Below are 53,755 nucleotides of genomic sequence, written 5' to 3' on the forward strand. Positions count from 1 at the left end.
ACTATTTCACTAATCCAAAACCAAAACTAACATCAAACATTTTTTTAAAGGTAAATTACATTTTATCTCTTCATGTTTGGGTGTCGTTTTGTAAGCATATTCAGATGAGGCGAAGATGAGAGTGAGGGGTGGGCGGAGGCCAAAAGAAGAAGAGAAAAAGGAAAGGATGAGTTGGAGAAGGAAAGAGCCCTTCTTTAATTAAAAATCATTTTATTATTTTTTAATCCACATGTCACACATGTATATAGGGCCCGTGAGATTTACATAAGTAGATAACTGAAAATATAACAAAAATTAAGATAGTTGTACGGTATTGAAATCAAATAATAGTAAAGATATAAAATTAAAATGTTTAAAAAATATAAAAATTGCATCCATGCAAAATGTAACTTACCTTTTTTTTAAGTCAGGGACTCCAATACCATTCCTCAAATAATAAAAAAAACTTGCAACTAAATCAAACCCTTCATTTAAAAACTAAAAAGGGAAAATTAAACAATAGCCACACGATTAAAAACAAAGTGTGCCCTGTCTACTCTCTCTCTCTCTCTCTCTCTCCTCTCACTATACACACCTACACATTCTCTCTCATCAGTCTGTACGTTAGTACAAAAAAGGACCAAACCCCAACAAAACGACGACGTTGTTCATCCCAGTCAGCCGACCAGATCGGACTGCTGACACAGCTCCTTCCTCAGCCGCTGCGAGAAAAGTCTGCAGGCATCCATGCTCAGATCAACGGCTGCGGCCAATGCCACGAAAGCCGCTGCGTCCTCCGTGCAGTTCACGTGCTGCACGCTCACCTCCACCGCAGGTTTGCTGCATCTCCCCTCACCTTCCACCTTCGCAGACATCACGAACCCTCTGTACATGCAGAAAGGCCACAACCCGTACCCGAAGTCCCCGCTCCCCCTCGGGCTACAACCCGGAGAATTTGGGCCGGCTCGGTTAGTGGACCCTGACCCGAGATCCAGGACGAATTTCCCGCCCTTGTTTAGGCTGAGAGTGGACTCCGCCAACACGACGCCGGGGCCGCTGGTGTCGGGAATGAGTTCAAAGCGGTAACCGAGGCCGTCGGCGCCACATCGTTCGCGCCAGGCCTCCAAGCGTCCCCAGGGCTTCCAGGTGTTGTCGCCGGGCCGGAGAATGAGCCAGGAGCCTGGGTTGGACCGGCTGACGCGGTCCGACCCGGGCGAGGCCACGAAGGGCGTGACCATCGAGGCTGCAGCCACAGGCGACCCTGAGAGGTCGTGGACCGTAATCGACCAGCCCTTTCGTTCCCTTCCGTGTCGCTCTCGCTCGCTCCCGAACGAGCTTAGCCAGCTCCGAGAGCTGCCTTGGTCCGACTGTAACGACCTGAAAACAAAGGGCAAAATGGGAATACAAAATTAAACTGAGATTTGAACCATTGGCATCTACGTAAAGAGAATTAACGGGATCGATTCAATTCAGACGAGCATTGAACAAAACGTCGTCGTAAGGCAAACAAAAAATTCAAACTGAAACCCAAATTGGAAAGAGGGAATTATACCTGGATCTCTGAGTGCGGTCGGCGGGTGTTCTGAAGCTGAACGTGCAGGTGAAGACTGGCTGCCGGAGGTTGCCTTGGATCTGAAACACTTGCGGGCTACACTCGGGTTCACCGTCGAACTGGAACACGAATCTCGGGTCGGGTTCGGCCTTCACATTCAAATGGAACTGCGACTGAGCCGAGGACCCGCCCTTGTTGGCCCCTTTTCCCACGGAGACCCACCCGTTGTGGAAAACGCTGGGCTTGGACTCGGTTCCCGCCAGATCCAAGGGAACCGAAACCCGGCCCAACAGCCTCCCGGAGTTGACGCCGCAGGTGGTGCCCCTGCGGCCGGTGTAGATGGAGATTTTGAGGCAGAGCTTGGAGGCGAAGATGGACTTGGAGGCGAGGCGGTCGAGATCAGACTTGCTGAGGTGGAAGGTGGCGGCCGTGGCGGGGTAGTCGAGGGTTTGGGTGTCGGGATGTAGGCAAGGGACGACGGCGTTCTGAGGGGGGATGTTGAGATTGTTAAACTTGATCTTGCAGAAGCACGGAGAGGAGGAAGGGTGGACGACGGAGCTGGCGGGCTTGGAGGCGACGGGGATCTTGAGAGCCAGATTGCCCACTGTGACCCGCACAAATGGGCATGGATCCATTTGAGCTACAAAATCAAATCAAATCGAATCACAGTAAATGGTTATGCTCTTTTCTGTCTCAGTGGAGTCTTGTAGCAAATGCTAATGCTGCTGCCGCCATTGATTTCTGGTTGGGATTTGGATTTGGAGTTTCTTAATTGGAAAGTGCAAAGAGGGTTACTGGTGAGATTGTATATTTTTATTTTTTTTTAATTTGGGGTTGGGAGACAGCTGGGTACAGCCTGCCCTCGCTGCCAGCTCGGACAAAGTTTACGCCATTTTCAGGATTGTGGAGGAATAGAAACAATTCTCTCTCCTCTCTCTCTCCCCTTTTTCTCTCTCCTCTAGTGGGGCCCCATCTCTCTGAGTCTAACCCAAGCCACCTGTCTTTTCACTGCCGCCTATAAACCTATTCTGTGTCTCTTCCGTAATATTTTTTTTAATAAATGGATATTTTTACATTAGTAAAAAAAAAGGTTCTGTAAAATTATGTAATAGACAACTTAATTTGGTATCTAATTTATCATCTGATTTGAACATAAAATCTTTCATTTCTAAATAAAGATAAATACTATCAAACTATAATATTGAATAACTCTTTTACTAATTCAAGAACTTAAGGATGCACTTAGTGTGATTTCACCTAAGATGGTCTGACCATCATAATTTCATCTTATTTGGCTTCATCGAAATAACCAATTATTTTAATATCGTGTTTAATTACAAATTCACGTTACTGATGTTTGCGGTCAACTCTGTAATATTAATAAGGGTATTTAATCTCTCCAGCTATGGGATTGGGACAGGATGGAATCTCCGGCTCTGTATGCGAAGTGTGTGACCAGCAAATCTGTGTGCTGCTTCTTCCCCCTGTGCCACACGATGACAGACGGGCAAACACGTGGGTCTTTTATTTATTTATTTTTGCTCAACTATCCGGAATTGAATTCCCTCTTGAGCAAATGGTGAAGATCCTCATGATCACACAATACGGATCGTTGGATTTTGATCTAATGGCTACAATTATTATAAGTTTTAGAGAGACCCATGTTTGTAACCGTTTGATTAAAATCCAATGGTCCGTGTTGTGTGGTCATGAGGATCCCCATCATTTGCTTAGGAGGGAATCCAATTCCCAACTACCCAACTCTATTCACAGGTGATGGATCCCTCGAACACCATGTGTACCATCCAGTTGTGATTCATAAATACCAAGCCGTGATGTGACTAGAGATTTTTTAATGTGATCAACACATAATGTGATACATTATGTGTCACTATATAAATAGTGAGATATATGTATTAAAAAGTTAATAACTTAAAAAATAAAAATTTTCATCATTTACATAAAAACACGTTATATACCACACGAGTTTCCGTCATAATCAAAATTTTCTCGTGACATTGGAGATGAAGAAGATGATTAAGCATATATAAAATAGTAATCAATTTTTAACATTTTCTTATTTTTATTTTTATTTTTTACGGTTACATTAATCCTAGCCGTTGATTTCTGTACAAATATGAAAATAACGCACTCAAAAATGCCACAATGTACCAATGGTAATTTTTTAAATTTATTTATACAATTAGGATCATTTGGCTGTTGAAAATCCAACTGTTATAAAACTGTCGTGTCATACAATCGTTTGTGTTGTCGGTAGAGCTGCTGCAACGGGCCCCATGATCCAATCAACTATTGATTTGGAAATGACTCTCTATATCAAGCGTTTCACAAACAAATTAAGGCTTGACACCCGATTCGACATTAGCTTACTTGTATACTTGTTGACGGTAATCCCACACAAAATTCTCCACCATATCTTGGCTATGTTCATCAACTGAAACATAGAGGTTGCAGAAAACACCAGTTATGACCGCTTTTTTCTTAAACGTAAGACTTTTCAAGTGTTCTCTGACCTCATTAATCTTCAGTATAGCTCAACTGTGATGCATTGATTTAAGCACCTTCTGATGGCCTTTTTTTTTTTTTTTGAATTTGAATTTGAATTTGATGGAAATCTAAAAATTCACCGATATGGTGGTTTTTTTTTTTTTTTTTTTTAACAAACGATATAATTTATACTAAGGGATGAGGGTTGTTGGTGTACCTGTACCTCACAATGGGTTAGTAAAAATATGGTTCAAATTAATCGTTCAAATTTAAGACCTCTCACTAACACATAAAGAGAAAATAGACTGTAGTACTAAGTGGCAACATAGCGGCTATTAGATTAGCCAAGTTGACCTTTTTTTTTTGTTTAGAGTCTTTTTTGTGTGAGGATCCTTCGAATTTAATCTACGATGTTGTATTTGAAGTTTATACTTTTTCTTAAATGATAACAAAATTGCTATCGTTACGCTCAAGGAAACAAAACTAATGTGTTGGGCCAGATAGGTAGCTGCTCATATTGTTCAATTGGACCCAACGACCAAAGCAAAAGGCCCATTTAAACACCAAAAGCCGACACCAAGGTCCAAGACAAATAAGGATAAATGTGGTATCCTCAACGTTATCCCCGAACGAACCAACAGAGGAGCAAAGGAAGGGCAACCCAAGCGAAGCGAAGATGTCAGTCTCAGCTGTGTTGGGGTCTCAATTCGTGGCGGTGGGTGTGCCCGTGAAGAACCCATCTGCGACGGCCTCGTTTGGTGTGACCAGTTCGGCCCCATGGCGCGGCTCAACCACCGGTAACGGCGGCGGTGGTGGTGGGTTGGTGATAGAGTGCTCGTCAAGGCCACAGAAGAAGGCGACTGCGCACCACCGGAAGACTCGGCCGCGCAAAACGCAGCCGTGGGACATTAAGCGCAAGCCCACTGTGTACGCTCCCCTCCCTCCTCTCCCTGCCGAGTGGACCTTGCTCTCTAGTGCCGACGAAGCTGCTTCTGCTTCTGCATCTTCTCCGGAAGAGTCCTCCTCTACTGAGTAGTCATTCTACCTCAATTAATCCATGTTATTATGCTCTGTTTTGTTTAATTTAAGTTTGGAGATTTGAAGTTTGTTTTCTGTTTGTTTAATTTAAATTTAAATTTACTTGTTTAAATTGAATTATTAGAATTTGTACTCATTTGTTTGGATATTAGGAATCTTTAGATTTCAAAATGCAAGTGCAGAAATGGGGGAATATCGAAAAAAATCAGAGAAGGATATGGAAGGGGGAGTGAAATCTAAGCCTCACTTTACAGTAGAGAAATTCTTAAAATTTTGACTAAATTGACGATATTTTCAACATATTAGTTAAATATCAGGAGAATTTTTATATCTCGATTAAACTAGTGTTTGGTATTCATTAAAGTTTTATTTTAAATTTTCATCATTTTTATCAAAAGCAACCAATATTGTTATCTGTCGGTATTTACACAAAATTGCATATCAACATTTTTACTAATACCGATATTTTAAACGCTGAAATTTAAACTTCAGATTTATGATTTTAAAACTCTCAAGTCTCCATCTGCATTGCTTAGTAATCCAAACAAGAGAATTAGCTTTCAGAGAATCTTAACTTTTGTCAAAATTACAAGTTTATTTTCACCGTTCAAACGTACCATAAAATAACGATAATTCAGGATGACACGATAGTAAAACACGAATTTAATACAAACAGGGGGTCCGAGTTGCTTAATACGAACTCGAAATCAGCACAATCTACTAAATTCAACAGAATTTTGGTTAGTCTTGAAAATCTTAACACGATTTTCATTTCTTGATATGGACGCAAGGCATAGAGATACAGGTAAGGTAGATTTTGTCTTAATTTGGTACTGAGTTGATTCTGAAAAAAGTGGCTATAAAAAAAAGTTGGGCCTTTTTCTATGTTTGGTAAACATTCAGATTCAACTTTTTTTCACAGTTTTAGGTGAAAAAAAACCAAAAACACAGCTGCATAACCCAACTTTGAAAAACTAACTTTTTTTTACATCTGTTTTACATAAAAGTTTATCAAACACTATAATATTGCTTTTTTTTTTTCAAAAGTACTTTTACAAAAAAGTTTACCAAACACTCTACTGCTTTATTTCACAGCTACTTATTCTTACAGCACAGCATAAACAGTTTTTTTTCAAAACAGAGCAATACCAAACCAACCCTTTGATTGTTGGCGTGAAACCAACACACAAGCTAACATGATCACAATTTGATCACCGGACTATAATAAGGCACACCCGGAACCCAGATGATACCGACAGAAACAATCGAGCCCTCGAATCACCGCGGTTTTCGTGTTCTAAAAGTTCGTTTACGTTATTGGAAACGATGGTGCATCGTAAGGCATGCCTCAACCATGCCAAAACTCTCAAGAAATAGAAAAGGGATCAGTTAAGGAAACGAAAAGATACTAGATTTGCATCTTTTCGATCTTTATTAGCTTCAAAAATGAAAATGCAGATTTAATCCGAAATTAAACTGATACATCGCAGGGACATATGCCCGTCCTACATAAAAAGCCCGACAAATTATGTGATTGCGTAATCAGCAGCTGCTTACGTTACCTGCCAACATCGCAAGCGAGTAGGAAGAAAACGAACCAACAAACAGAGCCGTTGGATTTATGAGAACTCTGTACATGAAGCATTATTCCAGGCTGAACATCTCCCGTCAGCAGCTTGAATGTACGGACAACCATCCTCCCTCAGCCATCAGCAGGGATCCACACCAGTCACTGTACGTGGGACGGAACCTTGCCCTGCAGAATCTTATTGAGGTGCTTTGCTATCTGCGTTAAGACTGTCACCTTGAAGCAGAGTCGATGGAAAAGTTTTCAGCCAGATCTCTTTTTGTGCTTCCCCTTCACCAGGCTTAAGAGGAAGTCCGTGAATATGTGCTCATATTCCGGCATTTTCCCATACCCTGCAAAAAAATTCAAGGCCAGTTAAATAAACCATACAAATGACTTCTGTTTGTGCAATCGGTAAAATCAACATACTGATGTAAATAATACGCTGAACTCAGTCAGCCGTCAAATGATAACTGAGAAAGATAATTCACTCGCCTGGGAAGTAGTTAATGTCAATGACATAAAACCGATCTCTGGTCCCATGCTCTCGGATCATATCCAAGTTGAACAATCGCAGGCCCTATATAATGACAGGACAAGCTCATTAATTCCAACTTCCATGCATCAACCTGCCCATGGCATAAACCATTGAAAAGTGTGAGTTACCAGTCGACGGCGAAGTTCCTTGGCAAGTTTCTCAAGTAATGGTCGCGGAGGAAGTTCTGCAAGAAAAATAGTAATTACACGTATTAGAGAGGCCTGCATTTAAACTTCACAGCCAAGATAGAAATTTCAAAACCACTGCTATAGTAATTGGAGCCTAACAAAAAAGATAAAAGACAAATTGTTGAATTTCACTGTTCATTCCTCAGTTGCCGGCTCAACCCCTTCAATTTCAAATACCAACGACCAGCCAATTTAATTCGTTTTTTTTTAACCAATGCCAAATTATATTCAAGAGTCCAATATCCAGCACAAAAAACACAAAGTTTATGTTTGAAAGCCAGTAAATGCAAAACTCGTAAACATGCAATGGAAGAACCTGAATTCCTGGACAGGAAAACTCACCAGCAATGCATGGGTCCAGATCTGCATCTTCTGCTGACGCTGCAGCACAAGAAACCCTCGGAAAATGATATACTCCAGCCGTTTTGGAGAGCTCTCGTTTGGTAACATCCGGTAAAGAGAAACGCCTGACAACTTTTATAGCTTCACCAACTATATAGACTTTAAAAAGAACACCTCCTATAACCAGGAAAGAAGCGAAAGTTCAATATTAGTATGTGCGTGTGCTGCTATTCAGGACATAATGATAAGAAACTATACAGATCTTAGTTGCATACCATGGTTTACAAACTCCTGAAGAACAAGAGGAGGGTCAAGCTTTTGGAGAGAGTACCAATCGTAAGCAAGTGATAATTCATGTGACTTTTTACTTCCATCATTGACCAGTGGCTTCGCAACTGAAACATAAAATCAGTACATTTATCAAAAAAGACTGGCCAGAAAAAATTACAGATATGGAACTTATGTCTCCTAACAGAAAATACTTAAGTAACATAACACCACCAACAGGTAAGCATATGGTCCTGATAGTTTACTATAACTAGTTACTACAATACATTAAGCATACCAATGGGTAGTTTCAGCCCAAAATTTGCAACAGCATCAGGGATGGATGATGCATCTTTCTTAACAACCAACTGTTTGGGAACCCCAACTTTGCCTGCACGAATTCATCAATACCACTGCCTTTAGCATCACTAAGGACAAAATTTCAGTTGCCACGCTTATAATTTAACCCGACTCTCAGACTAAAACATGTGAGCCAAAGTTCAAGCAAAATACTATTCTTAGGTAATCCAACATTTGAACAAAAGGCACAGAAGTTACCATAAGAATCAGACAAGTTCAAATCGGCAACAGCCTGGAGCATGGATTGACGATTGTGTAAATGTTGTATGGCATCAGGAGGATCAAGAATGGTGACTTCTGGGTGTGTTTGCCTATAGTCCTGTAAAAGGAAGAAAAAGGGTTGTCAAGGGAGTATAACCCAAATTCTACAAAGTACATAACAAATAATACAAAACAATAATGATTTAAAAGAGTAAAGCGATCGAACCAAATTCCAGTAACAGTACCCATCAAACAAACAAACAAACAAACAAACAAAAACTACACTCTGCAAAAGATGTTATCTATCACCTTTAAAGCAAACATATAATTCCAGTCCATATCATATTTCTACAAATACAAAAATGAACTTAGGGCATGATGAATCGTACATAGAACATAAGTGGAGAAGAAAGCAAACAAAATACAGTGTTATGTATAAATACTTGAGTCTTTTGCATACAAGGACAGTGCAGTGCATGGATAAAAAATGACAAGGGGGACGAGAGTCGTTCTGGTCCAGTTTTAAAGAATAGATTGAACCCTTATTGTCCCATTGTTAATGTAATTACACAATAAAAATTTGACAAGGACTTGAAATGTCCACTTAAAACAGCATTGGATTGTGCAAACTATTGTTCCAGAAAACAACTTGAATGTGGATATATATATATATATATATATATATATATATATATATATTTATGCACCCCCTTCCCTAGTTATTCAGCACAAAGCAAAACTGAACAAAAATCATTGTTACTGATCGCAAAGATGTATAAATAAGATAAATAGTCAAATACAGTAGTCTAACATGGAAACAATGATCAATCAACTTTCTCCAGAATTTCCAACATTTGGCAGACGTAAAATATTCCTTCTTAAACCCTTTTTTTAATAACTTATTAAAGTTGTAGTACAAACCTAAAGTAACGGAAGATGAACACAGTCTGTCCTCATTAAGGTTTTGAAATACTAGCAGGCATAAGCAGAGGAAAAAAGTAATTGATCTTATATCAGATAGATTGAATAAATTGTGTTTGCTGTAACTGATTACAGGTCTTAGAACCAAAGAATCCTATTTGGGACACATTGGACATGTTAATATTCACTTCCTATTAAACTCAGTGTTTTGGATCTGAAGATTAGAATTCAGTATACTGATAGAAAACCAAACAATTTCCAAGATACATAGAGAAAGAACTAAAGTACTGCATGACAAGATTTACAATGTTAATTACATGTTAACTGAAGTTTCATAAAACTATAAGCCTAATACAGGCTGCTGACAATGGGTCAATTGTACACAACATAGATCATCGATTACTGACTGGAAATCTGATAAGTGAAAACCAGCAGTAGAAACAACAAAAGGTAGTTACTGAGTGACACAACATTTGTCCAGAAAACATAACCATGCTTTCGGACACATTACCCACAATCACAATGACTATGATCGAGCCCACCAAAATAATAATAATTCTGATTAGTCCAAAGTGCTGGTTGCATAATCATCATTCCACATGACCTTTACATGTCAGGGATTTGTTCTAGACAATAAAGAAGTAGTTTACATGCCATGGAAGGAAAGAAAATAACAGAAATCACGATATAATTTGTATATGGTTCATGCTGAGGTCGTTCAAGATTTTAATCAATTACCAAACATACTGCGTTGTTTAATCTACTACTTAACACTCTCCCATAGGCACAAGCAACTACAAATTATAAAATAAAACGTCAATCCAGCCAATATAGGAAAGTTTGCAGCTGTAATCCTACCAGTGTATAATCGATGGCCAGCAATCTAAATGCACCCAAATGTTGGACCAGCCATCACAACCAGCGTCCGAAAGAGGATTTTGAAGAAGGGTGTTTTGCAGACCTTATCCTACTACTTATAGCGCCCTAGACACTCAAAAGCAGGTGTACCAAATCTAAATTCACTCACATCACATCAAGTTCGCTAACTCCCATTCAGCTGACAGTGAGGGTAAGTTATACCCTGAAAACATGAACCCATTGAAGAGAATCACGAATCTTCCACAAGAAAATTGCTTAGAAAACCTGAAAAACTCAGCTAGATGGCCATGGAAGTAGAAACATCATCACTTGCTGGCTTGAGGCCTCGACCTCAACTACAGTCATAATTCATGACGAAGGAAAGAGAAGCACTCTGCACGTGTCGTCAGACAGGAATAAGTTCTAAGCATTAACATTCTGGTTGCCAACCAACCTGTCGGTGATTATTTGATCCCGTGCAATGTATAAATGATGTCATGCACAAGATGAGGATAATGAATTTAAGCAGCAAGTGTGGTTTCAAGACAAATCAGTCCAGAATATAAGTTCTTAAGGCTATAAAATGATGAAATTTACAGAAACCAACCTCAAGAATCTGGCGCCACTCTTTTCCAGACAGCTGCAAGAGAGAAACGATAAAAATGTATTGAGTTACTCTTGACCATCTACATTTATCAGACCAAAATCAATAGTGGGTATGTATGGTGAAATAAATACAGTGGGAAGAAGACTTTTACCAAATCCCTCGTTGTACGGGTTGGAACCAAACAAGATAAGCAACTGTTTAAAGGAAATTTCCTAACCTTATGCAGCACTATGTCAAAAGGGCCTTGATCCGAAAGGGGCTTGTTATGATCAATAGCAACAAACAATATCCCCTTGTTTCTGCATTAAACAAACAACATATTACACTTGGTAAGGAAACACCTGAGTAAAAACTGCATGACAACATCACCATTACTTGAAAGCGCAGAGACATAACACCAACACGGAAACTCCGAATCAAAGCTATTCATCACTAGGAAATTAAGAGAAGGAAAAAAATCCACACTAATTGAATAGTATTGAAAAAGAAAATTTAACATTCAACCACTAATCTTGGTACACATCCAAGTGACACAAAGCATAGTCATAAATTTTGAAACTTATTAGAAATTCAAATTCTGGCAAATGCATATGAACACAGATTAGCATAGTCATAAAAACATATTTACAATTTTATATTTTGGATTAAACCCAGATTACAAACGTGATTGCATTTTTAATAAATGGGTCATTGGAAAATGACTTAAAAGCACACAACTTTTGCGTGCCTTTAACTCCTAAAGAATAAAAAATAAAAAATCTCAGGACTTGGTTGAGAAATAATTGATGGTTAGAAAGAAGATTCCGCAACTTTCTTTCACTTTCTCGCCAGCCAAACAAAAATGACAGTAGGGACTGGGATATTCCAGATTGGAAAAACCCCACATCACAACAAATTCAGTCCGCAAATCAATCCTCATGGGCACATCAGAAAACAAAAACAGAAGGGTTTTTCAGATTATCAAATTGTGATTAATGTCCGCAAACAGATATTAATTACCTAGCTAAACCTTCGAGCTTTGGCTGCAAAAAGCTCTTAATCTTCTTAGAGGTAAGAGCGTAACCTACCACCACCAATCTCTTATGACTGGTATTAGGGAACCCACCTTCTTCCTCCCTCCCACCTTCTTCGATACCGTACGGCATTTCCTCCCTCATTTCTCTCACCATGGCAAGATAATTTCAAAATTTAACTCCTGTGTATTGAAGATCTGGTAGGTTTAATGGCGTCTGATGCGACAGAGAGCGAGAGGCGCAGAGAGGAACAGAGACAAGTGAAGGTGATGACGATGGTTTTGTAATGTGCCTAAATTGTGTTACGAAATGTGGAAATAGGAGTTTAAATAAGATTTGGCTTCCGACCAAAAAAGTAAAATGATTTGCTTACGGTGCCAAGTAAATCGGAATTTGGATGCCCCCACCCCACGCGTTTTGTAATGGTCACGCTTTCCGGTTTATCTTTCGAGTTAACGTTATGTATCAATCAAATAAAGATATGTGTAAATTTTAGTCATGTGTTTTTATTTTATTTTTATGTGTATTTATTTCATTATCACGAGGTGTTACATTACGAAATATTCATGTCGTGTAAGGGCTACTTTGGGTTGGTGTGTTTTTTTTTTCTTCAAAATTGTTTCTTTTGTGCCGTGAGAATGAACGGCTATGATAAAAAGCATGTAAGTGTTTGATAAATTATAGTGTCAAAAGTGTCTTTAGCAAAAAAAAACCAAAAAAAAAAGATGGTATTGTGGATATAAAAGTTTCATTAATCGGTATTATTCACTTGTCTACAATGATAGAAGCGTTTTTTGAGAAGCATGTGTAGATCTGCTTATACTTTCTGCTGTTTTGAACCCATGATTTTAAGATTTTTTTTTTTTTTTTTTCATTTACCAAACTTATGTTTGTTCTTCCTAATGTCGTTCGAAATGTAAGATGTAATTCTAATGGGCCAAACTGTTTATGAAAAAGAAACTTGTGTTTATAATTCGGCAAAGAATGAGCACTCCCACTAGTTACTAGTTATAAGGACTATATAAAAATATGGGTACATCAACATCATCTAGATAATCATAGTAGGCACAAAGGCTCAATACACCTCTATTGCGTCAAGAAGCATACTTTGAGTGACGACATATTCGCACACAAAACTCAAAAATGATTGGTGAGTGAGAAAATTTAAGATTCCTTGCTATCCTTCTTGTATTAAATTTTTCGTTTTTTAAACTAATGAGTACTAAATAATTTAGCTGCAGTTAGCGTTTTTTTTTAAATGACGATTGGATCCAAGACGAATTCACCAAATGCAAGTTGTTGTGGATTGTTGTGGATCACACCCAACTGTTATAAGTAAAAAAAATCCATTTCAATTACACGAGGATGCAATGATCGGATTGTCACTTCTCACAAAATAGTTCGGTGCTCGATTATGATTTTTCAACCCAACAATCATATTTTGCAAAACCGTCTTAATACTAAGTCGTTGAAACAAGCCAATGTCGTGAACCAATGTATCGACGCACACGACGACACTCAGAGTGATTCGGTGACAAAAAATTTGATTTTCGAAACACAATAAATGTTGAAACAAATTTCGTAATCCAATAGATCATGATAAAAGATGCAACTTTCATTTCTTAATCGTATGTGAGATTCTTGCCAAAAACTCCGCGAGTGGCCGATTTTATCACGGTCTCTCTAAAATTCGCCAAATGTTTGATAGCCAAGGAAATTTGTTTTATGTCCAGATTGTGGACCTTAAGATGGTGGCGGCGGCCCACGACAACGCCGTTCATGAATTCAAGGTTACTTTGCCTAGTTCAAATTTAGATCCGAATTAGCATTTGAAATTCAAAATTACCAAACTGCCGTACTTTAAATTTTTTCAAAACCAAGATTATTTTTTGGGTAAATTATAAAAAACTACCTCAATTATTGGTATCACGACACTTTTATACTTCATCTTAAAATTGACAATGTCATACCTCATCTTACGAATTTGTGCCAATGTCAGACATTCGTTAGTTTTTCTGTTAATTTCTCCATTAAGTGCTGACGTGACTAGAGACGAGACCTATTTTTTATTAAAAAAATAATTAAATATTAAAAACTTTAAAACCAAAAACCAAAAAAACCCATCAACCCGTGTCCCCCTCCCCTGATCCCCTTCTCTCCCACCCAACCCTCTCTCTCTCCTCTCTCCCTGCAACTTGCATCCCTAAAATCCCAAAACCCAAAAACCGTTCCCACCCGTCCCTTCCCCAACCTTCCTCTCCGATCCCACCGACGACAACCTTACATCTGTCATTGACTCCAGCGATGACAACCACGACCCCCAATCGCCCTCAAACCCTAACTCTAGCCACAACCTCCACAACAACATTCCCTTTTCCTCCTCACCGTCGGAGTCTACCCCTCTGGCGCCCCGCTCGCCTCCGTCGCTCTTCCACGTCTACTTTAACCAAGACCAGGCCTGCTTCGCCGTGGGGACGGACCACAGGTTCCGGATCTACAACTGTTACCCGTTTTGCGAGCTCTTTCGCCGCGGCTTCGACAACGGAGGCGGAATCGGTGTTGTCGATATGCTATTTCGTTGAGACGATCGCAAACCCCAAGGGGTTGTGCGCTGTGTCGCAGGTGGCGGGGTCGCTGGTGTTGGTGTGCCCTGGCCTGCAAAAGAGGCAAGTTAGGGTGGAGCATTACAGGTCCGGTGAGAAGGGTTTCTTGGTTTTGGGATTTTAGGGATGCAGGTTCCATGGAGAGAGAAGAAAGAGAGGCAAGAGAGGGAAAGACAGAGATAGAGAGAGGGGAGAGAGGGTTGGGTGGGAGAGAAGGGGATCTGGGAAGGGGGAACACGGGTTGATGGGTTATTTTTGGTTTTTGGTTTTTTTTTTTTTTAATATTTAATTAACTTTTTAATAAAAAATGGGTTATGTCTCTAGCCACGTCAGCACTTAACAGAGAAATTAACAGAAAAACTGACGGAGGTCTGACATTGGCACAAATTCGTAAGATGAGGTATGACATTGTCAATTTTAAAAGATGAGTTATGAAAATGTCGTGGCACCAATAGTTGAGGTAGTTTTTTGTCATTTACCCTTATTTTTTTATTTTTTTAAATAAAAACCGAGATAATTAAATATAAAGGAAACCAATTAAAATTCGAAACGCAAAATACGAAAAAATGAATAGTAAATCTTGAGACGAGATTTCAAGGTAGCAACAAAAGGGAACGGACTTTTTGAATTAGAAAAAGAGATTGCTCACCTTCACTCTTGTAGAGATTCTTCAATACCGCAGTCGAAAGTTAAAAAGAGTACTTGAAAGGCAAAAAAAATGTGAGGATAACCCACTTAATTTGGGCATGTCTAACTCAAAGTAGTGGTGGACCCAGAAAAAATTATTTGAAGGTTCACGGGTAAAATTCACAAACATTTCTTAGATTCACACACATTTCTTAGACATTCACAAACATTTCTTAGACATATAATAACCTTAAATTAAGACATAATTCCATCATTCATAATTTATAGAACAAATAACAATACAAGTTATAATTATCTAGGACGTATTTTCATATTTTGAAAATGCTACATTATAGCTTCATTATTTAATGAAAGAAAAAACACTCTCTATATAAAGCATCATGATATCACTCACCCATTTATCTCCCATTCGGTTACGCAATGAGTTTTTCACAATATTCATAGTGGAAACAACTCTCTCTACTGAAGCAGTAGCAACTGATAGAATCAAAACCAATATAATTAGAGAATACACATGATTATATACTATGTTCCTCCCCACTCTGCCATTTTTTCTTTGCAAGAATACTAATTCTTTTGAACTGAGAAAATTCATACTTGAATACATATCAAAAATATAACGCCCAAGTTGATATTTGTTTTTAAAAATAATAAGAACTGTAACTCCTCTTTAAGGCATTTTATGAAGCATTTGAAAAGCATATACGAAGGACAACTCCAACGTTCAAAAAAACAGCACCAAATTATCCATAGAAATTACCAAACTTCAGAAAGTTAGCTGACAACGATTGATCGACCAAATTAAATTTTTTTAATTTTTTAAAGATTATAAAGATTGATCGACCAAATTAATTTTTTATATTAAATTAGGTACAGATGGGTCTGAGAGCCTCTGATGAATAATCTTATCTATACATGGTGTGGATTAATTAAGCAATGGCAAGCTGTTCGCTACTATTTGTTTTCATTTGAATGACAAAGATTTATCACTGCATTCGTGTTCCTCAGTGGCCGACCAAAACCATGCATGCTCTTCCTCAACCATTATTTATTTTTGTGGAAACAGATTTGTCAAAAGTTATGCCTACATTTTTTTTTTTTAGTAGAACCGATGTTTTACATTAATTTATATTAAGAGGGACATGGAAAAGTTTTGCGGACCATATGCAGTATGTTAAAGAAGAAAACACTAATGACCACAGCAATTCACGGTAGGCGACGGATGTGTGACGTTTCGAGTTGTCGTCCCCGTTTTCAATTGTCTCAACAATTAGATCATATTGAAAAATCAAAATACGAGAGTTTTATCGAAAAGCTTGCGGTACTGTTCATTTTAACGAAAAATTACATTTTATACTAAAAAGTTAATCATGGTACTATTCATTTTACCCTTTATTTTGTCCTTATTGTTAAAACTCAAAATTTTCAAACCCTTTTCATTAGTTTTCCTTTCAAAGATTACTTGAGTAAACTAAATATTATAAACATAGGCGTGTATGCAGTTTAATAATTGTTCTTATAGAGTTAACTAATTCGTGTCTTGCTTGCTGGTCGACAGGAGGTGCACGGATTGTGTATGCTACAAGGCTTCATTTGGTAGGTTGGACGAAATAGGTTGTCATCAATTAAACTAGATTTAAGTCTAGTTCGTTGTTTGTTGTGTCAAATGTGAGATGAATAAGATTGGACATGATGGCCACAATAGAGTGGGTTAAGTTACAAGTCCTGTCAAACAAGTTCCTATCAATCTAATCATATCTTTATACTTGGAATACATATATTTTCTTAAAAAATAACGAATGTAAATATATATATAACTATAGTCAACAGTTTAACGAACAAATTACTTGAGTGAGAGCATCTACCCCAGTGGACCTCGTTGGCTCCATGATTATCTGCATGTTTTGTCACTATCCTCGTCCTTAGAACGCAGTACATGTTTTGGAATATAAATTTTGTCGTGGACATGACTTGTAAATTACTTGAAATGTAGTTCCAACTTCACGTGAAGAGGACAAAAGCTTTTGGGTTAATGGCGATATATGTACATATCACGCTTGTTTCTTTCTTTCTCTCAGAATTTTCGACGCTCTCTCATCTGTCTCCCACTTTGCATTTGTCTCTCGTAATTTCATTGTTTGGAATTCGCATATAAGCATGCATTAATCTGGAAAGCAACATGCACCAAATCTGGAAAGCAACATGCACCAAATGAGCTTACGGTTACGTCATGGCTTATTACAGTAGTGTTATATTTCTCTAAGTGACATGATTTTATTGGAGCAGAACGTCACGGAAAGGTGAACGTGTTTTATTTAAGTCATTCTCCGATAATATGGTTACAATGACACATATTACTGTTCTCGACTATGATGATATTTATCTGCGTCAAAACAACATAAATCTTCGCTGCAACAATACTAAAATTATTTGTACGTACACTCCAGGTTTTATAGCAAACTTTTTTCGGTGTAATTTCAATGTTGCGTATCAATTAATGCTACAAATACTTTATCTGTCACTAACTAAACTATACAAATATGGATCAAACTAATATATGTATATAAATGTATATATCGATGTTCCACAAATCCAAGACATGTAAGTGACTGGTTATAATATCATTTTTAATAATTGAAGTTTATTGTCATGTTTTAAATGTAATTTTCATGCATATAAAAGTTTTCATGCATATAAAAGTCAAAAATAGTGACAAGAATTGGAAACTATAAATCTTCAGTCACATGAAAAACACAACGTGCCAGAAAATATACCGCTGTCGGTCATGTAACGTCAGAATTTATTCCTAATATATATAATTATATATCCTTGAGTAATGATATGGAGATCGTATTCTTAAACCACATTAATGTATTATTTTATGTTGAAAGTGATGCATAAAATTAACATCACTTTCATTAATTGACGTGACATATAAACATCACTTACCACATCAGATATGATAATCTAATTTGGTACAAAAATATAATCATCCTAACATTTTCCTTTTTTATGCTTTTTTTTGTTACAGAATTTATTCGGTAATTTAAGCCAAATGATTTATTCACGTCCCCTTCTATTTCTTATATGTATGTATGTATGTATGTATGTATGTATGTGTGTGTGTGTCATTGGATTAAACAAATTAAAGACGAATAACGTCATGATTAAGAGTGTGTGCAAAAGATAAAAAAAAAAAAAAAAAATGTGTGAATGACTTCCTGTAATTCATATAAAAAATGAATCCTAGTCGCCAAATGCTGGCACACATTTTTTTAGTGTAAAGCAAACAGTGGAGAGAGAGAATCTACCTAAGATTTTTGGTAGATATACATTGAGATCAATGCGGTACGAGGATTATTTGGAGTTTGAGAAATATATATGTGTATGTTTTTTTTAGGACTCTTCGAATGTGTGTATGGTATAGATCCATTTTGGGCCATCAAATATTTGATGAAATGCATGATAGGCTTCCAAGAGGCATGTCTTGGAAGCACTCGGCAGGTAATGTCGATAATACTTGACAAATCCTCTCAATAACACTCATTAAATTGCTTCTACATATGTCAATATATGTTGACATGTGCACAACAATATTCGATTGACGACAACAAACTTATCAAGTGTTCGACAAAATACCTTAATGAATAAACTGAAATTTTTTGCACATTTCAGACTCTATTGCTATTACAAAACTTAGACCTTTACACTAGGATTACCCAATGTTCAAATATGTATTGGTAAATATTCTTAACTATTTAGATTGCAAAAATAAACATCAAATCTGATCTAAAATTTCAAGTGTAAAAGTAAATACTCTGATTGCAAGTTTTTTATTTTTCTATGGAGTAAATTGTAACATCCCACATCGCCCAGGGGAGTGGATCCTGTAAGTCTTATATGTATATTCTCATCTCTACCTAGCACGAGGCCTTTTGAGAGTTCATTGGCTTCGGGTTCCGTAAGAACTTTGAAGTTAAGCGAGTTCGCACGGGAGCAATCCCAGGATGGGTGACCCACTGGGAAGTTCTCGTGTGAGTTCCCAAAAACAAAATCGTGAGGGCGTGGTGGGGGCCCAAAGCGGACAATATCGTGCTACGATGGAGTTGAGCTCGGGATGTGATGGGGGCCCGGGCTGGGATGTGACAAAATTGTAGAAATAGTCCTTCAACTTTAATTCAATTGAAACAATTGTTTCTCAACTAAAAATCCATTACCATTGGTCCATTAACTCATCAAAACATGTAGCTATGATCATTTTCGTCAAATCCGTTAGAATTCTGTCAAAATAAATTATGTTGAAAGGACCATTGCTAGAATTGGGTTAAAGTAAATGTATCATTGCTCTAATTGGGTTAAAGTTGAAGGACCATTTCTTCAGTTGTATTAAAGTTAAGGGGACCATTGTTACAATTTTTTTTATTTGAGTTTTCATATTTGTCACTTGATTCAGCCTCACGTGCATGACACGTGACTTATTTTAACGAATGTTCTCAAGGAGTTGACAAAAAGGACAATAGCTACACATTTTGATGAGTTGAGGAACCATTAGTAATAGATTTTTAGTTGATGGACTATTGCTCTAATTAGGTTAAAGTTGAGAGACTATTACTCTAATTTACTTTTTTGAGAAAAGTATATCACCACATCCACTTTATGGGAACAAGACAAAAGTCTAATTCATTTCATTCACCTAAAGTATTCATATATGAGAGAAGTGGATGTGGTGATGATTCCATGAACCACCAATCTTTTGTTTAAAAGTGGATGTGGTGATGATTCCATGAACCATCAATCTTTTTCTTTTTCTTTTCTAAACAAACGATATTATCTATACTAAGAGGAAATGGGTGGGCTAAGCCTCACAATAGGCTAGCAATAATGTGATTCAAATTTGTCTTTGGCAAGAACCAAATCTAAGACCTCTCACTTACAAATGAAGAGGAATATCATTAAATCATAATACTAAGTGGCATGAACCACCAATCTTACACCTCTAGTTTTACTTTTTCCATACTTTGTTTTTCTTTCTTTGGCACTACCTCCTGCAAGATCATGCACCAAGAAATATAGGAGCACTGCCCTAATAGTGGGGCCGAGAAAAGTTGCGGTACTAAGCCAATGGGGTTGAAACATTTTTCCAACTCTTGAGGGGTGGTGGTGGGCCGTGGGGGGGGTAACAAAATGCAAATTGCGTTGAAAACATGTAGCCCAAGTGAAGAAGAAAATTTTTAACGTGCGGCAAATACAATTTGGTACACGAATCACTTGTATATGACGTTTGGTATAATGGGTAGTGTTTCTACCACACTAACGAAGTGATAGGGGCATGATTTTGGGTTGTTTGGGCTTGAGTAGTGATTAATCTTAATTGTGATCACATGGATTTTGTATTCATTTGTGCGGATTTTGTTCGTTGCGCCGGTTGTTTATGTTGCCGTGTTAGACTTTGGTTTGTTTTTCGTCTTTATGAGAACTGATTTCATGTAATGTTGACATTTATTTGATGAAAGATATTTTTTTTGTTGGACAAAAATGGAGTGGCAATGATTTGATTTTAGTGGATGTAACTGCTCACTGGTCAGATGTGTGCATCTATGGTATTGTGTGGTAAAACTGTACTTACCTAAAAGTCAACTTAAGAGTCCAATAGATGATGAATTAATTTGTTTTATTTTTATTTTTTTATGGGTTTTTCTGGTTGTTGGATCTTCCAACAAAAGAGAGATGATGATAGCTCTGTTGCTTGAGAGGATTCCACTTATGGTGAATTATTATGAGTAGCACTTCATGGTAGGGTGTGGTGCATGTATAGCCCATTCACACATAGCTAGTTGGTGACGAGTACAAGGACCTTTGTGGAATTTTATTTTTAAGCGTTCAGTATTCAAGCGAGTACTTCACGTGTCATAAAAAAAACTAAAAAGATAGCTTTGGAAGTTTTCCATTTTTTGGGATCTCAAATGGGCGTGAAAACATATAAGAACTCTTGAATAGAAATGGAAAAGAGATGTAATCTAGTTTCTATGAAAATGGCAAGATCTTTGACACAAGAAGATGGAGTTGACTCATATCATTTTGACTTGGTTCTGATTTCTCTATGTTCTTATTTTTTTTTAAGAATACCAAGTTGGGCTCTTCTCCTACCTGTATAGAATAGAACATGCTGAGCCAAATCTTCTTTATGTAAAACCTACTTTATTTAGATCGGAAAAATCGTCCCTAAATTTTTTTTAATCGACCTCGTTTTCCACTGCATTGGGGATTTTTACAACGCACGGTCAAACACATTTGTCAAACGATGTCTTTTAGGAAACGATATCCTCGCACATTTCTTGCTCCTGTTATAGCACTTGCCAGTTTAGACATAACATTTACACGATAACAATATCATTCGGAATTAGGCTGCACGTTCAAAGGCGACCGGATTGGGGTCTGAACTCAGGTTTCCACCACCAGTTGGGAGATGATTTTTACCCAGAATGGACATGGAGATTGGGATTGGGACCAGTAAGCCACTCCAAAACGTGTGCAGCTTGAAGCTCTGCAAAACTAACAATGAGAAAGTCTTTATGGCGCAAAATTGTCTACTGCCCCTCGCTGATTTGAAATAGCGTTCTTTCTTTACGAATAACACATGAAATAATACATCAAAGAACACACCTAATGTACTATCATTCGACACAAAACATATACAGAATTGCCAGATAACGATCATCAAAATAGATACTCACAGTTCACGATGAAGATTTGGAAGAGTTACACCTCGCAAACTAGTTCATCAAATCTGCAACTGAGACATTTTAGACGGCCTTGACTTGCATGATAATACACCTTCAACCATCCATGCCAAGCAACCGAAGTAGTGATCAATGAACTCTTTCTTCTGAAAAGCAAAACTTCCACATAAGCCATCATAACAGATCCAGGCGCATACCACTGCGCTCATGTTTGAAATCTTATCACTCAGTCGTTGAAATTTTAACGCTCATGAGGCACCCACACAGCTCCACACACACACACTCACACACAAAACACAAGCCTCTTCCATGAAGGGGAATATTGTAAGAAGATGCCATTCCAATTTGTTAATGAAAATAACAGAACTTTACAGCAATCCCGCAACAGCAGGCATAACACACCACACAAATTCGTGCACATGAGCATAAGCTGCACAAACATTCACATACACAGGACCGCCAACTGTCATACTTGAGAATGTTTAAAATCTCGTACAACCTTGGATATAGGAAAACCAGTCTCAACCTCAATGCAGGCTTCTGTTGAATTACGTAACAAGAGAACACAAGTACTAACAGACAATGAACACCGCCTTTCTTCAATACTAAACTGAAAGCATATTAGCTACATTTATGATTCGGCAAACCAGGAAAAAAAATTGGAATAGTTTTCGCTCTTTTGTATGGTTGGGCATTTTCACCCTGATCCTAGTATGAATTTAAAGAAGGGGTTACACATGGTTCCATCAATTGTAGAGACCATGACAACACATTTATATATGCCTCCTAGCAAAACAAAACCTAAGAACCTTGCTTCTGGAGATGCAAGTCGTTAAGAGCAGATGCCATCAATTGCTCCCCAGTAACTGATCTACACTGTTTGACGAAATCATCTCTCGCCAGCTTTCCACCCTGCAACATTGAGAAATACCGAAAACATTTTATTCTTAGACTACGTTTTATTGTTCCTATCTTTCATAACCCACAGAGAGACAATATGACCCACAATTCTGAACCGGTGAAAAGAAGATTAACCTTCAACTCGCAAACCAGAGAGGACAGTTCCTGAACTTTAGAAGGAGGAAGGTAGCTCTGAATCTTCGAAATTAACATATCTACAGGGTATGCTCTTCGCACCGAACCTCCCAATTGAGCTGAAATCCACAAAACAAAACCAGTTATCATCAATGAAACAAAAAAACACAAAAAAGCAACCGTAACAAATAGAATCGAAAGAAACATACCTGGCACGTAATTCGATTTGTAGCTCACAACACACTCGGGAAGAACGTGTCTATTCATGTTGGTCGACCATATCACATACCACTTAGGATTCATAGGGTCATCTGCGCCATTATCGAATTCCACACTAGAAGGGTAGCATTGCTTAGAACCTGCCTCAATTTTTTCAACACTGCCTAGTATAACCCGGCACAAAATAGCATATTTTTCGCCATTATCATCCCGCTCCGACTGCCCAGAACTGCAGAATTCAGCCATTACAATATCAAATTATCAACAATTCAAAAGGAATCTTGGGCAATGGGCACCCTCGACTATACTGCGGCAGTAATATCTCCGAGTCAAAGCCGTATAAACGAGAAATGGAGATGGAGAATAAGGGCCATTTGGTCACATAATTCCAATTGGGTTTTTGGTATTGTTGAAATGAAACACAAATTTGAAATTACCTCAGGAAAGGCACCGATAAATGCGAAAGGTGAAGACCGACGCCATGCGACTGCGGCCCAGAAACCTTGCTGGGTGCGCCGAACCCATGTGTCAAAATGCCTCTCACATCGCTGCCCGAGACGCCGCACCAGGCGTATACAACATTGGCCGAGCCCCGAGCCGCCTTGGTGATCTCAATCTGCTTCTGAAACACCTCCAATCGAGCCTTCTCCAACGGTCCGTCACGAACGCACTGATGAACTGCCGTCACAGCAGCCGAGAGATCGACCTTCCTCATCCCCGCGAGAAACAAATTGCTGCACACTGTGTAAACCCTCTCAACTCCTCCCAGCAACCTAACATTCGGCCACTCCGAACTCCGTGGCCTTATCGACGATGTCACTTCGTCCTCATCCGCCGGCTCTTCCTCCGTCTGCCTCTTGCCCAAAACCCGACCCGATACATTGACCCGTCGGTTGATTTGGACCTTCGGACTATCCGACCCGTCCACCAAATCCTCGCTGACAAACGCCCTAGGGAAGAAGGGCCTGCCGTTCATGTCAATCCAAGCGATCGATCTCTGACTCCCAGCGCCCAAATCAATCTGTAACATTCGCACAAAGTCAAACAACACCGTTGACCCCTCCATTTCAACGCTGACCACCGCCTTGCGCTCCGCGAAACCTGCACGCAGAAATTCGACGATCGGGTTCGGCAAGTCGTTCCAGGACTCGTTCTGGAAAAACATGACCCGGGCTGGGGCGGCGCTCCGCTTGAAATTGGAGGGGTAGTGCATCCGATTGGATGTCCGATTGCAGAAGTTTTTAGAGCTCGCTGAGGAAGACGACGGCGAGAGGATCCGCTTCGGAACCCTAACGGTGACCGATTGGAGGATTTTCTTGGGGGTGGCGGCGGCGTAGGAAGCCATGGATTCTACTGCGTAGAGCTTTTCGAGCTAATGCGACGGCCTCACAGAACTCGAAGAACTCGTAGAATCAGGGGACTTCGCGTTGGCGTACGGTTTTTATAGCGGGCATTTTGGGTTGTATGAAATTACTAGAACGCCCCCTTGAAGGCGGTGCTTTTTGTTCGAATGGTTCGAGTTGACGAAAGGGTATGCGAGGTAATTTGCGCGTGGGTTTATGAGGCTGGCGATTCGGTTTACTTCGGCCCAAAGGAAATGAATTGAAGAGAGAGAAAAAGAGATGAGAGAGAGAGAGAGAGCGTTGGAATGGATTAATGATGTGGATCTGGTAATTTGAATGAGTTTTTATAGTGCACAAGGCTTGGAAATCCTATTGCGACAAGAAATCCCATTCTTACTAGGAAAATGAATAAAAAAACGGTTACATAAAAACGTGCATGGCACGTGACAAGGGAAATTATGAGGGAAAAATGGAAAAGTGAGAAAGTGAAAAGTTATAGGTTATGCAAGTGACATTCCACTACAATCGTAAAGAGAAGTGTTGTATTTTGCATCACAGTATGGGTTCGAATTCCGTTGATTTTCTAATCTAATATTTAATCTAACAAATTTTTCTCTTTAAATCCTAATTTACTACCTAATATTTCCCATAAACCAATTCAATATGTTGATTTATTTTTACACCCATTTGATTTTTACTAGGAGTTCAACGTGCTAGACTATGAGAAGAAAGTGGTGGATGGATTTTACGATGTACATGGACATTCCCCAGATTTAGCAATTCAAGGAAAAATGCCATCTTTCACAAATCTTGAAACAAACCTTGGGAGTTCTGGATTCAAAGTTTCATTAGTAAATTGAAAAGTTGATCCTGTCTTGGAAGAGTTGGTGCAAATTGCACAGTGTATTGCTTTAGACCGTCCTGTCACCAACGTTGGTGTTTTAGTTCAGAGGCTTGCTGAACTCATTAGCGAACGTATGGGTGGGCCTGTAAAGGATGCAAATGTCGTATTAGCGAGATGGATGGAAAGAAGCACAGAGTTGAGGACATCAATGCAAACTAGCGTGCTGCCTGTTGGATCCACAACGGTTGATAAACGAAGAATGATTGTAGGGTTAATTATAGTGTTTGAGTTTATTGATAAATTTGAGTTTTATTATTAATTTTATTTTATACTTAATAATAATTACGCAATAAGGTAAAATAGACAATTAACATTTAAAATTTAAATTGGGTGTAAAAAGAGGTTATATGGGTTTAAATAAAATTTCCCGCTGGAAAATGGGAGTCTCACAATAAGCTAGCAATAATGTGGTTCAAGTTCACATTTAGCGAGAATTGAACATAACAATTCTCACTTAGAAATGAGCCTAAACCTTATTTGTTACGTACTTTCAGGTTTTTTTTATTTTTTATTTTTTTAAGTAAAAACTAAAAAATAAAATCTCAATGTCAAATTTAAAAGCTCAAGAAAGTAATTTTCAATTTCTATTTTATAAAAATTAAAAACTTAAAATAGTTACCAAACAAGATTTCAGTTCTAAAAAACGTGAAAATGAAATAGCGATTCAACGTCCCTTAGTTATTTTTTTTTTTTTGACCTAGAAGTTAATTAAACTCGACTTTGCACATTTTTAAGTGGTTTCTCTTTATTGTGTGTTACCTTAGTCAGTTAGAATTGCTTGAAAAGACTAAGAATACAAAGTAAAGATATATTGTGCCGGCTAAGGTTTAGTGAAAATGGTATTATGGCCTAGACGCGTTTTCTATTCCATTATTTACTTAATTAAGGAAAGTAAATGTGCATAAGAATTCCTAATAGACTTATGATGGCGTATCCTATTAGGAACTTTTTGAACTTCTTTCCAAAAATGATTTTATTAAACCAACTCCAATGGTGGGCTAAAAGTTAAATTTCCTCATTTATTCACCCCCCCCCCAATCACCACCCAACCCATGCTAAAAACATTGGGCTAAAAGTCAAATGCCAAAGCTGGGCCAAATACCCCCCCATGCGAGTGGACTCGCTGGCAATTGGGCCAGTCTCGACTTGCCCACGCTCCAACGCGCCCCACGCGGTGGGCTTGCAAAGCCTCCCCGACAGGGGTAGGCCCTGCTGTCAGCCGTGTGTCGACCACCCAAAGAATCTCAACGGCTATAATTTTAATCCAAGGGCTGGGCTTTAAGGACTGTTGGTTGATCCAACGGTCCAAATTCAAATTTAATTTTTTTAAAATATGTTATTTTAAAATACATTGAATCCAATGGCTGAGATTGAATATAATCAAATTTAACGGTAAAAAAAAAAAAAAAGATCTAACCAAATTTAAATCCAACGGCTAAAATAATTAAAAAAATTATTTAACTCAAAATTCACCCAAAAACTCTATAAATACTTATGTATTTGTTCAAACATCCACACAAAATAACAACATAGTACACTTAAAATTATTACATAAATGCTTAGCCAACATCATCAACGTTCACCTTCTCGGCGCCATACATGCTCAACCAAATCTTTGCGAAGTGTGTCATGACATTGAGGAGTTTGAATTCTATTTAAACGTCTCATATTCTTACTCAAGGTAACCCTATCTTATCGGGTCTCATATGTGGTTGGAGCGAGATATTTAACATCTCTTGCAATAGCTCTCGCATGTCTTGGTTGGTCATCATCCATATTTTCATATGAATCTTCTTCAATCTCGATGTACTCATCTTCCACAATCATGTTGTGCAAAATTATGTACGTCATCATGATTGAATGGAGGTCTTCGGTCTGCCAAAATCGTGCAGGCCCTCTAACAATGGCCTATCGAGCTTGTAGGATCCCGAATGCTCTCTCCACATCCTTCCTGCATGACGCTTGCCTCTGCGAAAATAATTTCTTCTTTACACTATCGGGATGAGAAAAACTTTTGACAAAGGTAGACCAACTAGGATAAATATCATCAGTTAGGTAGTAACCTAGCTCATACCTATTACCATTTACCTTGTACCAAAATTCTGGTGCTCATCCATTAACAACATTATCGAACAGAGGAAAAGACCAAAGAACGTTGATATCGTTGTTTGATCCAGGAGCGCCGAAGAAAGCATGCCAAATTCATGTGTCGTAAGACACCACAGCCCCGAACACGATGGTTGGCTTGTTATGACGGCTCTTGAATTGGCCAGCCCAAGCAGGAGGACAATTCTTCCACTCCCAATGCATACAATCAAGACTTCATATCATGCCAATGAAGCCTCTTTTGTCTGCCTTGAGTAGAAGCCTCTTTAAGTCTTCACGATTTACCTTGCGGAGGTATGTAGCTCTACATATGCCTTGAATTGCCTTACAGAAGTGCTTCAGATTCTCAATAGCAGTACTTTTCGCAAGTCGACAATACTCACCAGTTAAGTCTACAGAGTACCCATTAGCTAGCATGCGAAAAGCAGATGTGAGCTTCTGATGAGGTGATAGACCTTGTCGGCCTGCGGCATCTAGCCTCCTTGCAAAGTAGTGGTCATGATTGACAATTGCGTTCAAGATGCTTTCAAAAAGCTCTCTCCTCATTGGAAACCGCCTTCGAAAATCATGAGAAAGAAATCTCAGACGTTCGATGAAATAATCTTTCATCATGGTGTGGGTTTGAACCCCATCGACTTCCTAATATAATATCTAATCTACCAAATTTATCATTTGCCAAAAAAAAAATGTTATGAGTTTATGAGCTGTAATTTATTTCTACACCCAACTTACTTTTTGCATCCATTTGATTTTTAACTAAATTATTAATATCTCTTTAAACCCTAATTTACTACCTAATATACCCCATAAACCCAATTCAATATATTGATTTATTTTTACACCCATTTGATTTTTAACTCTATCAAGAGTCGTTACTTTGCTTTTTAACTCATCTTGATTTGGATTGGATTCTCTTGTTCATACTAGGAGTTCAACGTGTTAGACCATAAGGAGAAAGTGATTGATCAATTTTATGATATACATGTACTTTCCCCATATTCTGCAATTCAAGGAAATATGCCATCTTTCGCAAATCTTGAAACAAACTTGGGAGTTTTGGATTCGAAATTTCATTAGTAAATCGAAAAGTTGATCTTGTCTTGGAAGAGTTGGTGCAAATTGCAGTGTATTGCTTTAGACTGTCCTGTCACCGATGTTGGTGTTTTAGTTCAGAGGCTTGCTGAACTCATTAGCGAACGTATGGGTGGGCCTGTAAAGGATACAAATGTCGTATTAGCGAGATGGATGGAAAGAAGCACAGAGTTGAGTACATCAATGCAAACTAGTGTGCTGCCTATTGGATCCATAACTGTTGATAAACAAAGAGTAATCGTAAGATTTAATTATAGTGTTTGAGTTTATTGATAAATTTGAGTTTTATTATTAATTTTATTTTGTACTTAATAGTAATTACGCAATAGAGTAAAATAGACAATTAACATTTAAAATTTAAGTTGGATGCAAAAAGATGTTACATGGGTTTAAATAAAATTTTGCGGTGAAAAATGGGAGCCTTACAATAGGCTAACAATAATGTGTTTCAAGTTTGCATTTAGCGAAAATCGAACATAACACCTCTCACTTAGAAATGAGTCTAAACCTTATTTGTTAAGTACTTTCAGGGTTGTTTTTTATTTATTTTTAATTTTTTAACTAAAAACTAAAAAATAAAATCTCAATGTCAAATTTAAAAGCTCAAGAAAGTAATTTTCAATTTCTATTTTATAAAAATTAAAAACTTAAAATAATTACCAAACAAAATTTCAATTCTAAAAAACATGAAAATGAAATAGTTATTCAACGTCCCTTAGTTATTTTTTTTGACCTAGAAGTTAATTAAACTCGACTTTGCACATTTTTAAGTGGTTTCTCTTTATTGTGTGTTACCTTAGTCAGTTAGAATTGCTTGGAAAGACTAAGAATACAAAGTAAAGATATATTGTGCCGGCTAAGGTTTAGTGAAAATGGTATTATGGCCTAGACGCGTTTTCTATTCCATTATTTACTTAATTAAGGAAAGTACATATGCATAAGAATTCCTAATAGACTTATGATGGCGTATCCTATTAGGAACTTTCTGACCTTCTTTCCAGAAATGATCTTATTAGGATTACGTACTCTATACATGTTATGTAATAGGATGAACTGCGAATTTAACCATTGAATTATTACCTGAATGAAAATTAGGTTTCTAAACTTTTTTTTTTTTTGAAAAATAAGTCATCGAATTATAAAAATTTGCCAACTACATCCCTAATATTATATTCGAAGCTAGAAGTTAATTATATTCGAAGCTATTATATTCAATATTCCATCAATTTAAGTCACATTACTTGCATGTGATACACATTGGAAGGTAGATTGGTAATTTTTTCGTAAGGAAATAATGTATGGAATTAACTTTGGAGGGTAAATTAAACATTAGATTTGCAACCTATATGAAATGTTAATGGGTTTATAAGTGAGAAAAAAAATGGTATTATGCTCTAATGTGTGTCAAGTGACTTAACTTGACGAAAAATTGGATAACATAACTTTGAATGTAATAGGAGGGTTGAAATGATCAATTTTTGGTGAATTTAGAAACTTATTTTACTGACAGAGATCTAATTTTTACTGAGGTGATAGTTCAGGGACTAAATTGGCACATCACCCTATATAATATGATCATTAGATATCGTAACTTGTCAAGTAGAAACCAATAAGTTGCCTTGCTACACATGCAGAGAGATTCAAAAATATTTCTATCGAATCTGTCAATTACTACTATTGTGGGTTTTAATCCTACGAGCATTTTACATTAACATGTGGTATCAAAGCATTTGTTCATATGATTAAAATCGCAAAGAACTCCCATGTTTTGAAATCGCCAACTTGCAAATAAGTTTACTGCAAAAAAAAAGGTTTGTTGCTCACAAAGTCTGAATTACGAGGCCCTAATATTGGAAGAATAAGCTGTCCTACAGTCGTCCTACCTTGTCCTACCTACACACTAGGACGGCTACCTTGTCCTACCTACACACTTGTATCATGTATATATATCCTTGTAATTTTGTAAAGAAATATAATGAGAAAAAGCATTTTCTTCCATATTTACCACATGGTATCAGAGCCGGAACCTTAACCGGCCTGACTCCATTGTTGTCCCTTCTCTTCTTCTGCACATTCGTTTCGATAATGGCAGAAGATAATCTTTTTGACTCAGAAGCTGAAAGCTTCACAGCTCCTCGCCCTAGTTTTCCAGAAGCTGAAGTCAACCCAAACCAACGTTCGTGTTCTGTGTTGTTAAATGAGTTTAACTATCTTCCATGGTCCAGATCAATATCTCTTGCCCTTGGAGGAAGATTTAAACTTGGATTCGTCAATGGAAGTATTGAAGCACCTGACGTCGCATCACCGGAGTATGAAGCATGGCTGTGCAAAGACCAGCTGGTCATGTCGTGGCTCCTCAACTCCATGGATCCTAAGCTGTCTGAAATTTTCAGTTTTTCAGAATCCTCTAGTGCTTTTTGGAAGGCAGTCAAGGACATGTATGGAAATCAAAACAATGCTGCTCGAGTGTTCCAGCTTAAGAGGAATCTTGCAAGTCTTCAACAAGGTGATAAATCCTTTGTTCATCATCTTGGTTGCATGAAAAACATGTGGAACGAACTAGAAATGTATCGACCACACACTATCGATGCTGCCGTACAGTTAAAAAGGTCCGAGGAAGACAAAATCTTTCATTTGCTTGCAAGTTTGGGTTCTGAATATGAAGATCTTAGAAGCCATATTCTAATGAATCTCGAACTTCCATCATTTGCAAGTGTTTGCACTACTATCCAGCGAGAAGAAGTACGCAGAAAAGTCATGAATGTTGACGTAAAACCTAGTGTGTCTGAGGCTAGAGCTTTTGTGACAAATCACAAGTCATTTGGAGATAAAGTATACAAGGGAAAAAGGCCAGATCTGAAGTGTATACATTGTAATAATGTTGGACATCTAATAGATCGATGCTGGATATTGCACCCTGAGTTGAAGCCAAGGTTTGAGAACAAGCCTTTAAGAGATCATAAGGGCTCACACGCCAGACCACATACAAACAAGTACCATGCTGTTGCTGCTACATCCATCGGTGGGTCGATGAACTTTACAGCCAATCCGGCTGACTTGTTGAATGAGTTCTCAACCTACCTTCAAACCAGAAAAGGAAGCACATGTGAAACGTCGACTGGGGAAAGTCAAACTGCTCTTCTTGGACAGTTTGCAGGGTTCTTAGCTGAATCTGGTCATGTACCTTAAGGAGACATTCCAGGTATCATGTGTGCTCTTTCAACTGCTCTAAATGTTAGTCACTCTCATGATTTTTGGATTATAGACTCAGGTGCCACAGATCACATGACAAATCAATATTCTAAGCTATACGATTTTGAAAGCCACACTAAACCATCACTAGTTTCTGAAGCAAATGGTAGAGGTGTGCTAGTTCTAGGTAGAGGGAAAGTTAAACTGATCTCAGAAACTGTTGAGTCCACAGCGTTATATGTTCCATCTTTTCCTTTTCAATTATTGTTCGTAGGAAGGATTACAAACTCTCTAAATTGTCGTGCAATTTTTTCCCCCCACAATGTTGTTTTTCAGGATCTAGCCACCAAGAAGCTGATTGGTGAAGGTCATTACCTAAATGGGCTGTACTATTTTTCAGAGGACCTCAATGTTCCAAAGGGGTTCCAAGTCAGCTCAAACCTAGAACATCGGTTGTGGCATCAACGCCTAGCACATCCCTCAGAATCTGTGTTGTCTACATTGTTCCCTAGTTTATGCAAATCCTCCCTTGTATGTGAAATTTGTCATTTGTCAAAATCTACTAGACTCCCATTCAATTCTTCTATGTCTAGGACTAGCAAGTTGTTTGAGATGGTGCACTCCGATGTTTGAGGACCTGCACCTCTAGAGTCTTTTGATGGTTATAGGTACTACGTTATCTTTGTTGATGATTTCTCAAGAGCCACTTGGTTGTACCTCCTAAAATTCAAAAGTGAAGTTATGGATGCTTTCAAGGACTTTCATAATCTTGTCATGAACCATTTTTCGTCCTAAATCCACATACTAAGGTCTGATAATGGCACTGAATATACATCCAAAAATATGACTAACTATTTGAGCACCCATGGAATTATACATCAAACAAGTTGTGTAGGTACCTCCTCAGCAAAATGGAATTGCCGAAAGGAAGAATCGGGACCTACTTGAAAAAACCAGGGCACTAATGTTGCAAATGAATGTGCATAAGAGGTTTTGGTCTCAAGGAGTTCTTGCAGCCACCTATCTTATCAACAGACTGCCTAGTCGTGTTCTGGATACAAAATCACCATCTGAGGTTATGCAAAACAAAAAAGGTAATCTTTCCCATCTGAGAATCTTTGGATGTACCTGTTATGTTCATATTCAATCCCATCACCGAGACAAGCTTGATCCCAAAGCTGTCAAGTGTGTTTTCATGGGATACTCATCCACCCAAAAAGGGTACAAATGCTACAATCCGTGCTCCAGGAAGATGTTTGTCTCAAGAGATGTACGGTTTGATGAAAACCAACCATATTTCAACAAATCATCAGATCAAAATCGTCAGGGGGAGCATTTCCTAGATCTCTTCCCATTGCCAAATCCAGTCGAACCAAGTGACTGTGTCCATTCACTACCTCACAACCGGGACTCTCATGCAACTCTTAATGACAACCTGCTTATTGGAGACGACACTGAAGCCTCAGAAGCACAAGTAGTTCCCCATGACCATAACACAACATCTACACAAGAGAGTGAAGCTGAACCTATTGTGATCCCAGCTCAACCTCGCAGGAATCCGACTTGAGATCGACATCCACCATCAAGGCTGCAAGACTATGAAACTTACCATGCCAAGTACCCTATTCACAAGTTTGTAAATTACTCCAAAGTTTCTCACTCTCATGCAGTCTTCCTCGGTAAACTGTCTTATGAAAGTGAACCAAGGAACTTTCAAGAAGCCAATCGTCAAGTTGTGTGGAGGCTAGCCATAGAAGAAGAACTCAAAGCCTTGAATGAAAATAAAACCTGGAGTGTAATTCAACTTCCCAAAGGCAAGAAGGTTGTAGGCAGTCGATGGGTCTATAAAATCAAGTTTAATTCTGATGGCTCAATTGAACGACACAAGGCAAGATTGGTGGCTCGCGGTTTTACTCAAACTTTTGGAGTGGACTATAAGGAGACATTTGCTCCGTGGCTAAGATGAGCACAATAAGGGTTTTGTTATCTGTTGCAGTGAAGCATGAATGGCCATTGTACCAAATGGATGTAAAAAATGCTTTTTTACATGGAGACCTCGAAGAGGAAGTCTACATGCAACTACCCCCGGGTCATCCACAAGCACAGAATTCAGGTATGGCTTGCAAGCTTCATAAGTCAATCTATGGCTTGAAACAATCTCCTCGTGCCTGGTATGCCAAACTGAGCTCGGTACTTGAAAATTTTGGGTTCAAGAGAAGTCATGCTGATTCCTCCCTGTTTGTTCGAATAGGATCAGTTGGCAAATTAGTTGTACTAATCTATGTTGATGATATCATCATCACAGGTGATAACATTGATGAGATTCACACTCTTAAACATTCTCTTCATCAACAATTTGCCATTAAAGACTTAGGAGTTTTAAAATACTTCATTGGGATTGAACTGGCCACTTCACCCAAGGGACTTTTTTTGAGTCAAAGGAAATATATGATTGACTTACTTCAAGAAGTGAAGATGATGGATTGCAAACCAACTCGTACTCCTCTTGATAGCAAATTGAAGTTGGACTTGACAGGAGAACCTCTCAGTGATATCAGTTACTACCAACGATTGGTGGGTAAGCTTATATATCTCACCATCACCAGACCGGATATAACTTACGCCGTCAGTCTTGTAAGCCAATTCATGCATGCACCCACTGAAGCTCATTTAAATATTGTTAAAAGAATTCTCAGATACCTCAAAGGCTCCATTGGTCGGGGAATCGTCATGAAAAACAATGGTCATACTCAAATCATTGCCTACACCGATGCTGACTGGGCAGGGAATGCTATTGATAGAAAATCCACTACTGGCTACTGCACGTTGGTTAGAGGAAACCTCGTGACATGGAAGAGCAAAAAACAAAATGTAATTGCTCGCTCAAGTGCCGAAGCTGAGTATAGAGCCATGGCTTCCACTGCATGTGAACTCATTTGGCTCAAGGGTCTTCTCTCGGACTTGGGGTTCTCAATCAACACACCTATGTCTCTTTTCTGTGACAATCAAGCAGCTATGCATATTGCCTCCAATCCGGTGTTCCATGAACGCACCAAACACATTGAAGTTGACTGTCACTACGTTCGGGAACAAGTCCAGTCCAAGGTAATTCAAACCACATTCACTCGAAGCCAAGATCAACTTGCTGATATTTTCATGAAGTCTCTTGCTTCTCCTCAGTTTCAAAGTTTGCTATCCAAGCTTGGATCAATTAACCTCCTTGATCCAGCTTGAGGGGGAGTATTGGAAGAATAAGCCGTCCTACAGCCGTCAAGTCGTCCTACAGCCGTCAAGCCGTCCTACAGCCGTCCTACCTTGTCCTACCTACACACTAGGACGGCTACCTTGTCCCTTACAGCCGTCCTACCTTGTCCTACCTACACACTAGGACGGCTACCTTGTCCTACCTACACACTTGTATCATGTATATATATCCTTGTAATCTTGTAGAGAAATATAATGAGAAAAAGTATTCTCTTCCATATTTACCACACCTAATTTACTTGCATTGCCTTCCATTGCTCAAATTTTTTATTATTTTCAATTGAAAAAGGATAGACGGCCAATGTAGAACTGGTTTCACATAAAGCGAAATGTGCGATGGTTCACGTGAGGTGTCGAGTTGTAGAATGTACAAAATTATATATCCAAAAATTCCAACAATAATACAATATATCGCTCGCAATTTGAGGCCAATTCCTCTTATAATATTAACGAATTCTACTACTAATTTCACCGAGGCCTCTTACGATAAACCTCGTAATTTGATTTGAGTGCCATGCCTCTCTAAACCTGATGTTCCATCACTTTTATTATTGAGCGTTTATTTTTTTTCAAATTTTAAATCCGAGAAGTGTTATTTTTGTAATAGAAAACATAAACTATGGGCCAAAGCCTTTTCACTAACATTGGGTTTTCAGTGCAACAGTACGCAGCCTTCTGGGCCGGGTCATCCTTAACCAGACCGGAGAGACCAATCCGGTTCACTATATTAGGGATTTCATGCTTTTGGCTTTCCAAAACCAAAGCACTCGTTCATCGGAAGAAGGAAACCAACGTCCAGGAGTTGAACGAGTTCTGTCTTCCGACCAAACGGAAACCTCTGCTTCTTCCGAATCCACCACAACCGGTGAGTCTTTGACTTTACCGATCAGTTTCTCATGTTCTCATGTTCTCTTGTCTCTTATTTCTTTTTCCAAAGACAAATTTAATGTGTTTTTGCAATTTGGGGGCTGAACTCTAGTGTTTTGCAATTTGGGGCAGGTGAGGGAACTTTCATCGAACCTACATTTTCCTAGCTGCCAAACAAAATATTAGGGGTTTTGTTATGTCTGCTGGTTTTGTATTATTTGTTGGTAAAAGTGTTTGCAATTGGGATAAGGATTTGTTTATTATATTTTATTTGAGCGATATTCGAATCTAATCTAAACTACGAGGAGGAGGATTCGAAGTGCGAAAAGTTACTGTAGCGTTTACTGTGGTTTTAGAGCTCTACTGACTATTTTCGGAGGCTCCGAATGTTAGATTCTTCTTATGTTTTATTGTTTTTGTGGTTGTATGCAAATTGCAGTGCTTTTGGTCTGCCACAATTTTGGGTAGAAATGTCGGCTCCATTGACGCCTTCGAAGAGACCACATGAGGAGAGCGTTACGGAGACTAATGGGAAAGGGAAGTTGCAGAAGTCTGAAAATCTAGATTCTAGGCTCTCCGCTGGCAATGTTGCTTTCCGGGTGCTGTGCCCTGCGTCCAAAGTTGATAATGTCACTGGTGAAGGTGGCTCTGTCATATCACAGATTTTTCAAGAAACTCTTGTAAAGGTCAAAGTCGAGGAACCTGTTCCAGGATGTGATGAAATAGTTATGATCGTGGGTTCTGATAGAGAGAATGATGTTGGTAGCGAGCATAGAAAGGAGGACGGCGTTGAAGAGGCAAATGTGGATGAAAAGCAAGATGACGCTGAGGAGCCAAGGGAGAAGGATGAAACTCAGGAATCTGTTCCTATCGAAGATTCAAAATCTGATACTGAAGATTCAGTAACCCCATCTTTGCAGAAAGCTTTGCAACTTGTTTTTGAGAGAATAGTTGAAGGGGAAACAGAAACCGATGGAGGGGATGAAGAAAGTAATAAGTCTTTGACATTTGTTTGTAGGTTACTAGTCCTATCATCTCAAGTGGGATGCCTCTTGGGAAAGGGTGGTAGTGTTATCAAACAAATGTCATCTGAAAGTGGGGCACAAATCCGGATCCTTCCCAGGGATAAACTTCCGTTATGTGCTTCGGATTCGGATGAACTAGTGCAGGTAACTTTGAATATCAATATATATTATGTAATGCTATCAACCATTGCTGCGGAAATACCTACTTTAACGTTTTCCATTACTCAATTTTAATATAATCAGCAGGGTTGTCAAATGCTCATGCAATGGAATAGTGCCGATGTAATATTCACGCATCGGGTGTAATATTTAAGCATTGGAAATTTGCACATTACAGTTGACTTTTGTGTACGTTAATATGTTGACAATTCTGATGCCTAAAGATCTATTTGGACATCATATTTTGATAATTTTGCTGCAGATTACGGGGAACATTGATGCAGCTAGGAAAGCCATTGAATCTGTTTCCCAGCAGCTTTTGGAGAATCTGCCTCGCGATAGTGATGATTCCCTTCCCACCACCGGGCCATCATCTAATTCAATCGGTCAACCTCTTCCAAGACCAGAAATATATCCACCGCCTAACCATTCTCAAGGAGCTCCTGATATTGATCAGCCTGGAGATTTTGCTGATTCCCATTCTGCTGCTCATCGATTAAACCCTAAATTACATGGAAGTGGCATCCCTCGTAGGATGAAGCCTTCTCAGGAAGTCCTAACTTTCCGCTTATTGTGCCCTGAAGAGAGAGTAGGCGGTGTAATTGGGAAGGGAGGAACCATAATAAAGACACTTAAGCAAGAGACAGGCTGTGAAATCAAGGTTATGGAAGGCGTGCCTGACTCAGACGATCGTCTTATTGTTATATCTGGTCCTGCGGTATGGTTTTGGATTTTTATTTTTATTGGACTCGTGTTGTTTGCACACACATAAGACAAAAAGAGACACATTGACAAATAGAGACACGTACATGCATGCACATGAACACAAACTAAACTGTTTGACAAACGATTTACTATTGCAGCACCCAGATGATAGGATATCACCTGTCCAAGATGCTGTTATTCTTGTGCAAAGTAGGATATTCAGGGCTATACCTAATAGCAAGGAACAATCCATGATGGCGAGGCTTCTTGTTTTCTCTAATCAAATTGGTTGTCTCCTTGGAAAGGGTGGTGCTATCATTGCAGAGATGAGAAAGTTGTCTAGGGCACATATCCGCATAATGGGGAAGGATCAAATTCCAAAATGCGCTTCAGTTGATGAAGAAGTTGTTCAGGTATATTTCTTTAGTGCATGTGTGGTTCTTTCAGCCTGACAAGGTTGGCCATATCTCTATCTGGGGTATCATTATATGTGAAGTTGCTGCTATTGCTTCTCAGTTTAGTTGCTGTAACCCTTTATGTGGATATGTGCATGTTGCTATTAATAGTCCAGGAATTCTGACTTTTTTTGCACGCAAATGTTACTTGTTTTGTCATATTAAACAAACTTGCCTTTTTTCTACTCAGTTGTGGTTGTTGCTAAACTGTTCCTCTTATTACAGATACATGGAGAATTTGAAGCCGTTAAAGATGCTCTTCTGCAGATCACCACTAGGTTGCGGCTTCACTTTTTTGGTGATGCATTTCCTACTATAAATTATCATCAAAATCCTGCGTTTCTGGATCAACCACCATTTCAATCATATCTGAGGAGGGACTTCTCACCTCCAAGAATGCATTCGAATTTAGGCCCATCGTTTCACAAGTTCGATGCTGTTGGTGGCCTGCCCCCTCATGGTAGTTTTCATCCTCACGATGATCGTGCTCCTTTTATGCACAATATTCATAGGTTAGGTGCCCCCCCACATTTATCCGAGAGAAGACCTTGGGGTCCTCAGGTATTTAGTTGGTTTAGACACTTATTTATAGTTTTGCTTTACATGGTTTCTGTAATTCTCTACTTAAATCTTTTCCGACTTTTGTTGGTTTTTTCCTCTGTTGTTTCAAACTTTTGCATCATATGCTCGTTTCATCTTGAGATAACTTCATGAATTATGTATGGCGTTGATCTGCATTGTATGGTAGTTTGAAATGGGCAAGTCTAATAGTACGTAAGTTGCTGATTACGTTTGTATCCCAAACCTATCCACAGGGACTTCATGAAGGTGGTGGTCCACTAGGCTTGCCAAACTTTCCAGGCGCTCCTCAAAGAAGAATCCCAGGGTTTGGAGGAACCCAATCAGCTATAGTTACTAACACCACAGTTGAAGTTGTTGTGCCTGGTTCCCTTGTTCCTGTTATCAATGGAGAAGATGGTGAATGTTTGAAACAAATACGTCAGGTACATTCTTGATCCAACCAACATTGCCATATTATTAAATCAAGGGCTGTGAGGATACTTGGAAATGGAATGAAGAAACATGGGTTTGCTTACCACTTTAGGTATAAAATTAAATTAATGGTTACGAATCCTGTAAGTATTTGGTGGTGTAGTTCTGCTCAGTAAACTACTCCCAGCTGATTGAGATTTTCTCATAATCGCACTTCCGCATTACTCCTAATTCCACAGAAATAGGTCACCAGTTATTTCTATTGCCGTTGCATAATGTTAATTAAAGAATGTTATGTTCATAGTCTACCTCTGTATTGAATCGGCATAAAAAAATAATTGTCAGGATACAATTGTTGAACTAAAAGTTAAAACCAATGAAGTGGCATAGATACATAGACAAATGGAGAAAGCAGGTTGGTGACACTAAGAAAGAAAGAGGGGGCGCGAGAGTGAACAGGAGGGGAAGCTAGGGTTTCAATATTGTCCAATTTTTTGCATAGTCAAGGGTTACTAAGTGTATCTCGCTGTGCCTGGTGCTTTCTGATATGCAACAGTCCATGTCTTGCCTTTGACTTGGAAATAAATTAAGCAGTTCGCAATATGCCAATAATTGTTTTTATTATTTGTACTAAACCTCAAATTTGATTGGCCTGTCTTACTGTTTGCTTGGTTTGCATTGCGTGAAAAAGTTCAACTCAATTTTGTTGGAACTTCAAAGTGTATTTATAGATACATATATTTTGATTATCTATGATTTTGGTTAGAACATGCTTTGTTGAATGGCATTTACACTTCTAACATGACCAACACTGTTCCAGATTTCTGATGCAAAAGTTACCATTACTGAGCCCAAGCCTGGAGCAGTTGAAACTGTGATTATAATATCCGGAACACCGGAACAAACGCATGCTGCGCAGAGCCTTATTCAGGCCTTTGTAATGAGTGAGACTGAATCTTCGTGATTTAGGGTAATACTGTTTTTTCTTTCTTCTAATTTGGTCATCATATTAGGCATATTATTAGATATATAGAATTTGGTATCATATACTAATACACTGTGGCACAATAGTAGCAAAGTATGCTTTGTTGGTTAGGTCTCTCTTGCTCTCGCTAAGTTGCTTGAAAGAACATTCCATATGGTTGGTAACGTGTGCTATTTGAAAACAGTACCTCAGCTGAAGATGAAGATTGAGATCAATGTTGCAGTTCTGAGAAGATTTATCTGAATCTAACAAGGAAAATTCATCGGTCCATACATGAAGAGCTTGAGTTCCTCCTCTTCAAGTTATGTGAGGGATCCCTTTTGGCGCCCATGAAAGTTTAAGAAAAGACCGGATTGGATAATGAGGTTGTAGTAAGTTCCGAAGAAGTTCTAATATCACATTCTAACCTGGCTTGTGTATCTGAGCATGTGTTAAACTTCGATATAAAATGTTGGATAACCTCACCATGTCAATTTTAGGTAAATCCAGTTTGTTCTCTTTTTTCTTCCCCGAAAAGAAATAAAACATGTTCAACTATCCTTTTTCAGTAGGACTCCGATGGATGACTTTAATGTTAGTAGTAGAATAGTAAACAATCCAGATCCTAGTCAGGTGCTTAGATGAGTTCAGATATTTACTTTGTGTTTGGCAAACATTTGGTTACCTTGGTTTGAATTAAATGTCTCGATTAGGACAGTTTTTAGTTAAGGTTCAGGTTTGTATGCTGTCTTTGATACTCGGTTTCTTTTTCTCCCTAACTGTTGATTGCAACATGCAACATAGAATCTATAACCTGCATTGTGCTACGTTGATTACATGTTCTAACCTTGGATCCGTGTTGACAATTATGGTGAACAGCGTTTCTTAATGATTTTCTTTTATTTTGTGCTTAACTGTTCTTGATTAAATATTTGTCGGATTTGTTTGACTGGTAAGGTAAACATGTTTTATGTTATGATCAGTATAAACGAGTACATAGTGTTTAAAGTTTGAACTAAAAGGTGTTACTGGTTCGACGTCGTTGCCATTGATAGAGAAACTAGCTCAATTTTGTTTACCTGTTGTGAAAATTTAGCCGTATCCAAACCCTTGGTTTTAGCGGTGAGACCTGTGAGGATAAGTGGGACAAAGGATTAGGATTAGGATTAGGATAGGTCAAGGGTTCGCTAATCCACATTCCTTTATTTTCTTTTCCAACTCTGGCATATTAGCATAATCAAGGATTAATTACGTTTACTTTTCTTTTGAGAAATACTTTGCAACCTTGACCAGTTTGGTAGCTTCAAACTTTAGGAGATATTTAAAATTACAGACTTCATGAGTTTAGGGTTTTGCTGGAAACAAAGTAATCACACACTAACAGGACTAGTACTATTGCTCGGTGTGGAAGGGCTTGTATTTCTTGACATCCGTTGCCAGACCTTGAATCGATGCAGCAGCTGCAATGAGCGAAATTACGAGGCACACCCAGCTCAGAATCTTCATCCAAGTCCAGGTGAAAGTGAACTTGGCCATTTTTGTCCTTGCAATGTACATCTCTATCGGGAAGTAGACTGTCAGCGGCCAGAAGGAGGCTGCTCCGAGCAATCCCAGGAAGTCGTTGAAGAACGGGAACAGCATGGCTAGGATTGCCGTCATCACCACGTATGCAGTCCTCCACACCAATCTGAAGGAGTTGACACAGAATTGACCACAGAACGGAATGTTAATGGGGTACTCGCCGTTTATGAACTCGCTTTCCGGCCACCGTTGAGCGCAGCTGCTTTCAACAAACCCGAATATGGGCTGGGCGAAGACCTGAACAGTAAGAGTATTGTTATTTATACCATCTCAACTGGCGGTCGTATTGCATAGGTAGAATGTTCCACCTCTACTAGAATGATGGTAAGCAACATGGTTATGCTTAACAAGCGCTTAATTACCTGGTAAGCACCGATTAGGTGGATGGCGATGCAAATGTTGGCGACATCGACTAGCCAAAAGGGTTCGTAGAATCCGAAACCGGTGAGAAAATTTCCCGGTGCATCATTCCCAAACGCTGCATAACCAACGCATCCGCATAGAACATAGAACACTGTGGTGGTTGTGATGCCAATGCTAGTTGCCCTCTTCATGGCTTTGTTTTCTGCCGGGGGTGATTTCAGTGTGTCCTGCAATTAGGCCAAATCCATGAGACACAGCCATAATCGTTAGGATTATTCTTAGAAGCAAGGATTCTACAACCTGTAATTTCTCACTTTCAATAGTATGTAGTAATAGGGTGATGATTTCCGCACACCTTTTTTTAATTTTCAAACATTTTATTTTTTGCTATTAGATTGAATAAATTAAAGAAAGTAACGGACAAAATTAAACAGATATGTTTGAGAAGCTTTTTTAAAAAAAGTGTTTATCAGTCTTCTTATAATAATAAAGTACACATCAACTTTTCTGCAAGGTCACGGAAAAATGACTTATCTAGCAAATAACTTTGATCACCTACCCCTTGTTTTAGACTGTTTTGGTGAGAAATTACTTTCGTTAGAAGTGCTTTTTGTTTTTTTTATAAAAGTATGTCACCAATGTCGTTAAAAATTAATAATTTATTAAGCTATTCTGTCAAACGTAGTAAAAAACATAGTTTTTTACTTTATTATGACAAAGCACATTTAGTCAATTCAAAAACAACTTTAAACAAACCCTAATTAATTATAAATATGGCTACAAAAAATACTAATTTATTTCCATCACAATAGTATATAGACATATAAAGAGTGGTCCAAAAAATCAAAGATTAAACCTGCATAAAACTCGCACCATAGAATAATATATATTATAATAACCGAACCCCATATTTCTTTTCTGGTATTATAATATAATTCATGTCTAAAGTTTAAGGTGCCGATTCCCGGCTGATAAAGGAACAACTTTAGGGAGATATGACGTCATAATTCATAATTCATAGGAGGGGAGGAGAAAGACGTGACACAAATGACAATGACATTTACTATAGTCTACAACAAGAAAAAAAGGGATGGAGGACAAGAAAAGTAGAAAGAATTTAAATTTTTTTTTTTTTTAATGGTCCAAGTTATTCGGTGGAACACCTTTGATGATGGTCCTCTTGGAATCTTTTATAAAGCGGGCTGTACGGCTAAAACAGTTAAACAATAACCTATGTGACACCACCTTACCGACATGGATAATTATATATTCTCTAATAACTTAATTACACATCCCTCTTCACTTCTAAATAATAGATTTTAGATTCGATTCTCGTCAAAGATAAATTTAAACAACATTATTATGGTTTACCATTGTGAGGCTTAACCCACTACTTCACCCCTTAGTGTAAATAATATAGCTTAATCAAAAAAAAGAAAAACTTAATTAAAAAACATGTTTTTAGAAGATATGTGATTTTTGCTTCTAATTTTTTTTTAAACAATATTATCTTTATTAAGGAGTGAGGGAGTATTCTAGGTCTCACAATAAGTTACCTATAATAATTTGATTTAAATTCATATTTAATGAGAATTGAACCTAAAACCTTTAACTTATGAATGAAGATGATATCACTAGACAGTAATACTAAATGGTTACTTTCTAATTATTTATAATTTGTAAACTGAATAATTTAAAGTAGGGTTAAAAGACATACAAAAACAAGCGTAAAGAAGGAGATCGCATAGATCTTTTTTCTTTAATCGTATGTGACAGTCTCTATGTAAAGATTAGAAGAATTTAAAATCTTTTAACTTTTCATTTTCTTACAAAATCATATTCTATACTATCTTAATTTACAAACAAGGAAACCAAGCATAAAGGTCTAAACAAATTTTTTATTTTTTATTTTTTTTGTCGAAGATGATACTTTAATGTCACATCTTGGTCTGAGCCCCTCACATTTCGGGCTCGACTCCACCGTAGCACGATATTGTCCACTTTGGATCCCGACCATGCCTTCACGGTTTTGTTTCTGGGAACTCACATGAGAACTTCCCAGTGGGTCATCCATCCTGGGATTGCTCTCGCACGAACTCGCTTAACTTCAGAGTTCTTATAGAACCCAAAGCCTTCCAAAAAACCTACATATAAGGCTTACAGGATCCACTCTCTTGAACGATGTGGGATGTTACATTTAAAGTATTCTAATTTATGAAAAGAAGATTCTGACTTACGGCATTTTCGAACCATTTAACTTTATGGTTAATTACAGTGTAAATTAAGCTTCCAAAACATATTCCATTTTGGTGATGTGAAAACAAAATTAAATTTTATGTCACTTTTATTAATTGTCTTTTTGTTAGAATGGATAGGTTATTCCAAAACAAGTTTCTCACTTTGGGTCCTTATCACTTTAGGTTATCGGACCACATGTATCTACGATTTTTTCTGACTAACTTCGGATAAAATTTAACCTAGTTTGCAACTTGCTTAATCATTGAGTAAATTATCAAGAGAGATCCATGCACAAAGAGAAAGCTAGACAGTTCATGCTTTAAAGGGTTTTTTGTATCTACTAAAAGAAAACTGATAGACTAAACTAACATATTTATTGACACAGATTTTAACATACGTGGAGCGTATCAATGTAAATGAGATATACTTGTATTAGAGAATATGTTAACAAGCATAACAATTTTCGGTGTCCAATTTTTCAATTTTTAAAACCGTTAGGAAGTTAAAATGCTTGAACTATAAAGACTGATCATAGATTGAGTCGAGATACGAGTTGAAATAAGGTTGAAATGAGCATATTTAATTTTCGACCTACACCTCGACTCATATATCGACCCTATCTTAAACCTTTTATAGGTCTATATAAATATGGAAATCCAGCACAGTTGTATCACCCCGACAGTTAATCAGGCACACATGTCAAGTTGCACGTATATGAATACGGTGCCAAAATATTTTGTTTCGATATTTGTGGCAAAGGCAAAACAAGCCATGTTGCATGCATGTGAGATATGGATCTGGAACCTCTTCCTTCTCATTTTTACTCTCCTCCAGTGTTCTCCTATTCGAACACTCACGATTAAGTCACGTTAACATCTTGTGTTCTTCTTGAAAGAGAGAGAGAAAAAGAAGAAAGAGAGAGAGGAGGAGACTAGAGGGAAGGAGAATGAAAGGGGAGAAAATCCTACTCCGTGAGACATATACCTAAATCATTGATATATGACAAACAAACACGCCCTAGCAAGCCGCGTGTTCACGCATATTGTTATGTTCATTTGCGCACCAAGGTAAAACAATTAGCTTAGTGGCTAATAGAGATTATGTTTCAACGACGCCGTAACATGCGAATTAATAATTTTATAGATAAATGTGACAATTATACTTGAAAAGTTTACTATCGCCTCAAAGAAATACCTAGTGATGCATATTTGAAGCAGTAAACACGTCATCACCTAAGACCGTTAACACGTGTATGTAGTGAAAATTTTGTCCGTCTAGTATTACTGATTGCATTTCTTACAAAATCAAGACTAATCACATTTCTAATAACACTTTTTGTAAAACAAGTGGATCTTACTTCTAGTAGACACAATATATATGGTAGGGTTTAGAGATTAGATGGAGATATATAGATAATTAGTGACTTGCCTGTATTTCCACAAGAACGGTAGAGTAAGCATAAGCAAAGGCAATGTCTCCAATGGCTTGGAATGTCTTCCAAACTTTCTCAGAGGCCGACACATCTATCCCAACTGTTCCTCCGGTTAAGGATGTCCTTGCATGAGGTCCACCTAATTCATTTTCCATACAACAATTATATACACATATGATATATCATCTGTATATATTTGAATCTATTAGGGTTTAGGTTTAAATATTTACTTATAACTTTTGCTAGGGAGAGGCCAAGTCCTATTGAGGAATAGGCAAAGGACATGATGGCTGCAACTATTGAGAGCCACCAGAGCTTGTGAAAGTTTTGTATTTGGCTGAGAAAGAGTTGGATGCAAGCAAAGATTATCATAAAAGGGTTATTTGATGTGTGACACTTCACATGATGGCCATGCTTGTGAAAACAATTCGACCTCTTCACCGCCCTGCATTATTACAAAACCTCAAAGTTAATTTCACTTCAATAAAAAAGGATTTTTTTTTTATTTTTTTTTTGTAACTCAAAATAGTCCATGAGATTGCATAACTACTCACTTTGCTCTCTAACAATGAAAATCGATAGAAGTGGTTTCTGAGTTTGTCTAGCGTAAATCACTTTGGTCATTCTGTGAAAATTTGGTCAATATCCTCGTCAAATTGTCATGTGAACGATTACGTGACCACCTTTTAAACGAGTTTATTGACAGCTTTTTCACAGAATGACCAAAATGATTTACAGTGAACAAAATCAGGGATCACTTCTATCGATTTTCTTTGTCAGAGACAAAAGTAAGAAATTATGTTAATCTCAAAAGACTATTTTGGCTAAAAAGCCAAAAAAAGAAAAAAAAAAGTTTCAACAAAAATTCCGTTTTAATGTAGAATAAATTAACGAGATAGGTACAGAACCATTGTAAGTATCAATATTGATTGTATATGACCTCTTAGGCTTTTTATAGTAGTTTGAGAGAGTGTAATACCTATATATTTAAGAATATACTTATAATATTACTGCTACATTAGTTTGAGTTCAATAACTATAAGAGACATACTTTAGAAATTTAATATATTGAAGTTTGAATTCAAACTCAAGTTTGATTTATATATGAGATTAATATATTAGTATCATGCTCTTTTTTCGGGCATAATATAGAAGGCCTTATATATCTCACCCTCTTTTTCTCTAGAGTACAAAAGCTTTATACAGTTAATATATGGTCCCTATTTTTGCTGTTGTGGACCTAGATTCCTGCTAAAAAGGGGTATATACACTTACTGTATTCCAACAATATTAATTATTTAATACCAACTTAATCACATAAAGTTTTCATTCTCCCTATTATTTATTCACAAAATCGTGTTTAGTTACGATTATGTATATAGTCCAAATATATGTAGACTGCTGTACCATTCAATACTAACTATTAAATAGAGATATATACAGATAAATAATCTCATGAACAATTATGAAGCACGAGTTTATTGTGTTTAATACATATATACGTACATATATATATATATATATATATATATATTGATATTGACAAGGAATCTGATGAGTTGATTATAATATGTTAGTGAGATGAGCGGCTGCGGCTACTTACACCATGCTGATGGATGCAGTGATTGTGTAACCGATGGTAACACCGACCAGATTTGAATACTGAGCCAATCCACACAGCTGCACTTTTCTGCCTCCTGCTCAAACAAAACCCAGCAAAACTCCCCAGTTAATTACGTGACCATTGATTAATAAAATACAAAATAATAATATGTATATATTACCTAGATTGGCTCGTACGACGTCCATGTAGGTGTAGTTTCTTTTGCCGCTGACAGGGTCGGGAGACCTGTAACAGTCGGCGAGCAGAGAGGCGGTGAAGTAGGTGATGAAAGAGAAGGCCATGAGAACAGCAGGCCCTGCAACCCATCCTAACTGAGCTATTGCCCATGCCAGAGACAACACCCCTGACCCTATCACAGCCGTTATGATATGTGCACTAGCAGTCATCCATGTCCCTTCAAAAAGACAAAAGATATCATATATAAGTATATATATTTCATACGAAACAGTTGAACAGATTCTGAGTTCAAATATCTTGGACGACAGGTAAGTGTATACGTACCAGTTCTTTTGGGACGGCCATCGTCGTCCACGTTCTTTCGAAAGTCACCGTTTTCGATTATTGCAGGGTTCTGATCGATGTACATGCTAGTCTTCTGAAACTTCCCTGCCATCTCTCTCTTTCTCTCTCTCTCTCTTGATTCCTAGCTCTTAGTTTTGGTTGTAGGGAAGTTGAGAGAGCAATGGTACTTAAAGACCAGAAGGGTTTGATGATAGAGAGAAATGGGGAGTGAGGAGAGAATATATGAGTCAGTGAAAAGGAAAGGGCCCCTTGGGGTGATAACACATTAAGGGTGAGGACCAGAGTCAAAATAGAAGACTTGTGCAAAGCATGTGGAGTCAAAAAGGTAGGGTAGGGAATTGAGCCATTTATGAACCAAACATTACTTTAAAATACAAATATAGTAAAAAATGATTCTAGGAAACTACATAGTTATAAAAAAAAAAATTGTGTTTCATTGCATGATGTATGCAATTAACATTCTATATAAATTCATTAATATACGTGAAATATATACGTTATTTGCCACATCAAATTGTATATAAATATGATACAAAAATATGATTTCGCTAATATTTTCTTGAAGCAAAACAAATTGGCTATAATAATAGGGCAATTGGAGAGCCTAGGATAGGGTAAATGGTTGGTACTTGCTTGGTTTGGAAATTGTCGAAATCATTATCATTAGGGTTTAGTGTCCTTGTGCACCATCGATGGTGTGATAGGCTTAAATTAAGGTCTCCAACATTCAGTGGTGTTTTTGGATTTGGTCCATCCATTTGGTGGGTTTCAATGGCATCCATTGATTGTGGATTTTGAAAGTTAGTGTGAGAAATCTCTCTCTCTCTCTCTCTCTCTCTCTCTCTCTCTCTGCATTTTTCTAATCTCATATTTGATATTTCTCATACACTTGTGCCTTCTGGTCGTTCTACTGGCGACGTGAAAATAATACGGTCTCATATTTCTCACACACTTGCCTTCGGGTCCCTTTACTGGCGACTTGAAAATAATACGGAATTGTTTGTTTAGCACAGGCACTTTCTTTTTGTATTCGACAACTAGAGAAATGCTAATGAATTCTTTTAAAGTAGAATTCTTCTTAAAGTTCTATCACTTCATAGTTTTATGTTAATTTGTGCGACAACATTATATAACATTGTGCGAAAAACATAAAGTTCTGTCACTTCATAAGAAAATCTCTATTTTAAGAATCTCTTTAGCATTTCTCTCAACAACTATTTGATCATTCACCTTGATTGAACTGTTATGATTAAAAGATGTATGCTGGCCCTTGCGGCTGCCGACTATTTTCATCACGCATCTTGAAAGACAAGCTGATTATAGCTCTTAGCATATAATGCTGTACCTTATTAGTTATTAATTTGGAAATATTCCAACAACTAACTTTTGTTTGTTACACACTAAAACCTTTAGTGTCACCTTTTTAAAATTTAGAAATACAGTCACGATATCGCTTAAATAATGATTCATTCAAATTGTGACAATTCATTCCTAATTTTATGATTTTATTAATTTTAAAAGAGTGAATTGACGAAAATGCTCTTAGAGGCGAGGATGTTGACTTTCGTTGATCGGCGTATTGTGAGACGTATGAAACATTCTTTTAGCACATTCACGTAGTACTTATCACTACGAATGCGTAAGCAAAAGCAGAATCAAATTTGAAGCTACGATAGAGATTTTATAGACTTACAAACGTGAAGGGCGATTTGGTAATTTCAATTGGGAGACATTTTGTGACTTGTTTTGTGAGCCACGTGGAACCACACCCTATACTCCTCCTTCTCTTCCGTGTCTCCCATTTTCCGGGCTCTTCACTCATTTGTCACTCTCTTTCTTTATTCACCCATTATCTTGCTGACACCTCACCTCACTATTCAACTTTCTCTCTTTTCATTCATCTCTCTCAGCTCTCTCTTAGACTCTCCTTCCTGTCCACCTTTCATTCCCGCATTTCTCTTTCTCTGTAAAACCATCATCGACACCACCGGCTATCATCTCCGTCAAACCCACGCCGTGAGACTACAACGCCACCTTCACTAACTTTTTCAGGTGATTAAGGTGGGACACACGAACCCGAGCCTAAACCGAGACCCTTGCTCACGAACTCAAACCCAAACCTTGACCTCCATGTTTTCCGGCGAGACTTCACTATTTTCCAACCAAGGTAGGCCTTGGGAACCCCTTATCTCTCATCATTTTCGTCATTTGTGAAAGATTTTAGGGGGCGTTTGTTTGCCCTCACTAACTTGGACTGGACTGGACTGGACTAGCTATTAGTCCAATACTGTGTTTGTTCCATGCTGGGACTAACATTAATGAGACTAAAGGGGACTAGCATGGACAAAACCCTTCACTAAGAGGTCTTAGTGAGACCCCCCCAATAACCATGGGACTAGCTAAGACTATCCTCTATTTCTCGTCCTTGTCATGCTTAACGACCACTCCCGACAGACTCCTCGTCATCGCCGGTCACCTAGATCAATCATTAATTTCCCGACTCTCTTTCAGATCCATTTCACAACCAACTTTCATATAAAATATACCAAATTGAAGCTGGGAGTGACAAGATTACGATTTTACTTGAATCGAGGCCAAAATGTGGTCGGAAAATGGCTTGGAAGTCTCGGCCTGTTTGGGCTTCTTCAAATCCATGACAAATTCGAGCATGCAAAGCTAAGATCTCGGTCCAGGGATGGTGATGAATTTTTTGGCGTGCTAACTTCATCCAATTTAATGAGGGTTGGCCAAAAAACACATCGGGAAACCTGCAACTCATCGGGAAAATTGGAGCCGTGAGGTTCTGTTCGAACAACGCATAGCTAGAGAGGGAGGGAGGACAGAGAAATAGAGACTGGAATCAATAAGGAGTTTGACCAGGAATGAGAAAGAGATGAATTGAGAGGTCTGAGAAGAAAAGATGGAGAAAAAGATAAGATCATAATAAAATATTAATAATTTATATATTAAATAAAATAATATTAGAATTTGTTATTATCCAGCTTCTTAGTCCAATACTGCACCAAACGCTTCACTAAGTTAGTCCAGTTTAGTCTAGTCTAAGCCAGTCCAGCTTAGTCCTTGAAGCTAATCCAGTCCGAGATAGTCCGGCGTAACAAACGCCCCCTTAAGGTTTTAGGCCTTTGTTGTAGGGTTTGGGGATAGAAACCACTCGGGGAAACACTCCCCAGATTCCGGCGAACTCACACGACTTTGTTGGCTTCTTCGACCATTTTCCCAGCCACGACAATACCTAGTGATGGTATATTTCATTTCCTCTCCTCTTAGGCTTTAATTTGGTAGGTAAAATGTGAAAAATAGTTGAGAAATCAAGCTAATTGGACCTCGTTTTGTTCTATGGAGAGATTTCCAGATTCCGGTGGTTGCAGCGGCAACCGTCCGGAGAAGAAGGGAGAAAAAAAAAAGAAAAAAAAGGGCCCAAGCTCAAACCCTGATCCGTGAGACCGACCCGGATCCACTTATAGATTGAAGGGGAATATTCCTTTGGAATATTCCGTTAACTTTAACATAACATCCTTCCGAGGAGGGAATATTCTATTAAAATTAACTGTTGATCGTTAGTTGACTTTTTGAAATTTTCTCAGAAATACTCCTAGGCTAATTTCGACACCCCAAGTCCGTTTTTGACATCCATTTAGTGAAATTTCAAAGTTTTAATGTAGTTGACCGCTGGGGCGTCTCAATTGACTTTTTAGGGTTGATCGTTGACTTGTCATTGACCTTTCATGAAAATTTCCCGGGACCCCTCTAAGCATATTTTGACTCTTTGATTCCGAATCCGCATTCCATTTTCCTTGATTTAGTCGTTTAAGTTAAGTTTTACTAATGGGTCCCAATATTATGCTTAGGTGCGATTACTGTCGGAGACTCTAGCTTTCCCAGCTCAAATGGATGTGGCATCACAAGTACCTGTGAGTGGGTCTTTTCTTTTATATAGTATATATATATAATTGTTAGTTTCCATTTATACATTTCATAAAGAGTTTTCCACAATATGCCTAGATTAGTGTGACGTTTATAAGATTTAGCGCATTGATAGAAATTATGACATTATGCTACATCCTATGGGATGCACATGTATGCGTATTATTATTAATTCCTTAATTATATTTCTAGCCATGATTAATTTTATGTTGACTAGAATTATCGAATCATTGCGGTATGACTATATTTATGTTCTCTCCTCATCGTTTGCTGCACTGGTGTTAGTACTCGCCCGAGTCAGGGCCAATCTTTCATGTGTATGTTCACATCGCACCATACACTCACTTTGGATCCATTGTATGTGTCAATATTGTCCTAGATTGCTATAGGCAATTAGGACTCGTATATGATGCGTATAGCGCCAGTCTTCATGTGATGGTAATACTAGAGCGTAAATCATTATTACACCTAGTCTTGTTCATGTTAGAATACCTTTGCATGAACTCGTGTATCAGCATATGTCGATGAGCACTCGATATGATATGTTCATTCCTGCGAGATATTGTGATTACTAGTAGTTATATGCCTATTTATGCATTTTGTGATGTATTGAATTTTTGAGATATTGCAGATTGCGGTAAGTATTTTTATATTATACATAATATGTATATTTTGGAAACTATATTTGTTTTATGGTGAGAGGTTATAAAGTTTTCAAAATGGTTTTTATAAAACTTTATTTCTAGGCCCACTCATGTTTTAATAACTTAGCTTTCGTATCGACGAGGATTCTTGGCAAATCTTGGAATTGGAGATTACCTTCGATGGTATAATTCTCATTCTACTTTGCTGTACTTTACTTATGCTCTAACATCACGTGTCAAATGGTTTCATTTCCGCTCACAAGTGCACTCTTAGTTTGATAGAGTTTAATGGACTTTTATACACCTTATGTGAATTTTGAGCGAGTTCCTTCAAAATTTAAGGAGAGGGGCATGATTTCTTAAAGTTTAAATACATTATGAAATCTCTACAAATTCATCAAAATCCTTCACTTTTTAATATACTTTAAAATCAAACCCTAATTAATAAACCCATACTATTATAGACTCTACCAAATTCTTCATTGAATACACCAAGATATATATAGACTTTTATAAACTTCTTTAAAATCCTCCAGATTTTCTTACATTCATTTAGAATCTTAATTAAATACTGTTGGATTTTAAACTCTTATTATATCCTTCGAAATTAAATACACTCTGTAAAAAAGTAGTCTAACTTTTGCTATTTTGGAAATTTCCATATCAATTCCCACTATAAACTTAAACATGCCATAGGTTAATTAATTGATCGGTAACACACACACATATATCTATTTTATTATGTAACATGGTAGATTATGGCCAATTCAGTATTTATTTTTTCACAAAAACTGTTTCACTAAAATATTTTGCTTCTAAAAGCAATGACATTAAGGCTCAGTTTGGTATTATTATTTTTTTTTCCACAAAAAACTGCTTCACATTAAAGTTAAGCAGTAAAAATAAAACATACTGTTTGTTTTAAAAGAATGACCTTGAGACAGCAGTTTTTAAAAGCAGATTGTAGGTTGCTTTTAAAAGATGCTTTGATAAAAAGCAGAGTTGAGCCTTTAGAATATTCTTAATTCCTGTAATAAGCTCTTTAATTTTAAACAAAGCATTATTTATCTTTCTAAACACTGTTTTTACATTATCTTTCATACTCACCACACTTTTAACAATACAGTTTATCAAACGCTCAGTTGCTTTATTT

The 53,755-nt window shown here is 37.8% G+C and overlaps 7 protein-coding genes across 11 annotated transcripts; 2 read left to right on the plus strand and 5 right to left on the minus strand.

Moving 5' to 3' along the window:
• Nucleotides 1-446: 446 nt before the first annotated feature.
• LOC137718053 (uncharacterized) lies at nucleotides 447-2,455 on the minus strand. Its single transcript, XM_068457565.2, has 2 exons — nucleotides 1,532-2,455; nucleotides 447-1,356 (listed from the first exon to the last, which is right to left on the minus strand). Exons 1-2 carry the CDS (start codon nucleotides 2,164-2,166, stop codon nucleotides 657-659), a joined length of 1,335 nt encoding a protein of 444 aa, XP_068313666.2. The 5' UTR covers nucleotides 2,167-2,455; the 3' UTR covers nucleotides 447-656.
• Nucleotides 2,456-4,650: 2,195 nt separating this feature from the next.
• Nucleotides 4,651-5,189, plus strand: PSRP6 (plastid-specific 50S ribosomal protein 6). The gene has a single exon (XM_068457694.2). The coding sequence runs from the start codon at nucleotides 4,716-4,718 to the stop codon at nucleotides 5,073-5,075; it is 360 nt and encodes a 119-aa protein (XP_068313795.2). The 5' UTR covers nucleotides 4,651-4,715; the 3' UTR covers nucleotides 5,076-5,189.
• A 1,277-nt stretch (nucleotides 5,190-6,466) lies between these two features.
• LOC137717748 (inositol-tetrakisphosphate 1-kinase 3) lies at nucleotides 6,467-12,270 on the minus strand. Of its 2 annotated transcripts, XM_088699122.1 has the most exons (11): nucleotides 11,926-12,242; nucleotides 11,144-11,225; nucleotides 10,927-10,959; nucleotides 10,320-10,713; nucleotides 8,538-8,658; nucleotides 8,278-8,370; nucleotides 7,988-8,107; nucleotides 7,713-7,889; nucleotides 7,311-7,366; nucleotides 7,140-7,224; nucleotides 6,467-6,997 (listed from the first exon to the last, which is right to left on the minus strand). In XM_088699122.1, the coding sequence occupies exons 5-11, from the start codon at nucleotides 8,578-8,580 to the stop codon at nucleotides 6,909-6,911; spliced, it is 663 nt and encodes a 220-aa protein (XP_088555248.1). In that variant the 5' UTR covers nucleotides 8,581-8,658; nucleotides 10,320-10,713; nucleotides 10,927-10,959; nucleotides 11,144-11,225; nucleotides 11,926-12,242; the 3' UTR covers nucleotides 6,467-6,908. The 2 variants fall into 2 exon arrangements, with proteins under 2 accessions (XP_088555248.1, XP_068313312.2); XM_068457211.2 differs by lacking the exon at nucleotides 10,320-10,713 and having other exon boundaries at nucleotides 11,926-12,270.
• A 9,210-nt stretch (nucleotides 12,271-21,480) lies between these two features.
• LOC137717541 (putative inactive poly [ADP-ribose] polymerase SRO3) lies at nucleotides 21,481-24,906 on the minus strand. 4 transcript variants are annotated; one of them, XR_011065807.2, is made up of 6 exons: nucleotides 23,622-24,906; nucleotides 23,175-23,413; nucleotides 22,966-23,084; nucleotides 22,740-22,842; nucleotides 21,925-22,076; nucleotides 21,481-21,734 (listed from the first exon to the last, which is right to left on the minus strand). XR_011065807.2 is itself a non-coding variant. In XM_068456938.2 (5 exons), the coding sequence occupies exons 1-5, from the start codon at nucleotides 24,527-24,529 to the stop codon at nucleotides 22,060-22,062; spliced, it is 1,386 nt and encodes a 461-aa protein (XP_068313039.2). In that variant the 5' UTR covers nucleotides 24,530-24,906; the 3' UTR covers nucleotides 21,839-22,059. The 4 variants fall into 4 exon arrangements, 2 of the variants coding, with proteins under 2 accessions (XP_068313039.2, XP_088555014.1); XR_011065806.2 differs by having other exon boundaries at nucleotides 21,481-21,742; XM_068456938.2 differs by lacking the exon at nucleotides 21,481-21,734 and having other exon boundaries at nucleotides 21,839-22,076.
• A 2,847-nt stretch (nucleotides 24,907-27,753) lies between these two features.
• Nucleotides 27,754-28,149, minus strand: LOC148694605 (uncharacterized). The gene has a single exon (XM_088699047.1). It carries the CDS (start codon nucleotides 28,147-28,149, stop codon nucleotides 27,754-27,756), a length of 396 nt encoding a protein of 131 aa, XP_088555173.1.
• A 7,657-nt stretch (nucleotides 28,150-35,806) lies between these two features.
• Nucleotides 35,807-40,821, plus strand: LOC137717864 (RNA-binding KH domain-containing protein RCF3). The gene is made up of 8 exons (XM_068457359.2): nucleotides 35,807-35,950; nucleotides 36,392-37,121; nucleotides 37,399-37,854; nucleotides 38,000-38,254; nucleotides 38,522-38,857; nucleotides 39,112-39,300; nucleotides 40,110-40,259; nucleotides 40,459-40,821. The coding sequence occupies exons 2-7, from the start codon at nucleotides 36,423-36,425 to the stop codon at nucleotides 40,251-40,253; spliced, it is 2,079 nt and encodes a 692-aa protein (XP_068313460.2). The 5' UTR covers nucleotides 35,807-35,950; nucleotides 36,392-36,422; the 3' UTR covers nucleotides 40,254-40,259; nucleotides 40,459-40,821.
• Nucleotides 40,822-41,481: 660 nt separating this feature from the next.
• Nucleotides 41,482-48,245, minus strand: LOC137717865 (amino acid permease 6). Its single transcript, XM_068457360.2, has 7 exons — nucleotides 47,993-48,245; nucleotides 47,652-47,885; nucleotides 47,471-47,564; nucleotides 46,098-46,312; nucleotides 45,864-46,006; nucleotides 42,197-42,424; nucleotides 41,482-42,071 (listed from the first exon to the last, which is right to left on the minus strand). Exons 1-7 carry the CDS (start codon nucleotides 48,102-48,104, stop codon nucleotides 41,646-41,648), a joined length of 1,452 nt encoding a protein of 483 aa, XP_068313461.1. The 5' UTR covers nucleotides 48,105-48,245; the 3' UTR covers nucleotides 41,482-41,645.
• Nucleotides 48,246-53,755: the final 5,510 nt, after the last annotated feature.

The sequence above is a fragment of the Pyrus communis genome, chromosome 8, assembly GCF_041283825.1.
Source record: "Pyrus communis isolate YQ-2024b chromosome 8, ASM4128382v1, whole genome shotgun sequence".
NCBI classification, from domain to species: domain Eukaryota; kingdom Viridiplantae; phylum Streptophyta; class Magnoliopsida; order Rosales; family Rosaceae; genus Pyrus; species Pyrus communis.

Coding starts and splice junctions, on each gene's coding strand:
- LOC137718053 (XM_068457565.2), bottom strand. CDS start 2,166: ATGGATCCATGCCCATTTGTGCGGGTCACAGTGGGCAATCTGGCTCTC. Junction 1,357..1,531: donor GACCGCACTCAGAGATCCAG/GTATAATTCCCT, acceptor CTTTGTTTTCAG/GTCGTTACAGTCGGACCAAG.
- PSRP6 (XM_068457694.2), top strand. CDS start 4,716: ATGTCAGTCTCAGCTGTGTTGGGGTCTCAATTCGTGGCGGTGGGTGTG.
- LOC137717748 (XM_068457211.2), bottom strand. CDS start 12,095: ATGGTGAGAGAAATGAGGGAGGAAATGCCGTACGGTATCGAAGAAGGT. Junction 8,659..10,926: donor AGTGGCGCCAGATTCTTGAG/GTTGGTTTCTGT, acceptor TTCCTTTTACAG/GACTATAGGCAAACACACCC. Junction 8,108..8,277: donor TGGGCTGAAACTACCCATTG/GTATGCTTAATG, acceptor TTTATGTTTCAG/TTGCGAAGCCACTGGTCAAT.
- LOC137717541 (XM_068456938.2), bottom strand. CDS start 24,529: ATGGCTTCCTACGCCGCCGCCACCCCCAAGAAAATCCTCCAATCGGTC. Junction 23,414..23,621: donor TTATCGGTGCCTTTCCTGAG/GTAATTTCAAAT, acceptor TGAATTCTGCAG/TTCTGGGCAGTCGGAGCGGG. Junction 22,843..22,965: donor CTCTGGTTTGCGAGTTGAAG/GTTAATCTTCTT, acceptor TCAATGTTGCAG/GGTGGAAAGCTGGCGAGAGA.
- LOC148694605 (XM_088699047.1), bottom strand. CDS start 28,149: ATGATGAAAGATTATTTCATCGAACGTCTGAGATTTCTTTCTCATGAT.
- LOC137717864 (XM_068457359.2), top strand. CDS start 36,423: ATGTCGGCTCCATTGACGCCTTCGAAGAGACCACATGAGGAGAGCGTT. Junction 37,122..37,398: donor ATTCGGATGAACTAGTGCAG/GTAACTTTGAAT, acceptor ATTTTGCTGCAG/ATTACGGGGAACATTGATGC. Junction 38,858..39,111: donor GAAGACCTTGGGGTCCTCAG/GTATTTAGTTGG, acceptor ACCTATCCACAG/GGACTTCATGAAGGTGGTGG.
- LOC137717865 (XM_068457360.2), bottom strand. CDS start 48,104: ATGGCAGGGAAGTTTCAGAAGACTAGCATGTACATCGATCAGAACCCT. Junction 46,007..46,097: donor CTCCCTAGCAAAAGTTATAA/GTAAATATTTAA, acceptor AAAATGAATTAG/GTGGACCTCATGCAAGGACA. Junction 42,072..42,196: donor ACCTAATCGGTGCTTACCAG/GTAATTAAGCGC, acceptor CTTACTGTTCAG/GTCTTCGCCCAGCCCATATT.